Source organism: Dermacentor andersoni, chromosome 5 (genome assembly GCF_023375885.2).
Source record: "Dermacentor andersoni chromosome 5, qqDerAnde1_hic_scaffold, whole genome shotgun sequence".
Classification (NCBI taxonomy): domain Eukaryota; kingdom Metazoa; phylum Arthropoda; class Arachnida; order Ixodida; family Ixodidae; genus Dermacentor; species Dermacentor andersoni.
The window spans coordinates 35670455-35742543 of NC_092818.1; the positions used below are offsets into that span (position 1 = coordinate 35670455).

General features: G+C 45.3%; 1 protein-coding gene across 1 annotated transcript; it reads right to left on the reverse strand.

Annotated features, from left to right (window-relative positions):
• Positions 1-37951: 37951 nt before the first annotated feature.
• On the reverse strand, positions 37952-40989 carry LOC140218531 (tigger transposable element-derived protein 4-like). Its single transcript, XM_072288303.1, has 3 exons — positions 40704-40989; positions 40231-40447; positions 37952-38066 (listed from the first exon to the last, which is right to left on the reverse strand). Exons 1-3 carry the CDS (start codon positions 40987-40989, stop codon positions 37952-37954), a joined length of 618 nt encoding a protein of 205 aa, XP_072144404.1.
• Between the last annotated feature and the right edge of the window lie 31100 nt (positions 40990-72089).

The window sequence follows — 72089 nt, forward strand, 5'->3', positions numbered from 1 at the left end:
CTTGTCGTAAGCTGACCGGTCGTGAGCAGGCGTACAGCGCCAACCAGAAAGAGTGTGCGTGTCTCGTGTGGGCCGTTCAGAAATTGTCTTCCTACCTAGCCGGCTCGAGGTTTATCATCGAGTCGGATCACTGGCCTCTACAATAGCTGCAGACCATCTCTTCCAAAAATGGTCGCCTCCTGCGCTGGAGCCTCGCTTTGCAACAATATTCCTTTCAGGTGCGTTACAAAAAGGGGAGTCTCAACGGTAACGCCGATAGCTTAAGTCGAGGCCCCTAACGTAGGAATCAAACTCAAAGTTGTTTCTTACTGATGTTTTTCTTCCTGGGGCAGGATTTTTCACATATTGCTTTTGTTTAGTGTTTCAAAGTCATGACGTGCTTTCCAGCGCAATTTTCCAATTTGTGGACGCGTTCTGAGTGCCGCTAGACTACTGTAAGGAACTAGGCAGTAGTATAAGAGGGGAAAGAGCCTGGCATGGCTTAGTGAGGGTTGTGTCGTGCTTGCTGACTGAGCGGTTGATTTTCGGCGCACTCCTAACGCTTGCTGGGAACGAGAACAAAAATGGCAACTCTCCCGAAGTCACTTTGCAGTGCCCTGTGTGAACCTGAACGTGAGAACGAGACCTTCTTTGTGCGCTGCGCTCAAGAAACGCCGAGGGACGACCGACTTCGGTTATGAGCATCATCGAGCGACATCCCTCCGGACAGCGGATGCAGTCCCCTGACCATCGGGATATCCTTCTCCCGGCGGGGCGGTCTGTTGCGTTTCGCCTCCGACGTGCGGTATAGCCGGCGTGGATGCAACGGACGCCGGGGCTTCGTTCACAGCGGCAGACATTTTGGCCAGTTCAGCGCTGTCCCAACGCCTGCTATGCGCGTCCAGGCATGTTTCAATGCCACGTGTCTTCGTGTGTGTGTGAGTGTGTGTGCATGTTGGTGCCCACGGTTGTCAAAGCGCGGCAGCCGGGGGAGGAGCTCCCCAACTGTGAAGCGAGGAGGACTGACCGGTGCCGGCCCGGCGGATGCGTCACTTCTTGTCTCAACGTGTCGGTGCTCTTTCGAGCCGTTCCTTCTTGCCCTCGACTCCAAGAGTATAAAAACAGCTGCCCCCGGACGCCAAGAGAGAGGCTTCGATTTCTTCCGTCGTGTAACGTGGTCTCCCGTCTCTCCACTTCGGTCGACCTGACCGGCCGCTCTTTTGCGATGCTAAAATAAACAAGTTGTTCTGTTAGCAGTCGACTCATCCTTCGCCAGGACCTACGGATGCTTCCAGCTGTGCCCCAGGCCGCCAGGCCAACGCTACCCTTGGGGCTTGCGACCCAGATGCAACAATACTGACAGTGAATGAGTCACTATAAGCGCTGCTGAATAATTTGAAGGAAGCTTTTGAAAAGCGAAGATAGTGGCTGATAGTTCAGCCGGAAATATAGCGGTGAAATCCTGAAGGAGTAATGCATGTTACCAAGATAGTCACTTGGAGCAAATACCCACACGTGTCGAGGTGAATTTATTGCCGATCTCAAGGTGATGATTGTTTCTAAGGCTGCGGTGCATACCTTCCCAGTCAAAAAAAAGTCAAGACGTTTTTGACGGAACGACAGCATTTCTGTGTGCAACGACAAGATTCTTGTTTGCAATGATAGAATTCTTGCTTGCAGCCTTCCGACACCGACATAAATGCTGTTTGCAACGATAGAATACCTGTTTGCTGCCTTCCGTCACTGACAGAAATGCTGTTTGCAACAATAGAATTCCCGTATGCAGCCTTCCGACACGATAGCAATGCTGTTTGCAACGATAGAATTCCTGTTCGCAGCCTTCCGACACCGTCAGTACTGCTGTTTGCACGGCCGACTATAGCTGATGCAAACTGACGGAGCGTCAATATGGCGGCCGCGACTAGATGGGCACTAAAATACGCGTCGCCGAAGCAACGCATTTTAGGTTATGCGCGCCTTTATAAAGGCATGATGTGACACCAAACCCCAAGTATTCGATTAATTGTATCCTCATGACGGATCGATGCTAACGGATTTCTATTGCAAGTCAGCAATGAGGAAGGAAAGATGTCGCGATTGGTTGCCGAGACGTCGTGCTCTTTTAAGCTCGTTCCGGCCTTGATTGTAAACGCGTAAAACAGTCGTACACGCATGTCTTGCTTTATGGCAATGACGAGTCTACGCGTGTATGCATGTATCAGAAAAGTTGCTTCGTCAGTTGGCTTGCATGCGGGTGCACTTCGGAAGATTGAAGCTGCGCGGCAACTAATGCGATCGAGCACCGGTCGAGACTACATCATATGCACGTACAGTCGATGTTATCGGAAGCGTATCAATGTTCGTTCCGCGGAAATCAATAACCGTAGTGAGATTGTATTATGTTTGTATTTGACTGCGTACGGAGCTATCGCGCCAAGTCTGCGTGTGCGGCGGCAGCACATTGAAGCTATCTTGCAGATAGCGTTTTGCCTGCGGCCTTTTTCCTTTAAGGAATGAACGCAAATTTCACTTCAATTTGTGAAGAAGCATGTTTTATATTTTTGAGGAAAAACCAAACATTACATATGCGGTTCAAATTCAAAAGACCCCACTGAACTGTGTAGTTGTGAATGCTACTAATGCAAAAATGCTGTGAAAAATTATGAACAGCGTACACACAACCTGTCACTTGGAAACTGCTCACATACTACTAATGCCTAAATGAGCTGCCAGAGTAGAAAAACTAGTATATTTGAATTACAACCAGTGTTGTATGCAATTCACTCAGTGTGACTTTAGGCACAGGGTAACACATGTAACAAACACAGAAACTAGTCAATTTTGAAATGGCCATTTAATATATAGGCTGCACTAATGAACCACATCAGTGGGTTAAAAATGATGGGTAATGAGATCCCATGTACAACACTTTGTACAAAAAATTACATAAAGCTTTGGAGGCTACAGAGAGAACAATATAGAACAGACTGAGCAAAAAGAACTAAGAAGAAATTAAAGTACAGTAATAAATAGCAGATCAATATCATATAGCGACCATATAATAATTCATACTTGCAGCCAGAGGAGCACGACAGTTCACATGATACAACGTAGGTGCAGCTCACCCTTCCCAAGTAACAGGACAGGCAAAATAAGTCCAACATTGCAGAATGGGAGTAACGCTATTGCAACCTTACAGAAAAGTTTACATTGCACAAAGATAGGGAATTTGTGGGTGCAGACTTAGCTTGGTTTATGTAAAGCATCAGTGAATGGTGACCTCAGGAAAGTCTGCGTCCCATATGCTTAATGATGGTCGAACAATCGCACCTCTGTAATTGAGCAGAGAATCAACTTCCTTCTCATTCAGCTTGCTGCTATGGTCATGTCTTCCTAGGACACTTGTACACCAGTGCTGTCCAATTCTAGCAAAACTAACAGGTCCTACAGAGCATTCAAGGCCAAGCCCTTCGAACATGTCTGGGGCTACCTCGAAATGCTTCAACCAAAGCAACAATTTCCACCGCGAGAGACCACCCAACAATGACCCATGTAGCCATCGACGCACTCCAGGCGCATGTTCGCCATATATCTACAGTCCCTGACCACCATCTCGCTCGCTTGCCTGAGAAAAAACCCAAGACAGTGTTTTCCAGATCAGTTGCGGCTAACCAGCACTCTTTTTCATTGAGGCACTTGCCCGCAACAAGAACGCCATCCCCTCGGCAGTGCTTGAAAAAGCCTCCCGTGTACCTTGCTGTTCCAGAAATAGTGACGAAAGCTAGCATGACCACCACAGCTCTCAAACAAATCACACTGGAACTTTTGCATTGTTCGTACACTAACCGAATCCATGTTTACATGGACGGTTCCGTCTCTGAAAATTCGACAAGCGCCATTGTTATACCGTCTCAGTCAGTTGTCACCAAGTTTAAGGCTTCACACGTAATGACATCTACAGGTTACAAATTGGCTGCTCTTCGCGCTGCTGTTGAAAACATTGAAAAATCACCACCTAACAAATGGGCAATATTTTGTTATTTGAAAGCAGCTCTCCAGAGCTTGCGAGGTTTACGACGTGGCAATTATGAACAGCTGGTGTCTACAATCAACGAAACTTGCCATTGTGCTTCTGAACGAGGACATGATATCATCTTTCAGTGGCTGCCAGGACATTGTGGCATCGTTGGTAATCACCTCGCCGATGACGCTTCCGGACGTGCGCAGGCTGGCGCACCATCACTCATTATACCTTTATCGAGAGTAGACGCCGCAAGGGATCTTGTCTGTCTCGCTCGAACCATCACGTTAAGTTACTGGTATACACCACAGAACATTGAGTGTCATTTATACAGCCTCGACCTATCACCGAAATTTAAATTACCAACAAACCTTTCACGATGTGACGCAACACTGCTGTGACGGCTGTGGGTAGGAGTAGTATTCACTAGCTCCTACAGCTATCATATTGGAATGGTCCAGCAAGCCCGAGATGCGGCGACGAGGCAAGGCCCCGAAGTCCCCTCATGGGAGACCTGAGCCCGGGTCGTCAAATTTGCCGGATTCAAAATAAAGTTGTTTCCATCCATGGCGAACTCACCTATGTGCACTAAGTGCAAGTGTGAAGAGACCATCAGTCATCTGTGCCACTGTTCTCGCTTTGATAAACAGTGTCAGACTCTCCAGTGTGCCTTGAATAGATTGGACAACAGGCCATTTACAGAAGCAAAGATCTTGGGAGCCTCGCCTCACAGTTCATTAGCCCAGAAAGCAGTTCGAGCTCTTCTTCAACACCTGAAGCCAACAGACTTGAATGCACGATTATAGACATCCTGCACCTAACTTAGTGGGTGTGAAAGTACAGTGTAGACCCATGTTCTCTCTCACTCCTCATTCCCCACCCCACGTGTAGCAGCAAACTGAACTCAGTCTGGTCAACCTCCCTGCTCTTTTTCCCTTCTCTTTCTCTCTACTATGGTCATGCACATTTCCATCATAAGTTGTAGAACAGTTGCAGAGTGCAACATTCATGTCGCTATGCAAATTATGGTTCACTGCCAATCAAAAAACGGCAGTACACTTGACAGGTACTGGAGCCAAAGCACTGCAGTGGGTGGTGTTGACAAGGCAGACCGAATGAAAAGTTACTAAAGGATAAAAGCATGCGTCAACAAGTGGACAATCAGAGTCATCTTTCACCTCTTCGACAATGCCCTCAGCAACTCCTGGGTTCAGTACACGCGGGACGTTCACTCCCTAAAGAAACAGTGGAACGAAATACTCAGATATATGCAGTTCTGCCAATCTGTTGCTAAGACTCTCGTGGCTTACGGGAAGAAGCAAGATGAAACGGAGAGTGAGATTGAAGCCGAGTGGCATCTGCCATCAAAGCAGGCTCGACTGTCTCCTCGAGAACCCCAAGAAAAAAGCACTACCCACTGCTCAATGCTGGCACACACTGCTAGCGCTGCCCGTTGCAGACTACAGGGCTGCGACACGCAAAGTTTTTTTGCACCAAATGTCGGCTCTTCTTTTGCTTCACCAAGGACACAAAGGTGTTTTGAAATTGCCCACATGAAGTGAACACAAGAGCAAAATTTTCGTTGAGCATAGGAATGCTCCTTTTATGTACTTTATTCACTACTTTGCCATTCGAGTTATTAAAATATTTTGCACACGAGTTTGAGCGCAACATCTGCGGTACGTCATTACGTGCGCGCTGGGTGAAAAAAGACCGGGTATCACCCCAGTGTCCAATATATTGGACATCGCGCTGAGCCGAAACTATCAGGGCTGTTGAAAAAATATGTAACACTTTTCCCCTTCTCAACCCTACTGACTTATTCTGGATATTTGGGAAAAATCTGTGCACCAACATACATACCGGGTCTCAGGAGGATATACATTAGCCACTCTGGACAAGTATTTTCTTAAGCCAACCACTACACTGAAACATTGCACCCTTAGCACTAGGTCTACCTTTGTTTCTTGAAAATGGTAACCAACACTAGCTGTTCACCTGTGTTCATTAACAAAGCTAGCAAAGGTACCAAATTTCTCTGTTGTGCCCGTTGTAAAGCCAGTGTGGAGATTACCGTGACTGGATTTATAAACTGCTGCAAAAGCAATGCACTCGACAGCATCAAGGACATTGTTTGGGGTGCCTACGAAGCATCTGACTAAGCTGACTAAGGCAACTTCTCTGGCAGTTCCACCGGGAATGTTGCTGTGGGATAGACCAGAGAGATTTAGTAGCCAAGCTTAGGTTTAATAAAGGTGTGTGATGTTCAAAAACTTGTTTTTCAAAACAATACTACGAGTCAACCTAAATTTGAATTGCAATTTTTCATTTCTCGGTGAGTTCAATATACAGGGGTTGAACTATACTCGTGTTCAACATATTTTCAAGTAAATACGATATATAGACATATAATATGCACGCAAGCTCTGTAACCACTTTTCACACACAGTTTTATTCAGTAAAGGACATCATAAACTCTTTCCCTAACGGTTCTAATAATATGCAAAATTTACTACAGCGTCCAGATTCAAATCTGCAGCTGAGGCTAGATGCACTAATAATTAAAAATGGTGGAATTCACAAATTGCCATTACCTAAGTTCAGCTTCGTCAGACACACTAATGTACACATTGGCTAGAACAATGGTACACATAGATAGGAGCTGTAGACTGGAGAAGCAGCTGTAGAAGGCATCAACAACAGTGCCGAAGTGTTCATAGCTGGCACATATAAACACTGCAGCTAGAACAACATATGTTTATGCCATACATGTTGCCCATTCATTACAGACATGAAAAAGTTTTACCACATTGTGCACAAGTCAATGCATACGAAAAAAGTGCTTGTAAAAATGACAATGTCACTGTCTAGTACTGTGCACAATAGCCACCAAGTGAAGCACATTGCTAAGAATCACATGACTTAGTATCGCAACCATACACAGTTGCAGTAAAACTTCCCCTTGGGCTAGTTGTCAAGACATAGTTGAAGGTACCATGAAAAAAGCAAACAAAAGGAAAAATATGTGGTGTACAAGTAGCAAACAGCATGTGCAAAACATAGCTATCAAAAGTCATTACAAGCTAGTGCACATTAAAAGGACCTCTAAAGTGAAACAATAAATCAGTTTAGACTAATAAAGCATTGTTTGAGAGCTCTGAAGGAAGTCATTTCAAAATAATAGTTTGATTATTAGATGAGAAAATGAAGGTCGAAGTATCAGTATTTGAATTCCAGGCCGAAACCTCGACGCCGATACGTGAGTGTGGCATCAGGGATTCCAAAGTATATGTTTTCGCATTTGGGCCGCGTTGGCTGAGTAAAGGTTCCCAAAACTTGCCATGTTTAATATTTGGTTCATTTAGGACACAATGTAGTCAATCTGTACTGCTATATAATTAAGTAGGCTCTAGAAGATGCCATCAAAATTCATGTCACAGTGACCAGTTGCGGGAACTTCAAGGAGGCGTCGCCACCCATCTTTCATTCTCGCGATTTTTCTGCCTTACCAGGCATCTTATCATGGTAAGAGTGGTGTTTTCAGTGTCGTAGAAAGGTAGTTTACTGATGCAGAAGAAATCATTTTTCTCTTAAGTGTCCCTTTAAAAGTAGACAAATAAAGTGAATTTGGATCGCTGCTACGAACAATCCACTTTTTTACACTAAAAATGGCTGCAATAGGAGTCATCCCTCTTGGTTTACTGCCAAGCATCTGTATCCTAGCAAGTCGAGGCTCACAAATGCATGCTACAAAAATGCAGCAATACTTATCTTTTCTGTTTTAATATTTATTTTAACATGCTTCCTCACTGTCATTTATACCCCTGTTGCACTAGATGCTTTATTGTGAACAGCATTAGCATCGAATGACATTATTTGGCTGCTACACAGCGACACTTAATGCGATTAAAATCAAATTACTTTCACAGTCGAATCAGTTTGAGAAACTCAGTGCCTGTTACTGGGCATCTCCACCATAAGGGGCAAATTTGGAATTTGGGGGCCTTAGTTTACATGTCCAAGTTACATGGACGTATTTGGAGGTGTTGATATGTGCTTGTCTGTATGTGATGCCAGTCTCTGGCCTGTTCCCCTACAAGGTCGGGGTGTGGGCGGCTGTATTGAAGTGAAGCATTCTTTGCCTCTTCCTTCGGCTTTCCCACTGCTGCTGCTATTGCTACTGCTGTCTGCCACACAATGGCGCTAGGGCGTGGTTCAGAGCGTGCGTATACATGACAGTGGCGAGTCAGAGAGAAGAGGGAAAGAGGAAACTCGTTTGGAGCCCACCATGTTGGATGTGCAGAATGCCCTCTGGAGCTCTCTGGGCATTGCCACACCAGTCCCTTGACAGCTGTAATTATCCGTGGTCCCCCTCAAAAGCAGTGCAACTAACGTGCAAGTCCAGAGGGGACATAGAACTGTAGAGAGCAAGAAGAGGCAGTTCCCATACAAGGGGAGGGGGGGAAGGTGACGTGAGAAGGCAAGGAAACCCTACTATTATACGACAGTGGTTGCAGGTAAACGGAATAAGCTTAAGTTCAAGCTATAGTACACGTTTCTGCTATTTCTGAAAAATAAACACAGTGCAAATATCTCAAGTGGACAAATTACACAGGGCGTGCCAGAAGCAGAGCTGCTATAATTAAACTGCACCACAGGGTCCAAGCAACACTACGGAAGTAGTTGACCGTGAAATCAGCACCCGCGGCAGCTTTGCGGTTATGGCATTGCTAGAGGTCGTGGATTTGATGTCGACCGCGGCAGCCGCATTTTGATGGGGGTGAAATAGAAAACGCACATGCACTTAGATTTTGGGACACATTAAAGAACATCAAAATTAATCCGGAGTCCGCCACTACGGCGTGCCTTACAATCCCATTGTGGCTTTGGCACGTATAGGCCCATTATCCAATTCAAGTTTAATACTTCTGTCATCATACAATGTGCCATGTGAGGCAATGACAATGCTCAACCCTTTCAGAGGCTATGAAATATGGTGCACAACAATGTCCCAAGCAAACACCTCTCCCTGTGTATTCTGTGTACTACATACATATGCAGACAAGCAGCAGTGATGAACACAAGGCAATGTTTAACATCAACTCACAACTCTCGTGTTAGACTAAACGTTGAAGAAATTAAGGTTTCGCTGTCAACATCACCAGTAGTTATCGTAAATCAAAACAACCAGCAGAGAAAGCTTCACTTATGTCGATTCCCACAGCGCATGGGATCTGCATATTTTTTGTTTCTCTTTGCTTTTTGATGATGTCATGTAGATTGATTAGGCGTTACTTGAAAGTACCAACTGGTACACAAATGCAAGTCATCGTTCAGTGGTGCCATGTCACTCATATCGTTTTTGTTCAATTTATCCGCTCACTGCTAAGCCCGCTAAGCCTTGTCTTGGCTGTGGCGAGATTCTCAAATAGAAGTTTTATGTTCGTGTCATTTCAGTGAAGCGATGCTCCATATTTATTTCAAAACAGATAGACTTTTCAGACGCTCACACACACCTTGTTCTATTCTTGCAAATTATTTTTGGAACGAGTGCCACCGATATCATGCCTGAATGACACTTACTCTTTCTTGTGTAGCACCACCATGGGTTGAATGGCATTTGTTGCACTGAATGACATTCGAATCTAATGACATTAAAATGACCACTGTGACAAAGGTATTAAGACAGCATCCAGCCATTGCCTATTAAAACTTTCAAGCAAGTGGCATTGTATACCACAACAGCAGCAAAGATGACAAAGGGCATTTTGAATTTGGTTTCAAGCAGCTGCTTTTGTCTGCTGATGCAGCAAAGATATGCTGGCTTTGCCGAGGCTGAGAGCACAAGTGACATGTGGTTAGCAACCTTCTCCAAAAAGTAGAACACCCAGTGGACATAAAGCAATAGCTATGGCCACTCACACCTGCAATCAAGTGTTGTCTTTTGCTCCTTTCACACCCTTTCGCAGCATCGATTCATAATGGCCATGGTCACTAGACGAGGGAAGTCACCTTCAATCAACCTGCCAGTTTGAGCCCTAAAGCTATCGTGCATATTGTGAACAGATGCTTCTTAAGCACAGTCAAGATATGTCGCGTACATTAATTGTGATGAAATAAATCTACTTCAGAAATTCCTTCAGAGAAAATGTTTACTGCATAAAAAAATAAGGACTGAATAAGCATGAACACACAGTACACATGGTTGCAGTAATCTTACAAACCTCCTAGTACAAAAATTGACAAACAAAAAAGAAAATAAATTTCAAAGTGATTTCAACATTGCAACAGTCATTCATATATCTTTTTATACAGTCAATATTAAGGCAAGTTTGAATGTATTAATAATTCAAAAGACATGCAATTTTTAGGGGGAAGTCACCCGATTTCTTAAGAAAGTACATTTGTCTTATTTCTAGCCATACAACACTAAACAAAAGCATATGTATTTCAATACACTGTAAATGTTTTGGGAACATCTGATGCTGGGGCTATTGCACAGTCCACTGCCATTACACAGTTATTCATGTTACTGTGTCAGCTACAGATTTGTCTTCAAGCTTCCAGGCATCTAGATAGTTTTCAATTCCATCCAGAGACCTGCCAGCCTTCAGCCAGTATAATAATGTGCCAAGTACAATGAACATGCACCAATGCAACTCCAACAACTGTGTATCGAAGTCTGAATTATTAGAACATTCCGAATTATTGAAATTAGATAACATATATGGCTTGCTCAAGTCAAAGCTGCGTTTCTCATTATATGAACACACAAATACACATAATCACCACGTGTTTGCTGTCATGCTTTGAATTTGCTGGCTATCACCATGGCGCACTATAGTAACTTCACATTTCATTTCATTTCCTGCTTCATTCAAAGAGCAGTGGACTTCGGGAAAAAAGCCATAGCTTGACTAGCTCTCGAGGCCCACAAGGTTCGTTGACAATGACACCATCAAGCATGTGGTACAAAGACAGGATGCAGAAACATGAAAATTGACTCCAGTAAAAAACAGAGCACTATTGTATTACTAAACAAAAAACACCAAGAAAGACAGCAGTATAAGGTAAACACACAAAACAACAAATAAAATACAAAATTAGGTGTTTGAAGAACAAAACTTTAGAAGAATATATACAGGGATAACAACACCAATTTCATTGTAGAAAATACTGGCTGTAAGGTTAGGTAAAAAGAAAGAAAGCGACGACAAGGTTTTATATACACAAGTGTAAAAAACGGCGACAATATAAAAAAGCATAACGAGACGCTCCCAACTCAGCCCGAGTTGTAAGCACACATTATCAAGATACGATGTTTACTTACAAGATGGTTTCACTACCCATTTCCGCAAGCTACATATTTCACTTTTAACCGTTATTTCCACAAGGATGAGCCAAACCATACAAAAAATGAGAAAAACACTTATTGAAAGAATGCTCGGAGGTCGGCATTGCTGCACCTGTTAATATCAAGGAACGCATCATAGAGGCAGTTCAATAATGCTGGAAGATAATATTTAAGCGTCTGTTGTCCATAGTTAGTCCGTGGTGTGTTAAAAGAGTGTAGTGCCTTGGATTCATGGCGTAACGGGTATGCCGCCGAAACAGTTCTAGATTAGTCGATTCTGACAGAGTTGAAACGTTGCCCAGAATTTCCTGTTTGTAGTATAAGCACAGACATATATCGAAAAGACTGAATATTCACAGTATATTGCTGTCTTTGAAGAATTCTGCGGAGGGGTGATCATAAGGTTTGTTGACGGCAATTCTTAAAGCAGTAGTGTACGGAGAAGTTCCCCAAACTAGGTTACAGTAGTGCAAATGCCAGAAGAAAAGGGTTGCGTACAAGTGACACACCACCACTCTTCAGCTGGAGGAAGCACCAGTGCAGCAGAAACCGGAAGCAGTCCCACCACGAGTCAAGTTCCAAGAATCTTCCGTTGCCCCAGCATCTCGGCCACCGGACAGGGACCGAACAAAGGTCGAGGGTTTGCCCCCTCGAACACATATGGTGCTTGCCTGCGTCTTTTGTAGAAAATAAACCCTGTCTTCTGCCACCAACCGATGAGCATTCCTATCACAGATGGGGCTCGACCCCACATGAACAACTGCTGACAAGGCAGGAGTTGTGAAGCGGATAAGTTTTTGAAGTTAAAGCCATGGCTATAGGAGGAATTCACTATGCCATCAAGCTTTTCTCTGGCAAAATCATGGGTATCGAAGATCCAGCATCTCGACTTTTCCTTCGTGGCAAATGACATCAGCAATGGAGCGAAGCAAAGAAATGGGCACTTCTCCTCTGGCTTTGTGGGGCCGACACTTTCGAGACTGTGTACACACCGGTCACAACGAAGACCCCGGAAGAAGTGAACCAATGATTTAGCGACACTTCTCCGGCTGCACATGGACCTCAGGCCCTGCGAGCTTTACAGCCGGTATGTGTTTCAAAGATGTGACCAAAGGCCGCATGAGTCGATCCGCAGCTACATTGCAGCCCTCATAAACTTGACAGCCAACTGCAGCATTGGAGTGCTGCCAATGGCTGCAACATTGACGTCACCTGACAGCCAAACTTGCACTTCAGCAGCAAACCCAACCTGCTACCACAACATGTGATGCTCTGTGACAGATTTGTTTGCAGCATGCGGGACAAACATCTTCAGCAGAGACCGTTCGTGGAAAAAGAGCTTACATTCTAATGCACTCTAGACTTAGCCTCATCAGCGGAAAGTGTGTCAAGGCATCAGTGAGGATTTGAGAAAGTGGCGAACTCAGGGGAAATTATCAGCATGGCGCAAACCAAGCAAGGAAGCGAGAATTCATCAGACCTAAATTGCCATCGATGCGATGATTCACACTGCCCTGAAACATGCAAATTCAAGACAGCCGAGTGCCCCTTCTGCGACAAGAAAGGTCACATCGAGAATGCCTTCATTTCAAAAGAAAAGAAAAACAAGTGCCAACCCCTACCTGGCAGCGAGTCCTGCTATTAGCTACAGTCAGCGAGTGGACGAATACACTCCTCCAAATTCCTCACGGACTTGAGGATGGAGGCGAAGCTGCTCCAGTTTGAGGTAGACGCAGGTGCAGCTTGCTCCCTGATAACCGACGACAAATACCACGAAACGCAGAATAAAAATGCTCTCCGGCTTGCAAGCAAGCTGCTGGACTTTCACACATGGTCAGTTGAAAAGATATGCATCCTGGGCTCTGCGCAAATTCAGATCAAGTTCAAATAAAAGAACTATGTGCTGCTGTTGCTGGTTATGAAGGGCACCAAGTGCAACCTTCTAGGAAAAGCCTGGTTTTCGGCGCTTCAATTTCAGGTGAAAGGGATCAATTACATAGGAGAGCGATGTCGGAGATTACAGAGGTTCTCGGACGGCCCCCAGATGTATTCCAGAAAGACATCTGGAGCTACACAGCTCCCTTGATTCACCTGGGAACCAAAAATGGCGTGACTGTGAACGTTTGCAAGTGTCCAGTTCTGCTGGCACTGCAAGGGCCAATGGAAAAGCAGCTTGATCTTCTACAGCAACACGGTATCCTAAAACTAACGCAGCGTACCAAATTGGCAACCACACTGGTTCCCATTGAGAACAACGACGGGACACTATGTGTCTGTGGTGACTACAGGAGTATTGTTAACGCAGCAGTGAAGAAGGCATCATACCCGCTAGCAACTGCGGATGAAGTGTCCACAAACCTACATGGCAAAACCCCCTTCTCAACACTGGATATATATCAAGCATATCAACAACCTAAAGTCGAACAGCAGCACTGCTCACTGTCAACACAATAAAAGGACTGTTCAAAGTGAAATGCCTCCCATTCAGAATTTCCACCACACCAGCTACCTTTCAGCACCTGATAGAAACAATGTTGGCTGGAATTCCAGGGGCAAGTGTTTAGCTTGATGACATCATTGTTAATGGGAAGGGTGGAAATGGGCATGCACAGCGTCTGAATCAGGTTCTGTTGAGGCGAAGTGAGAGAGGCCTTTGCCTCAAGAAAGAAAAGTGCCACTTTGGAATCGCGTCAGTTGAGTATCTTAGACATCAAATTGATGCCACGGGTGTTCATACCACCGAGAAAAAGCTTGAGGATATGCTTCAAGGACCCAAACCATCTGACAAGACATTGCTAAGAACTTTTCTGGATCTTATTTCATTTTACGAATGACCACACTTTAGAGGACAGAGCAACAGCTGCTGAATTGTATAGGCTTCTATAAAATAACACACCCTGGAAGTGAGACAGCAAGCATCAAGCCGCTTTCGAGGCGCTTAAAGAGGCGATACACACATCTACAGTACTCGTTCACTACAAGATGAAGCCCCCCTTTTTTTTCGTGGATGGATCGCCATATGGTGTCGGCACTGTCCTCGCTCAGGAAGATTCTCTTGGCTGAGAGGCATCCATTGTATTCCACTGCGAAAACGGTGACGCATTGAAAAGTACTCCCAGCTCGACAAAGGTCTGACAGCAACCTATGGCATGTCATTTTCATAAGTACATCGCTAGCCAGCACATGACCATAATAACAGGTCACCAGGCACTGACTGAAATCATAGGTGAAACAAAGCAAGTACGCTGGGTCCTTTCTGCAAGGATTATGCGATGGTGCCTGAAACTAGCAACATACCATTACAAGTTGGTGACAGGCCTAGCTGACAGCACCAAAACACCGACGCTCTCAGCAGACTTCCAATACTGGCACAAGCTGACGAGCTTTATTGCCCGGGAGGAGTGCTCGTGTTAAATACCATGCCCAGCTTGGAGCTTTCACCACATGAACTCGTGCAACTGACCGAAGAAGACTTGGTTTTTCCCTCGGTGCTGGAGGCCACTCAAATGGCCGAGTGAATAAACTGGCAAAGGAAAGGTGTTCATCCTACAGGAACTTGAGACAGAGCTTTCAATGCAAAAGGGGATGCCTTGTTAGAGGCTCCAGGCTGGCAATTTCAACAAAGGTGAGAAATGACCTTCTTGAACTCGCGCATGAAAACCACTGTGGAATTGTGGCCCTGAAGGCATGCACATGCAGTCAGTTTTGGTGGCAAGGCTTTGACACAGACATCTAAAGGCTTGCTAAAAGCTGTGCAACTTGTCAACACTTCAGGGCACCAACTAGGGCACCGGTCTCCGAATGGGAATATGCATTAACGTCTTGGGACACAGTTCACAGAAACTTTGCTGGCCCTGTAAAAGGCCGAATGCTGTTCATTGTCGAAGCATACAGCAAATCGTTCGAAATGTGCTCTATGCACAACATACAGTCTGCCACATTTATTGAAGAAATCCTGAACCATTTCGCATTATTTGGGCTCCCAAAAAGCTTGCGAGGATAATAGACCTTCCTTCATTTCAGTAGAAGTTGAGAGTTTCCTAAAGAAGAATGGGGTGACATATGCAACAAGCGCACTGTGTCATCCTCTAATGAATGGTCAAGCAGAAAGTATGGCTTTTGAAACGAAACGAGCATTAGCCAAAAACAAGGACAGAACATTCCTGTGTAGGCTGGCCCAGTTCCTGTTAAAGCAACACACCACTGTCTCCACATTAATGGGCAAACAACCGCTGCGGTTATGCTCGGGCACGAGCTGTATACAGCACCCATGCATTCAGCTCCAAGCAAAAGGGAACAAAACCCATACCAACTGTATATGCAACACAGTTTCGACAGCACTCGTTGCAGGACAAGCATATTTCTTTAGAAACTTCGGAGGCAACCCGATCTGGACGGTTTTGGAAAAGCTAAGGCACGATTCAGGGCACGTAAAGGCCTTAATGGTTTAGTACGACGACAATGGGATCACATAAAGCCCAGTGTTTTGAGACACAGCACAGAAGGTTCGTCTATACAGGATAACAACTGTACACTAACCGCAATCAGCATGCTGCTCCCACAAACCTATATATTGGAGAAAGTACACACGGTTAAGTTGTAGTAGCCTGCTACAGTTCGACAGACGACACACGTTGGAATTTATAAATACAACTACTCGACCTTAACAATGGCTCTACAACTCACTTCCCAGAATTTAAATTATTCAAAGACACCCGTACCTGCAATCTTGAATTATGGAATGAACCTTCAAATTTCGATTTAGTTCTTTTCTACCTTATTAGGTAACTCAGATAAATATGAGATGTTACCAACACTTAAGAAAAGACACTGAAATGTTATGTCGTCAACACAATACAATAAGTGGTTCTCAGTTGGAGGTGGATGACGGCACTGCAAAATGTGTGGCACATCAAATGCACTGGATGTAGTAAGCAGTTGCTGGCAGTGAAAGTACATAGTGCCTGAAACAACATAAATGGCCAAAATATAACAGTACATGCCATCGGACATTTGTACATAGGAAGAGCAGGTTTTTCTTGGCACAGAGTACCGGAACTGTGAATGACAATCGGGCCAACCTGGCACCTCAAATACTTGCACAGTTGTGAGAGGGTACCAAATCGTGAAATGAAAAGTCTTTTCAGATTTTCTAGAACATCATGAATTGGTCGTGCCTGCCCAAGAGCACATGTCTGAAAGCATCTCTTATATGTGTGCTCCAGCTCCTTCTTTGCAGACAAAAGATAAGACGGAAGTTCTACTTGTGCTGAAGCAGTCCGGTAGGACTGGTGCATGATGCACCGTTCAGCTATTTCAACAGGCACATGCTTAGCAGCTGTTACAAGCTGGAGTGCCTTACCAATGCCATCTTCAAATGGAAATGCCGAGGTACCCCAATGAGGCCCAAACATCCGTGCCGACTTTGAAAGATGCAACATATGATCCATGTTAAATGTCATTGCACTTTCTCCGTATTGCTTTGCAGTCTGCTTAACAAATGCTAACAGTAACTTTTCAGCAGTACAGATTTCAGCTTCTATGTCAATGCCTTTCAACAAAAGAAAGACTGCTTGTGTAAGAAGTGCAAAATGCGTCACATAGGCTCGTGGATGTATGCTGGACACACATGGCAGACAATAAAACAAAAGCCAAGAGCGCCATTCAGCCACCTTCCAATATGCCCGGTCTGATAAGGGCCGTCCTGACCTTGAGAAAATTATAGGTGGCCTTAGTGAACGTAGTCTTGCATCCACAAGCTTCAAATACCTGCCTATATACCACGAGGAACCAGTACACGACAGCCACAATTCAGTGATCTGCTTGGTAACGCCTTCCAAAACACAATGCATATAGTCAGGTGGAAGCCCCAGAACAAGATCAAGGCCTTGCCACTTGACCAGAGTTGATGGTCCCTTGATACCACAGACAGGTTCCTTACGCTGTGCTGCTTCAACCATTCCTTTGAGCACACCACTGTGAGTCCTGTCAGGGGCGTTCTGGCTGTTGAAAGGGTACTTCATTGTGCCTGCAGGCAAAGCATAATTTGTACTAAGCATCAGAATGATATCTGCATTTAGAATGTTAAGTTGGACACTGCAGTGAACATATAAAAGATTTTAAAACACTTCCGAGTAAAACATTTCACAGATAGCCCTTATGCAAAATTGATGGCATCTCTCAGCAGCGCAGAAGTGGCGAAAAGTTGCGATGTTGCAGTACTGCACCCACCACTAAGTGGAGGGTCCTGTGTAGGACAGTACAAGACTTGTGGTTTGCATGAGTCATGCAAGATAGCTCTAACATTTCTCGGGTTCATCTTTGATTTTGACTAAAGAGGTAACGAAATAGAATTTTCGGGTACAAGCTAGAAACAAATGATGCAAGTATTCTTTCTTGCACATATATATCGCGAAACAAAAGCAACCAGCATGAGCAGCACTTTATCCACAACCTATTTTGCAAGATTTTCCATCAGTATGCAGTTACTGTTAAAGTAAGATATGATTGATCTAACTACATTATTCATTTTTTATGCACAGAAACGAACGCTTACCATTTTTGGCCATTTATGATCGTGACAAGTTTCCTTGAAACAACTTACAGTTGCACAACGTCCTGGACTACACATAATTAAGGCATGAATTAACACTGTCAACGGCAGTGCACTGTATTGTTTGGAGTGGCCCATGAGCATTGCCGATTAAAATTTAAATTTTGACAATACACAATCACTCCAGTGCAAGTGGTCTTGTTAGGGCTACTTGGCATGGCTCAAGATTACTGCAAGTCTTGGATGGTCCTAGGCGGGTTCTTTCAGCTTTGTGATGGGTACATTCCTACAATATGGTGTGCCAATTTTGTGTAAGGTCTATAACGCCATTGCCCTGCAGTTTCTGTTCGAAGAGAAACTTAGAGGTAAGCTTCTGTGGCTTGGACCACAGCTGTGAACAGAAGCATAGCTGTCAGGCACAAAAAAGAAGCCTGCGCACAGATTTCACAGAAGCAGATGGCAGCAAATCATGTTACTACCCATGCCACAGTGCAAGGAGTGTCAAATACTATTTAGAAAAACGCATGTCTGAATGGCAAAAAAATGCAAAAGCTGTCAAAGGCCAAGAAAAACTGCACTACACACCGCTGCTCTGTGTAATGCATCATGAATTTGTGCTTGCCTTTTATGCTACTGACCTTGAATGAGAAACAACACTCGCCCTATGGCAACACTAAAATCAGTGTCTCCTTACTTTTTTTCTTTCCATTAAACAGCAGAATTTTTTGCCAGTTTTTTAAAGAGAGAAAAAAAAAATTGCACTGAAAAGTGATGCATGTGAGCTGAACTGCCACAATTTAGTCCAAGCTTCAAATAGTTTCGCTGTTTTTCATGTTTGTATTGCTGTTTTCTAGATTTATAAGTACAGCAGTCAGCCAACTTGGAAAAGCTTTCTGTAATTCTTCTGCAGTATCCTGCTAAGGACACCTTCTGCACAAACTTGTCATCACATGCAGGCACACCCCTTTGCTGCTGTTTGCCAATGACAAATGCGACATCATTAAGGTATTAAAATTGTCAGATTTGCAACAAAGGTTAAAATAATTATTGGGAAAATGACCGAAGGTTAGTGACCGCATAATTGCATTATAATATAGTATAAAAAGTATGCAGTCAATATAAGATACATCATGCATAGTCAGCCAAGGCTCCTAATGCCCCAAAGAAAACAAAAAGCAGAATGGTACGGGGATAGCTTTGTTAACTACTAGAAACCTTGCTCTGTATGTTAAATACAGTAAGGAGATTTGACAAGAGCTATTTGGTATTCTTCAAATGTGCAGCGCATGCACTAAAACAAAGATCAGAGAAACATCCAACCCACAAAGCTTTCTTGACAGCGTGTTTTCATTTGTGCACAATACATTCGAAGCATACTAGTATGCATAAGCAAAGAGCACACACTGTTTTTCTCATAGACTTGACAATAGCTGTTTGCTGTTTAACTGAGTTCACTTACCATCTATAGTGATGCCTTGCTCCAAGCACCAGCTGCACCCAAAATACCCGTTGTACTGCTTCTTGTTCAGGATAGCGGCTCTTGCTGGGGAGTCCACACAACACAAAATAACATGCACTGCTGACTCAATAGTTCTTCCAGCGTGTGACCACACCAGCTTTCCGATGTAGTTGACTTCTTCAACAAACTGTTTCATGAAGAGGTGCATAGGTGGGTGAACATGTGAATACCACACACCTGAAATTAGCACATTTTGCCACCGAGTTAAAACTGGGAGTTCATTAACCATCACTTGGATTGGCCATATAGAGTTTTTACTCGCATCGAACACAGGCGCCCCATCAGTGTTCATGGTCAAAGTGATGTCGCTCCATGTCATGTTCTTCTGCTTTCTAACACTGCGGTAAAGAATGCCATCCGTGATGTTACAGTAGACACCCGACACATGAGCAACAGATGCAATCTTCTGGAAATTGGAAAGCAAGGTACTGCCAACCTGTTTCAATAGCACCAGAAGCTGCTGCTTAATGTTAAACATTAGGAAAAGCTTGCCGAATTCATTAAATTTTGCAGCTTCTTCTCACTGCTGCAAGAAGCACAAGTGATGGTGTCTTCACCTTTGACATCGCTGTACTTTCCCAGGTATTGATCGCAGTTCTGGCAGTATAGGTGCATCCTTAATGCTTCTTTTCTGTTCTTCCACAGCCTCCTCACAGAATATGTGGCGCATGGCACAACTTGCACCCCAAACAGAGCATTTATTAAAGTAAGAAGCTCTTGTAGTTGTGTCCATGTGAGGCCAGAAGTAACAACATATGCCAGCACAAGGAGAAGAGCCTGTGCTTTTGTTGTTGTCTGGTTTGGAAGGTACTCCTCTGAAAGCTTTGTGAAATACATGTCAAACTCGTCATCTTCAAGGGCTTCATGTTCGCTTCCTTCAGCAGCATTCTCTGGTTCACTCTCTGCATCATCTTCATTGTTCAACTCGAAGGCAGAACTGCATTCATCCCTACTGCCTATTTCATTTGCAGATTCGTTAGTACCTTCTACGTTGCTGACGCAGGCACTTGTGCTTTCACGAGCATAAATTTCAGAAGCAAGATCAGTCTGCCCAAGATGATCTGCTTCATTCTCGTTGGGATCAATGTTAGTGACATCCGCGGAAGGGCTGCTCAGGTTTGCCAGATTCATCTGAAAGAGCAAAGAAATAAATTTTATCTTCTAGGGATAACACTGACGAAACAAGTGTCGCAGTCACAAGACACATACATAGGGCATAGTGGTAACAGTAAGATTACCTCTCCTATGCAAAGCCAGTTCATTGATTAAAATTCAGTGCAAACAAGAACCGTGTTGTTCTACATACATATTTAATTGAATTATGGGTGCGACAGTGTACGTCCCAAGGAGCAGCAAGGTGTAGGGGTCTCTCCATTTCAGAATGTTTCTCTTTACAAATAGCAATGTTTGCAGAATTTTACCTCAGTTTACCAACCGTACCTCAGTTAAAGAAACCCTGTGAAAATGTGCTCCCTATTAATTCGCCTATTCTGTCATCAGCCACCTCTGGCCAAGTCCTTTTTGCAAGCACCGTGCCTTGTATTTACAAATAGTGTTGGCACGGTATAGCAGGTCAGCGTAGGTCTAAGCACAAGGGTCAGAAGTAATTATGACAGCCAATTATGTGCCAAGAAGTGATGCCAATGTAACCAAGTATTGTGTTTTTGTAGCATCTCCCGTTGCTGTCTAAGTCACTTTGTTTCATGAGCATCATCACACCCTTCCTGCACTTTATAGCAACAAATGTGGACGTCAAGAGGAAATCCGCTAAACATGGCTTGCTATATGTAGCGAGCTATTGTACCATGTTTAAAAGTTAAACCATGCAGATGCAATATCCATGTGTCCAAGTGTTCAACTCTGCACATAGTTTGTCGTACTCACAGTAATGCCTACCACAACAATGCTCCTTAAAGAACCAATATTTCACTGGGTTATTGAAATAGAAGCGTTGCAATGTGTCTACATGCTCAATCTCACAAAAATCCATTTCAATTAGTATAGATGCCTAATACTGCATAGAAAAAAAAGGAAAGAAGTTATCCTGCCAGCAGTTGCAGAAAACATTCATCACATGCAGCACAGCGCATTAAAGTGTGTCTCCCTCCAAGCCACTGAATTAACAAGTCAGTAAAATTGCATAATTCAATGTCAGTAATAACTGATACTGAAATTTGGAAACAATACGCTAGCTACACGATTAGGATACCTCGTGAACTTCGTTCTGAGAGAAAACTGATCGCTAAAGTTATGTGCGGCGGCAACCGTGACTCGATCGGGGCACGTTGTAACGAAACCTCCTTGGCTGTAACCCCACTCAGAAGAAACGTGCGCATCCCGATCGAGTACCAGCACGAAACAATTCTCACTTTCCTCGCTTCGAGACCGATCGATATGCGGGCAGCACTCAAGACAGCGTTTTTTGCACAAATGGCTCGGAAAGCAGACCGACGTCTCTGACGCGTTACAGTTTGCCCCTCTTGCAGTACAACTCATTACTGCTTTTTGTTAATCGCAGATTGGAATAGTGAAAGTTACAACGACACGTACCTGACTTGCAGCAGTGTATGACTTGGCTCTTTTCAGCACGTACTCTCGAGTTTGCCGTGGCACTTCAACGTTCTAGTCCGGCTGCAGGTACTGCCTGTAGCGTTTCTGCTGATTTTGGGACATTGCTAAAAGTTCGAAAGCCCAAACCTTTCGCTGTGGTGAACACCGCGAGGCAGTCCAATGTGACAATGTAAGCGTGAGCAATTACAGCCAAAGAACTCGTAAGCAAAAATGTTACTGCTTGAAATGCGACTCGCAGCCTGCACATCGGCCGCTGTGAAAATCTGTAACTGCTTATCCATACCCGTAACTTTGGTTAAAGCTAGAAACACTAGACATGGCTAGAGTGACCTAGTGAAAGCATTGTTCAAGAAAAATGACGAATTGATTAGATGCTTGTTTATTGTGAATCACCTTATAAATAAAGGGTTCGGAAAACCGCCTTGAAGGGTTGCGGCATACACATACACGTAAAAAAACATGGAACGCACGCATGCGTATACGAATGATTGACTGATTGAATGTTTTACTGATAGGATAGCGAAAGGGTAAACGCCCATTTGTCCTTCTGTTTCTTCTTATAAGGTTGGTTATGCTAGCACAAGATTCGCTCTGACCAATCTAGTGCGAAACGACAAAGGATCCGGAAGAGAGATTCTGAATATCGCAGCCGAGAAGATTCTATATTGCTACGGCACAATATGTGCGATCACGAAAGGCCAGCAGTGTGAAGACGACGACGACGATTAGAAGCTAGCGCGGGCTGTTGCCTCTTGGCCAAGCGCAGCGTATTTTCCTTGTAAATATATTTGTACATAGCTTTTCGTCTGCGTCTTCCTACGTAACATATCTGGTGGAGGTGGACGTTCCCCGTACCTCGTCACGGAGCTTCGCAGTGGACGGTACGTCGAGCCTTCCTTAATGGCTCCCGGCGACGACAACCCGACTCCGCCGGCTCCGACACCTGCTGCCACTTCGACGACCTACATCACTCTCCCCGCTCCCCGTGATCCTGGCGTATTCTCGGGCCAAGATTGGGAAGACGTCGATGACTGGATCCGCCTGTATGAACACGTCAGCCGCAATAACCGGTGGGACCCTACTATTATGCTCGCCAACGTAGTCTTTTACCTCGGTGGCACACCTCGAGTTTGGTATCGCACGCACGAAGATGAGCTCACCAGTTGCGATTCACTTAAGACACAGCTTCGAGACTTGTTCGGCAACCCCTACGGTCAACAACTTGCCGCGCAGAAGGCGCTTTCCGGCCGTGTGCAGACGTCAACAGAGCCCTATGTCACGTACATTCAGGACGTCTTGGCTCTGTGCCGCAAAGCTGACACCCACATGACTGAGTCAGACAAGGTTTCCCACATCCTCAAAGGCATTGCCGATGACGCCTTCAACTTGCTCGTTTGCAACTACGTAGCCACGGTGGATGCTGTTATAAAAGAGTGCCGCCGCCTGGAACTCGCCAAAAGCCGACGTATTGACCAGCAGTTTTCCCGTCTGCCCAACACCCCAGCGACATCTTCCTGTGCCGACGCTCCTCGTCCCAACAACACTGCCAATGTTACCAGGATCGTCCAGCGTGAGATCGAGGCCGCCTATCCGGCTGCCTTCGACTCCAGTCCCACCAACACATCTGCAGTCACGGTCTCACTGATCCAGGCAGTTGTCCGCCAGGAGTTTGAAAACATGGGTCTTCACACCATCTGCTCGGCCCATCGCCCTGATACGCGCCCGGCTTCTTCGATTTCGCCCCGTCCCGCATCTTCTTACCCACCACGTTTCCGCAACCCATCTGAATGGCGCACTGCTGACGACAAGCCTATTTGTTTTCACTGCCATCGAATCAGGCACATTTCTCGGCACTGTCGTAGTCGCTGGAGTTCCCCGATCCGGTCTACTTATACTGCCTACTCTCGCCCCTCAGGTGGCCTTTCTCGTCCCTATGCCGCACGCTCCGATAATGCCGCCACTGATTCTCCTGCAACGAACCGCCCCTATTCTCGTTCGCCTTCGCCCCAACGACGGCAATCTCGCTCTCCCCAGCCCCGTCGCTCCTATTCGCCGACTCCCTTCGGACGCCGCTCCCAGCCGGAAAACTAGACGATGCAGCGCCTCGAGGTGACGCTGCATTGCTCCCTACGCCGCCAAATCCTCTGCTGACTTTGCCCACTCATCTGAACCTTCTTGACGTGCAAGTCGACGGTGTTTCTGTGTCTGCTCTCATAGACACTGGGGCGCATTTGTCCGTAATGAGCGCTGACCTTCGTATCCGGCTCAAGAAAATTATCACGCCCGCCCCGACGCCTGTTGTCCGTGTCGCCGATGGCGGAACAGCCCCCGTATTTGGTATGTGTACCGCCCGCGTCTCCTTCGCCGATCGCTCAACAATCGTGCTATTCACAGTCATCGCCCACTGTCCCCACGACATCATCCTCGGCTTAGACTTCCTCTCCGCACATTCTGCTCTCATCGATTGTTTCGCCAGTACTCTCCGCCTTGACCTGCCTGTTCTGGATCCTGCTGAACCACACCCCAGTCGCCCCAGTTCCGCCGACTTCGTTCGCTTGCCACCTTCGGCACTGACCTACGTTGACCTAGTGTCATCTCCACCAGTCCCCGACGGTCACTACATCGCGGCTCCTATGCAAGACGTCCTCCTTACACACGGGATCACAGTACCCCATACAGTTTTATCTATTACGGCGAATTGCGTCTGCCTGCCCGTGGTCAACTTTGGCTTGACGACACAAGTGCTGCCACGTGGGATGTCTTTGGCCCAGCTTTGTTCATTTGAGGATCACTCAGTAGCATCCATTGCAGTAGACGACACTTCATCCGATACTCCTCTACCATCGCAGTCGACAAATTGTACCGTCGCTGACTTACGGAAATTGATTGCCCGCGACTTGCCCTCCGAGCACGCTCGTGAACTCTACCGCGTTCTGTTTTCCTACCACGATATTTTGCACTTTAAGGATCGTCCTTTAGCCCAAACTACAGCTGTCAAACATCGCATTAATACCGGCGATGCCCCTCCTATTCATCGCCGCCCGTATCGAGTGTCACCAGCTGAGCGTCAAGTCATTCACGCAGAAGTTCGCAAAATGCTTGCCAAGAACATTATTGAACCGTCATGTAGTCCTTGGGCGTCCCCGGTTGTGCTGGTAAAAAGAAGGATGGCTCATGGCGCTTTTGCATGGATTATCGGCACCTTAACAGGGTTACCAAAAAGGACGTGTATCCCCTACATCGGATTGATGACGCCCTTGACTGCCTCCACGGTGCTCGCTATTTCTCCTCTATTGACCTTCGCTCCGGCTATTGGCAGATTGCCGTGGACGATCTCGACCGCGAGAAGACTGCCTTTGTAACACCCGACGGTCTTTATCAATTCAAGGTGATGCCATTCGGCCTATGTAACGCTCCTGCCACTTTTGAACGCATGATGGACTCCCTTCTTCACGGTTTCAAATGGTCCACGTGCTTGTGCTACTTGGACGACGTTATCGTATTCTCCCCAACGTTCGCTACGCACCTCGAGCGCCTCTCAGCAGTCCTGGACGTTTTTCGGCGAGCCGGTCTGCAACTCAACGCATCGAAGTGCCAATTCGGCCGTCGCCAGATTACCGTCCTTGGACATCTCGTTGACGCGAACGGAGTGCAACCGGACCCAGGCAAGATCCATGCTGTTACGCACTTCCCTGTTCCGAAGTGTGTCAAGGATGTGCGCAGCTTCATCGGCCTTTGTTCGTACTTCCGCCGTTTCGTGAGGAATTTCGCCGCCATAGCACGACCACTAACCGACCTTTTGAAAAAAGACGCTCCTTTCCAGTGGGGCGATAACGAGGCCTCTGCATTCTCTCATCTAATCGACATTCTCACAACGCCTCCAGTTCTGGCCCATTTCGATCCTTCTGCGCCTACCGAAGTCCGTACTGATGCCAGCGGTCACGGAATTGGAGCAGTACTGGCACAACGCCAGCGTGGCCACGACCGTGTTATCGCTTACGCCAGCAGGCTCCTCTCACCCGCGGAGCGCAACTATTCCATCACTGAGCGTGAGTGTCTGGCCCTAGTTTGGGCGGTTGCGAAATTCCGCCCATACTTATATGGCCGATCCTTTTCCGTTGTCACAGACCATCACGCGCTTTTTTGGTTAAGCTCATTGAAAGACCCTTCATGAAGACTTGGTCGCTGGGCCTTACGCCTCCAAGAATATTCGTTCTCTGTCACCTACAAATCTGGCCGACTACACAAGGACGCTGACTGCCTGTCTCGCTACCCGGTAGACGAGCCTGACGACGCCGACAGTAGTACCGCCGACGGCATTTTCTCTGTGTCTGCCTTCGCTAACACCGCCGATGAGCAGTACCGAGACCTATCGCTGCGAGTACTCATCGAGCGTCTGCGCTCTACACCTACCGACGCATCCGTTGGCCGATATGTCCTCCAGGGCGGCATTCTGTACCGAAGGAACTTCCTCCCTGATGGCCCTGATCTTCTTCTTGTCGTGCCAAAGCATCTACGACAGACTGTGCTCTTTGAGATGCATGACGCACCCACTGCAGGACATCTTGGGGTAACCCGCACGTACGACCGCGTCCGCCGCCGCTTCTATTGGCCTGGTCTCGCTCGCTCCGTTCGACGCTATGTTGCTGCTTGTGATCCCTGCCAGCGTCGGAAGACACCTCAGGTGCTACCTGCCGGTCATCTCCAGCCGATCACCGTCCCTGTGGAACCGTTCTTTCGTGTTGGATTAGACCTGCTCGGTCCCTTTCCCACGTCATCCTCTGGGAACAAATGGGTAGCCGTCGCGACTGATTACGCCACCCGATACGCTATCACTCGGGCTCTCCCTACCAGCTGCCCAGGACGTCGCGGACTTTCTCTTGCGTGACATTATCTTGCTTCATGGCGCCCCGCGACAGCTGCTTACTGACCGCGGTCGAAACTTCCTCTCGAAAGTTATCGCTGACATTTTGCGTTCCTGCTCCATTCAACACAAACTGACTGCTTCATACCATCCTCAAACCAATGGCCTGACAGAGCGGTTAAACCGTACTCTTACCGATATGCTGGCCAAGTACGTTTCCAAGGACCACCACGACTGGGACATTGCCCTTCCTTACGTAACATTTGCGTACAATTCTTCCCGGCACGACACCGCCGGATTTTCTCCCTTTTATCTACTGTACGGTCGCGAACCTACCTTGCCCCTAGACACGGCACTTCCTCCTGCTGCGGTCTCAACAAGCGAGTATGCGCGCGACGCCATCGCCCTCGCCGACCATGCACGCCAGCTTGCCCGTGCTCGACTTACGGCCTCACAGACCACTCAGCAGTGTCAGTACAGCGCCCGCCATCGTGACGTACAGTTTTCACCTGGTGCGCTCGGGCTCCTGTGGTCGCCCTCTCGTCACGTCGGACTTTCAGAGAAGCTTCTTTCGCGATACACAGGGCCCTACCGCGTGCTGCGCCAGGTGACGCCTGTGACTTACGAAATTGCTCCTGTGGGCTCAACGTCGTCCTCTCTTGTGGCATCTAGTGATGTCGTACACGTCAGTAGGCTCAAGGCCTACTACACTGCTTCCGAGTCCGATCTTTAGTCGCTCCGGGACGGCGCTTTTGCAGCCGGGGGTAGTGCTACGGCACAATATGTGCGATCACGAAAGGCCAGCAGTGTGAAGACGACGACGACGAATAGAAGCTAGCGCGGGCTGTTGCCTCTTGGCCAAGCGCAGCGTATTTTCCTTGTAAATACATTTGTACATAGCTTTTCGTCTGCGTCTTCCTACGTAACAATATCTTAATTTTACTCGTGCTTGCTCGTGAATTATCAAGCACATGCACGTATGTCAGACAAGCAAGTGGCTAGATTAACTTTATTTTGTGCTTTGTCAACTGATCCAAGCATAAACGACGTCCCTGCATATTTTGCGCGCAGTGCTACCACATCTTGGTGTTGCAGCACATTTGTAAAAGCGGCGTGCACAGCCTACACGTTCAGTAAACCACCGCCAATTAGCCATCAAAACTCTGATCCGTGTTGTAGAAGTTGCGGGCGGCTATATTCTCTCAACGATATATGAGTGAGTGAGTGAAATAACCTTATTAGGTCCAGAGAAGACGCAGGGGAGACCCCGCGCCACCCGGCTAGTCCCACGTAGGGACCACAAAGCCGAGCTTGACGGCCCGATTGCGGGCGCTTTAGACGGCCAGGGTTTGGTCACTGAGTTCGGGGCTGCCCAAGAGCGCAGCCCACCTATCCTCGCTGAAGGAGGAGCCGATGGCTTCGCACTCCCACAACACATGGTCCAATGTTGCCCTTAGTCCACAGGCAGGGCAGTCCGCACTGGGATATCTTTCAGGGTATATGGCATGAAGAACCGCGAGGTTAGGGTACGCAAGGTCTTGTAAAAGTCGAAGGGTAACCGCCTGGGCCCTGCCTAATATTTCATTTTTTTACAAGTAACAGCAGGGCATATGTAACCGGCAAACGGAAGCCTTATAGAGCACCTGAGATTATGTGAAGCGGGAGTATCAATGCTGGAAGCAGGGCGGCTCGTGGGCCCGGGCTTGGCGAGCCCCAACCCATGGATCATGTCCGGGTTCTGGCCTCGGTGCCCCCGTTGCCAATTTGGTGTCCTAGAGGCGCTGCCATACGGAATAATGAAACATTACACACACACACACACACACACACACACACACACACACACACACACACACACAAACACACACAAACACACATATATATATATATATATATATATATATATATATATATATATATATATATATATATATATATATATGTATGTATATATCAGCCACCGACTTGTGACGCTGAGTTCTCTTTCGGCGCTGGTTCTGCGCCATCACACCCAGCGACTTCTGCAACCCCAACCAGAACCTTGCCTAAGAAGTTATTTTTGTATGATTGTGGTTCTTGAGAAATCTATGGCATTTATGGATCTTTATTTCAGTGCCCGTTTTTCTAAGATTTGGTGCATGCAAGCTGTCTTCAGTTTTCCTTGAGCAGAAATGCCAATGCGTCATTAAGTAAATTGCATGCATGATTACCTGTTTCTGAAAAGGATCAAGCTGTTTCAGATTTCCTTGTTTCGGCGGTGTCATTTTGCATGATCTGATAAATATATGGACAAGCTTGGATCATCATATTTGTAGCGTCATGGCGATCAGCATTCCTTTAATGGTTTGCGGCAGAAATTGCTACATATCGTTTCGAATGCAGCCTTTCTGTGGACGCACATGCATGCAGCTGTTGTGTTCGCGATACCTGTGCTGCAATAATGCAACATTAGAAGGAAAGGATTTGTTTGTTTGTTTTTTTAAATCAGCACTGACCGTGTGCTGTTGACCCTATATATGTCTTATTTTTCGCAGAATATCGCTTCCAATGCTGTAGATATAACAGACCCTTTTAGGGTAATTCATGTGACGTTGTGAATTTCTTGCTTAAATATAACCCATGTTTTTGATACGCAGTTACAGTTACTTTCATATGAGTTACGAGGTCATTTTATGAATGCTTACGCCTAATGAAGTTATGAAAATTGTTATCATTAAGCTTCTGTACAACTTTGAGCCCGCTGCTGTTTTACAGCATTATTATTATTTTGTTTCTGCTATGGTCCTGTCGAAGTCGCATGCGAATCCATATCCATAGAGTACACAGTGCCATCTTGACGGATACGCGTGCAGATGCGACTGTGTTGCTTTGTGTTTGTTGAGCAAATTCTGTATATCCTTAGTCGAGATGTTCGTCTTAGTAGAGTACGAGGTAGATATGACTACTGCGGTTCTCGAGCACACCGCAGTGCAAAATTTTCAACCTCAAGATATCGCGGATTTTAATCCCGCTGTCCCCCACGACGTGTGGTGTAATGGAGACGACACCACGTCGGGAGGCTATTATAAGGCCAGAGTGCTGCACATGGCTGGTAAGTACCACACATTCCTTATTAAGCATACCTTAAGCTTATACGACGCGCCTTTCGAACGATTTAATCTTAAGCAGCTTGTGCTTTGTCCCGCTCATTGTGCAGTAGTTTAGCAAACGGCCGACGGAATCTCGTAACGAGGCTTACGGGTTTCGATGCGACTGAACACAGGTCCGCCCAAGACGTATCTCTCGGGTATGGCTTTGATGACAGTCTCGGGCTGTCTGCAACATGCCTGAAAGGGTCGGCGTTAAGAAATGGGGAGTGGGTGCAGCACGCCCTGCCTCAGGCGCCAATGCGGACACCGCTTCGCAGGAGCCATCAGCGCAAATGTGTGCTTTTGTCAGTTACCAACATAATTTTTGTTTCCACACTTAATTTTGGGCCTAAATAGCGTTCATTGATTCGATATTTAGTGGGATGTGATGACACCTGTCCACTGCTTGAACAGATAACTGTCATGCAGTAGACGTGGGAGCCACACTTGCAAATGCTTTGCAATTATGAGATGAAACGAGAGTAATGCCAGAGGAACTAGAATGCTGGCCAAATTTGTCATTACGACCCTTTCATGTTTCTCGCCTAGCATTGCTGTCTGTCCGCACTGTCAGCTTTGTAATACTTTGTTAAATGGAATGCAGAGATCGAAGAAGACATGAGAGTGCACATGACCAAAAGGCTAAGAAAGCCTCTAGTCTCATTGGAGAAGGGAAAGAAGAGGGCCAAAGGAAATGCATGACAACTTATAGTTAACAGGATTTTAGTTTGATATGTTGCTACTGATTTGGGTCATGTGGCTATGTTTTGTGAGCGAAAGAATGTTGCTACTTGCTAGCGTTTTCTAAACAAATTAGGCTTGTTGAAGGCCTTACAAGAACATTGCGCCTTTGTTCTAGGGAAATGAGCTCTGCAGAGGACATCATGTAGAGCATATATTACATCCTTACAAACACTGTTTCTTGTGATTTTCAGCATAGATAACTAAATACCCAACACCTGTTTCCTTTTGCTTTGTTCATTTTCATAAAAAATCCTCAATATGCTGTCATTTAAACGTTGTACAGTGTTATTTCAATTCATTAATGCTCTTGTTCACTACCAGCACCATTTCGAAAAGCTTACCTCTGTTGATGAAACTTGCCTCAAGTGACAAACAGGACTGTACAAAAGTATGGTCTCTAGAAATTAAGCTAGCCCACTGTCTACCACCTCTTTGTTCTTTTTACAGTACACGTACTTGTATTTATGCATGCAGCATTGGTACGGCTTAGTTTGCCAGCTTCAGCACAAGAAAGTGTTGATCAGGCTCTTGACATGGTTATCCGAAGGGATTCACCCAATGAGAGTCATAGGTAAGGTCCACCTTCCAGAAGTGCTGGTACTTAGAGTGGACGGGAGCATCAGCTGGTTAGCAGTTGAGATAAGCAAAAGACATTTAGATTATTGGTGGAAAAAAGGCAGGGAAGAGGTTGATATGAATGGATCCATTACAGACATGGATAGTGGTGCAGGGTAGATGGAGAAGTTTTGAGGAAGGAGAAAAAATATAGCATACCTGATTAACTCAAGCCAGCTAGGCTGTCACCCCCTTGCTTCAGGTGGGATGGCAATAAATCATCATCATCGTGCGAGTGTTCTAGCGCTTATTCGTATAAGACTGGGAACAAGATGACACACAAAAGGCACATGCAGCACTTTGTGTAGCGCTGTGTGTGTACTGCGTGTGTTCTTGTGTCCACTGTCCAGTCTTATTCACGCTAAAACACTCCCGCCAAGATGCCATACCAACAAGCCCACATTGCTACTATGGTCGTTGATCAGGCTCACTGACAGCACTTCGGGGATATACGGTTGATATGTTTTATATTGTATTAACTCATGTCATCGGCCATTGAGCAGCTGACGATGGTCTGCGCTTTCTTGCAGGTTTCTATCATCCAAATTGAAATCATGATTGGACATTATGCTCAGGTGTACATACAATAATCTGACGAATCATAACTGAAACTCACGTCGTTCACATGAGGTCACAGCTGCTAAATGCCTGCCATCTTCATGATCACAGGGTCTGCTCTGCTCAGGGTACAGCAGTAAACAAAAATATATATTTTGCATTTGTGTCCAGTGAGCTAAACTGCTCAGAATGTTGGTGCTGCATTATGCTACTCTGCTAGCCTAGGGCAATAGGTCTCTTGAACATACACTATTGTCATACGTTATTCACACCACATGGCTGTGTACGTAATTTGTGTAGTCCAAGAATTTATCACAAGAAAATTGTAATATCAACCGGTAGTTAAAATGTGTGTGTGCTGGCGAGAGAAATTTCAATGATGGGTGGAAATATTAGGCGAACAAAAGGTGTGGAATGATACTACAGGTTCAATACATTGTCACAAAGTTAACAAGTGAGTCTTTGGCAAAACATTCTTTTAATAATGGTTTATACTCTGAGAGCACGCATACCACTATGGACCTTGTTGCTCTTATTCAAAGTGGCCAGCAGGTGCACCCGCTTTGGTTGCTCAGTGGCTATGGTGTTGGGGTGCTGAGCACGAGGTCGTGGGATCGAATCCCGGCCACGGCAGCCGCATTTCGATGGGAGCAAAATGCGAAAACACCCGTGTACTTAGATTTAGGTGCATGTTAAAGAACCCCAGATGGTTGAAATTTCCGGAGTCCTTCACTACGGCATGCCTCATAATCAGAAAGTTGTTTTGTCACGTAAAACCCCATAATATTTCTTTTTGACAGGCAGGTGCAGGAGCCAGCCTATCTTGCGTGAATATAGCAAGAAAGAAAAATATGCACATGCATCTACTTACGAGAAAGCGGTTGATTCTGTCGAAACCTCAGCAGTTATAGAGGCACAACGGAACCAGGGTGTAGATGAGGCGTATGTAAAAATACTGAAAGATATCTATAGCGGCTCCACAGCCACCATAGTCCTCCATAAAGAAAGCAAAAAAAATCCCAATAAAGAAAGGCGTCAGGCAGGGAGATACGATCTCTCCAATGCTATTCACAGCGTGTTTACAGGAGGTATTGAGAGACCTGGATTGGGAAGAATTGGGGAAAAAAGTTAATGGAGAATACCTTAGTAACTTGCGATTCGCTGATGATATTGCCTTGCTTAGTAACTCAGGGGACCAATTGCAATGCATGCTCAATGACCTGGAGGGGCAAAGCAGAAGAATAGGTCTAAAAATTTATCTGCAGAAAACTAAAGTAATGTTTAACAGCCTCGGAAGAGAACAGCAATTTACAATTGTTAGCGAGGCACTGGAAGTGGTAAGGGAATACATCTACTTAGGGCTGGTAGTGACGGCGGATCCGGATCATGAGACGGAAATAGCATGATGTATTGCAAAAAATTCCGAGAGCAAGATTATCTATGCCACCTCATTGGGTGTTTCGGTGGTGGCAGGTCCTCCAGGACCAAGAGGAGGACAAGGAGCCGCAGGTAAGTTGTATAGTGTGGAAATGTGTCATTTTTGTTAGCTTAATATTTCTGTCATAGTACAAAAGTCTTGACTTGGCTTTTGTTTATATAGTTTAGGAAAAATTGTAATTGAAATTATGAGCATGCTCTGTTTCAATATGTAAGAACATATTAAAAATTCAAATTTTCGGCCGGTTAGCTGCCTAAAAATTTTCCTTACAGCTGCTCACTCTTGGGAAACACTCCATAATGTGACTTTCTAGGGTCTGTAAAAAGCAGTGAGACTGCTGAGAAGTGGAATACATTAAGAGGCTATTTTCAATGACCACAGCCATTTGAAGGATGACAACTTATCTTTATGGGCTTCTGTCACCTGGGCTTTCTCAAAAAATTATAACCTCATAAGAGCTCTCCGTGTATTCATAATGGCGATTTTTAAATAATGCTAGAAGTCTTCATAAAAACACCCTCTATACCTTCCTTGTTCTGTGTGCTATTCATGCAAATGGCACGTAGAAGGCATGGGTGTACTGGGGGCGAAGGGGAAAAAGAGCATAACAGATAATGATTATCCTGATTCATGCTTTATCACCATGATATGCGCTCCTGTCTTTGATGGCAACTGGCAGATGGCACGAACTGCTTGTTTGGCCACAAGTTTGACTTCACATTTTTATTTGATGCAACTAGCACAAAGTGCCACTTTGTTTTTAGCCATTGGCATTTTTATATATTTTTACAGTCTGGTGCGTGACTCGTTCAATCATATCTGTCACCTAAATTTGGACATTTTTGTTTTATCTCTTGGAACCACAGATGCCACACCGCTTGTTCAGCCGCGCCGTGCAATTTTTCCTGCAGAGCCCAGTAAGTATACTTTTTCTTTGTGGTCGTGCTGTTGAACCTTTGAGAATATCACATATGTGAGTGGTCATTAACTTTTACCTTCAGGAACCACAGCTGCCCCGGCTACGATTGTGCAGCCACCATCAGTTGGCTACTTGTCAGAGCCCAGTAAGAATAATTTTTCTCTGTGGCAGTTCAGTGAATCTTTCAGAAGATAATGTGAGCGGTAATTGCACTTTTGTCATCAGGAACCACTCTTGCCCCAGCTCCAGGCCAGCCAAGTGCAGTGGACTGCTTGTCAGAGCCTAGTCAGGATCATTTTTCTCTGTGGCAGTTCATTACATCTTTCAGGACATATTGTCAGCAGTCGAGGCAGTTCGGTCACCTAACAAATTTCTTGCTGCAGGTACAAGTTGCACACAAGTGCAGAGCACTTCAAGGGCTTGGACACCAGAGCCAGGTAATGAGACATTCTCGTGTGGCTCCGCCTTCAAGTTGCACTTTCATGTCTGCTTTCATTTTATTGTGAAATTTTAAAATAAATTATAACTGCAGCTTTGCACGATAGCATGGTAAGACTGTATTTCTTTATACAGCACTGTTCACTTCCAAGCACAATTTTTTTCTAGTTCCGTGCTTACTCACTGCTACTACCTTACAAATTCACTTGTGCCTACAGGTGCTCATCATGCATTTGCAGTATTTCACATTTGCTCTTATGTTGTCACTGATGCCTACTCATGCTAACATTATGCCCGGTCATGTCCAAAATTTAACTGAATAGAAGCGGGTTATCTAACCTTTTTTTTTTCTTGACTAAATAATTTAGAGACGGTGGGCACACGAAACTGAATTCTGTTTTTGACAGAACCTAGCAGTTCACCTGAAAAACACCAGCACAGACCACCTGGTAAAAGTGGAGTGTATTTTTCTCAAATTTGAAGGTGTATGTGAAGCAACAGAACCAGAACATGACAAGCAACTGTGGTTATATATTATTATTATTATTATTATTATGTACTCTATTTAATATAAAGGAAATGGGTTGCATGGTATGGTGTTTTATGAGAAAGATGCCATATAAAGTTCGAGCAATTCTAGATTTTACGATATTGTAAAACTGATTTCAACATTAATTTTTCAGTGCCTGAAGATGGCTTATGCAACGAGATGCCAGGCATGGTGCCAAGTGACTTCGGTAGGAAAATATTTTGTTTCACAATAATTGTAGTTAGGGGTGCGTGAATATTCACACCTTTCATATATTCATACCTGATTCCCTTGAGTTTAAGCAGAAATAGTTACCTATGCACTGAAGATTGCAGTGCCATTGCACTGGTCATGTTTGCAAGGTACCAGTGTGTGGCCTGTCCCACATAATGTTCTTGGCAACTGATATTTTTGGTTTCTATTCCTTGGTATTGTGTAATGGTTACCTTGTGCTCTTTCATTAGCATGGAACTCCTCTATATTGCTTTTGAAGTATCAAACCTGGCAATTCAAGGGAAAAGTTGTACATTTTTCTTTGCAGCTGACATCGACCTGTTCCCCGAAGAAGAGGCCCTCGATGTAGTAATCGGATCCTCAAGAGATGATGGAAAGGTAATATTTAAGTCACAGAATTGTTCTTTAAGGCTCCGTGTTACATTTGGGTGCTAAAGGTGCTCATACATTTTAGTATGTGTAAGAAATTTACTGAATTTTGCAACTTTTGTTTTTTTCTTTTCGGATGTATGTAACTGTGTATGATCCATGAACTAGATCTATGGCCGAGTACCATATTTATGCATCTAAACCAGACTCGCTTCTAAGTTAACACCTGAAGGTCTAAAGCCCAAGAGCTTTTCTTGAATGAAAGCCGGACAAAAGAAAGAACGATAGACACAAAATGCAAACAGCATTTATTAACTGCGAACCTGCCCCAGCTCATGTGATGTCGTCATTGCTGCTAGCTTTGTTGCTTACCTTATCCCTGTCAGCACATAGAGCACACTATATTTGGTGCCATCTAGAGCACTTTAGATGCTACGCTCCTTGAAAACATGCAATCAAGCTTCGTGGCATGTTGTCCCATGCTGCAGTGACCCAGCTCGCCACTTGCTATAGTGGTGTGTATTTGATACAACCTTTGCTGTTAGCTTACACTCGTCATCAGTCAACCACATCGCAAAGTATTTCCGCAGGCAGTCCTCAAAACGCTTGTTGATGCAGACGCCAAGTGGCTCAGGCTGGCATGTCATGCCACTTAGAATGATAGCGATGTACGTTCAAGTATGGATCAAGGACAAGGAGACAGTTCTTGAGCGCTGTTGCCACATGATTCTTATCCACTAGCTCAACATCTCTGTGTCAGCATCTCTTGGGAAGGCTTCCTTAGCAGGCAGTGTCTTCCTCTTATAAATTTGTATATAGGCGGCTTATGTCTATCAGCTATGCTGCACAGCATCACGGTCACAATTCGCAACCGGCCAAGCACATAGTCACACCCTCGGCGCCATCCTCATCAGCTTGCCACACCACAGGCATATTAAAATAAATGAAAAGGGGTCAGCTTACAGCACAATACTTTAACCACTTTTGGTTGGCTTGAGTGCCGAAGTAGAATATCTGACCTTGGTATGTGCTTCCCTCTGCACTTTCGTCTCACATAAATGCTTTATTTTTGTTGTTGGGTTTGTTGTTGCTTAGCACTATTCTCACAATTTCTTGTGTCGAACAGTGTCCCATGGAAGCACAACAATGGTTGCTCTCAATGTGTACCAATGTAGGTGAAGTGTTTGCAGATCATCTGGATTTGCTGGCCCTTGTGAAATTAAGAGAGTGCACAAATGACAGCAATGGAATAGTGAGCAGAAGGAAACAAACAGCTGCTTGTGTGATTAGCCTGATGGCTTCTTTAACTACGCCACCATAAAGTGTGCCTGATGCTTGTGGAGATAGCCATTTTCACTTTCAAACTCCTGTGTCTTCCAAGCTAATTAAAATATCGCTGCCACACCGAAGAAATAAGCATACAAATTGAAACTACTACTATAAGTCAGATGGTGCACTGTGCTCCGTAGAGCGTCTCGAAAATGGGGCTCGAAAACCTAATTAGTAGGCTAATCCTCTTTTTACATGAACATCACAGTGCACATGAAGTTCTTTTTTGTTTGTGTACATTAACACAATTATGTAATCATGCAGTCCTTGGATCGCATTGCTGGTGCAGATTTCTATTTTGCATCTAGTGACCGCACAGAGTAACCTGTGGAAAAGAGTGGTTGTGCAGATATCACAAGGAACATATTTGAAATTGGGCTACCCAATGCCTAGGTAGATTTCAGTGATTTCATCAAGCTGTAGCAGTGAATATTCTTGCGGATCATTGTCAGTTTTCCAAGTTTAGTGATTGCTACTGATGCCTAGGAGATCTTTATGTAGGAGGGTCTAAAAGATTTATAAAAATCTTACTGGGTAATTTAGTTTCGCTCTTGCAGGTATTGGTCCAAATGACACAAATAAATGTGCCAAAATGCCAGGAAACTGCAGGGTTGGGAAAATACAGTGTATATAGTCCAGTATAAAACCTGTCAGCTACGAGCTATGTATGTATGATTATATATTGCAGATGTATGCTGGATCCGGCAAATGGATCGACAAGGCAGCATGGGGGACACTGTTCCGGGCGTCGTCTGACTCCATGTTTTGCCGCATGGCTTCTACATTTTACTAGACGCCGGATGAACTCCGGAACAGAAGCGTTACAGGAACCCTGTCGAACATGTCGCGGTCCATGGGGAGGACGGAGGCCAGACAAGCTGTAACACCACAGAAGCTGTCATCCCTAAAAAGTATGCACAATTGAACATACTGTCCAATGAAAAAAGTAGCAGCAGTATTTTTTGATACAGTCACTGAAGGTGGTGCTCTGCTTCGCAAAACAGTGTGCTTAACGTGCATTGATGCGCCATCCTATAACAAACAAACTGAAACTGAAATCCTTACTAACTCCTCAGAGTAGTGGGCTTCTTGCTACTGAAAATGGTATTTATACAGAAAACATTAACTAGTGACTCATTTCCATTGAAATTTTACGTAACGGAAACATTAAAAAGCATGTCTGCTATTATTTCACATTCAGTTGTGGTAATTGTCTTTTTCATTCTGAATAAATTAAAATTTTTTGGTGTATGGATGTAGTGCTTTGTGCACAAACGTAGCAGCACTATCCAGTGTGCTTGAGTATTGACAGTTTTATAAGCGCAGTGAAATTGCATCAGCAAAGGAGATTGCCTATCTATAGGAGTGCTACTTTTGTGTAATTTCGCTACTTTCTGGAAGACGATAAACCAACAAGCCTAAGTGTTCACAATTGAGAGCCGCTATGCTGATCAGAATAATTTAGCCTATCATTAACCTTTATCCTTACTGGCTCTGACGGCTGCCAGCTGTGTGCTTTAGCTAATTGTTCTGCTCATCTATAGATGGCAAACACGAAAGGCCACAGTAACAGCGAAGCTGTTGTGCTAAAGCACTGTGTTGCGATAACCTGCTACTGAAATATTTCATGTTGAAGCTCTAAAAAGAATTTGTGGCATGCAAATGAACAGGCATGAAGTAGCCTGTAATTTTGTTGCTAAATTGAAAACGTAGCTATGATAAAATATTTCCTTGAACCTTGGGTATACTGTTGGGAACTTGCAGTGTCATGCTGGAAATATTTGTTTAGCTGCTTTCATTACTTTTATAGCCGTGATTGATTTTCTTGTGCAGGCCTCCTCCGGATCTTAATGGGCAGCGATGTGACGCCAGAAGATGAGAAAAAAAGAATGAAGGGTGTACGCAGGCACCTGGCGCAAAAACTTGCTAATGCACAAAGGAAGTAGTGCCGCTGATGCAGCTACAAAGCCCGTCTCAAAAGTTTGTGCAGTTCATGCCACCTCACCCTGTGCTGCATTTTTGCTGACTCATTGCACAATTGAGTCAGCAAAAATGCAGCAGAGAGTGTGGTGGTATGAACTGCACAAACTTTTGGGGCAGACCTTGTACAGTCATCATCAGCCTATTTTATGTCAACTGCAGGACGAAGGCCTCTCTCCGCGATCTCCAATTATCCCTGTCCAGCACCAACTGATTCCAACTAGCACCCGCAAATTTCCTCATTTTGTCGCACCACCTAGTCTTCTGTCATCCTCTACTGCACTTCCCTTTTCGTGGTACCCATCCTGTCACACTAATGGTCCAACAGTTATCTACTCTATGCATTACATGACCTGCCCAGTGCTATATTTTTCTCTTCATGTCAATTAGAATGTCGTCTATACCCGTTAGCTCTCTGATCCAAACCACTCTCTTTCTGTCTCAAAGTTATGCCTAGCAGTCTTCGTTCCATCGCTCTTTGCGCAGTCCTTAACTTGTTCTCAAGCTTCTTTGTCAGTTTCCAAGTCTGCCCCAAATGTCATGACCGATAAAATGCACTGATTGTATACCTTCCTTTTCAATGATAATGGTACGCCTCGTTAATTTGAAGTCATTGGGACTGCGAAAAAATGTTTGAATTCGGTTTGCCGCGTCCTGTAGTTCGAGGCTCCAAGGGTCATGTTATTTCCAGTTGGCCAACTACATGCAGCATTTGAGAATTTCCACAGTAGCACTCAACAAAACTGCGGATAACGTTCAGCGATCCGATAACTCCCCCGAGAGCGGGTGCTCGGAAGGGCTCGTTAGAGCCGCCGTTCTCGCTGTGATCGCACATTGGCCGCATCAGCGGTAGTTTCACACTCCAAATCTGAGTAGCATGTTTGTCGATCTTTTTCAAAGTTCAGATACTCGGCGAAGCCAACTGCACTGGATTCGCAATCTCTGCGCAGATTGCATTGATGCGGTCACAATACTCAGCTCCTTCTTCATCAAGTGCACGTGAATAGTCAGTATCGGCATCGACGGTGCTTTCCTTCGAGAAGCCATCGTGTTCAAAACACCGCATGACCAAAGTGGGTTCCACTTGCCTCCATGCATACACAATAACACATGTGGCCCCGAGGAGGTCGATGGAGTACTCCTTGCCGTTGTCGAAGCAAAGGAGCATGCGCTCGAGCAGGTGGTGGCGGTAAATCTTCCTTGTCTGTTTAATGACGCCTTGGTCCATTGGCTGCGAGAACGACGTGGTGTTCGGAGGAAGAAATACCATCCGGACAACTTTCAGGTGTGGGATGACGCCGTGCGCTGGGCAATTACCAACAAAGAAGAGTACATTCCTGCCTGTGGCCGCGAACTCGCGGCCAACCAGCCGAACATAATCTTCAAATATTGCGCCTGTGACCCAAGCTTTCTTGCTGAGCCGGTATGATAAGCTCATCTCTTGGCGGCAGCCGTGCATTTTTAAAGCGGCAAGGCTTCCCACTCTTTCCTACTACAAGTAGCGGCAGCTTGTGTTTGCCACACATGTTCGCACCGAACAGAACAATGATTCTTTCCTTGCCTTGCTTTTGACCCTTGACCGCGGTGTCCTTCACTGCAAACGTTTGCAGCATCTTGTAAAAAAGGACTGCCTTGTCAAGGTTGTACACATCGTCTGTACCGTACTCGCTAAGCAATGGAGCCAACGTGTGTTCCTTCCAGGCGTCGATGACCCTCTTGTTTGCGCTGCCGCTCTCGCCACAGACTGTTACGAAGCTCAAATTATTGCGCTCTTGAAGACTGCTGAACCATCCATTGCTACACTTGAACTCTGCGTGCCGAAGTTGTAGAGCCAAGTCGCTGGCCATCTCCCGCAGTATCGTCCCATTGACGGGAAGGTGGGCTGCGTTTGCTTTCTACATCCAGCGAAGTAAAGCTGATTTCACATCTTCGTACGTGGGAGCCCGTACTTGCGACCACTTCAAAAAGAAAAGGGGGACCTATATATGCAATTGAATCCCGCTACAACGAAATTTACGGTGCCCGAAAAAAAATTCGTTCTTCGTTATCACAGAAATTTGATACGAAACGCAGAAATTATTGCCCAAGCAGCAGCAAAAACTTCTAATGCCAAAAATCTGTAAGCTTGGCTTATTTGCGCTTCACGGTGAGCAGTGCTGTCACGTGATTTTCACATTCAGTCTGCAGACCGATCGCGACATCGTCTTCACGGACATCAACAAAATTCCTCATTACATCGAACGCGTCCATCACCTGTGAGGCAGTTGCCTCAGCAGGCACATCCTGTACGTCATCTTCGACATCAGAAGAGTCTTCATCATTGCAGGCGGCTTTGATAATCTGCTCATCATTCACCTCTTCATGAACTATAGCACAATCGTCAGCACCGATGTATTCATCAAGCTCGAGATTAGGCAACACGTTTCCCATTTTTTCCAGTGTTTTCCAGGCGGCCGTGATCCCCAGTGCCGCTGACGCCTCTTCGTCGGTGTTGCGCTAGCAGAGTCTAAGGATAATGAATAAAGGGAAAATGAGACACCCCCCTGTTCGTAGCAATCGCTGCAAAGGAAACCCATGCGGGTTCCTCAAAAGAAAAGCCTCATAGTTGAAAAAAAATTCGTCCTGGTCAGGGACTTTTTCTTCAACTATGAGGCTTTTCTTTCTAGGAACCCGTATGGGTTTCCTTTGTAGCAATTGCTACGAACAGGTGGATGTCTCATTTTCCCTTTATTCATTACTTCTCTCCACCTTTCGGGTTTCCGCAGAACTACTACGTCAGAGTCCAAGGATAGATCTTCGGCAAATCCGGGTGCCTAAAACAGTTTGCAATTATTGAGTGACCCAGTGTGTTCCTGGCAGCAGACATAATTTGCAGTGCCACGTACATGTCCGCCTTCGTGTCTTGGCCGGTTTTACTGTTGAAGAGCAGCCGCTGAATTAACCTCCCGCGGTAAGCGCGCTCCAGGCTCAGAATCACACCCTGGTCGAGAGGGTGTAGGTCAGATGTGCAATTTGTAGGGGAAAACATCCGCTCCGTGTTAGTGAGCTCGACTTCTTCGGAGTGATGGGCTGAACAATTGTCCAGAAGCAAGCAAACTTTATGGTCCTGCCGCTTCATGTTGCGGTCGAATGCCACCACCCACACTGTGAAAATAGCACGGGTCGTCCATGACTTGTTGTTCGCCTTGTACTGCACAGGTAGGCTACGGGATCCCTTGAAACAGTGCGGCTTGGCTCTTTTCCAATGACTAATGGAGGACGCTTGTCAGAGCCATCCATGTTTGTGCAAAGCAGCACCGTCACACATTTTTTGCTGTTTGCCGCTGTGACAGCGCTGCCCCTTAATGTCGAGCATCCTGGCCGGCAACATCTCGAAGAATAGCCCGGTCTCATTGGCATTGTAGATGTCTGCCGGCGTGAAGTTGCTTAAAATGCCGGCCACATTGCTCACCTTCCAAGCTCCGTCAACGTCTGCGGACATCGATTTCCAACACAACACTTTTCCGATGATGTTATGCAGGACCTTGAAACAGTTCAGCCAGCCAACGCTGGCTTTAAAATCGTCAATGCCGAGTAGGCAGGCGTGCTTCAAGGCTTTTTGCTGGACGATGCTTCCATTGAGGAGGACGTTCTTGCCTTGTACTTCAACAAACCACGCATGCACCGCCTTGTCCAGCTCTTCATGGAGGGGCCACGTCACCTTTTTGTGCTTGGAAGATGTGCCTGAAGCAAGTGCCTTTTTTCGGCTGCCCTTATTTCCTAGAATCGTACACAGCGAACTGGCCGGAATCCCAGTCTTCAGCGATTGCCACTTCCTTCCTTCCACTCACAGCTTGGGTGATTCAGCTTTCTGCTTGAGGGAAAGGGTTTTGCGTTGACATCTCGTCCCACGCATGGATGAAAGCTCGTCGTCGAAGAGACACGCTGCGAGTGACGCGACCACGAAAAAAAAACCAAAATGGCGAAACTGCAATCACATGATTTCGTGCTTACTACGGCTTTGGATTTAACTTAAACTTTTGCCTATAACGCTTGTTCTGGTTTTGATTTTGACTGCGAAAATTTCGTTGAAGCGGAAACGCTCACCAAAAATGGCTCGTGCAGAGAAACTTGGGGCTATAATTTCTATGGGATACTGACGGGGAATCAAGAATTATTCGTTGTCCTGGAAATTTTGTTGTAGCGGTATTCATTGTGGCGGGATTCAACTGTATGAGATATATATGAATACGCTAGTTCTATTAAGGCCGGGTGTATTACTGTGTAATAAAACTTTGAAATGATCAATCAAAGGTGTATTTTCTATACAGCAACTATCAGCGTAGTCAAGCATGCTTGGTACGCAGACCACTATAGGGGTGTATTCTCAGAAGACCACTTTCAGAGGTAGTTTCACTTTTGCGAGGATCAACAATGGACAGCTGCACACAAGCATCGGGTAAATGCAAGACTCTTGACGGCTGAATCAGGGAAATCTCGTGAAAGTGAAGCTTACAGGCTTACAGTGAAAGTGAAACTGAGAGACTTACAGGCTTACAGGCTCACAGACGTACAGGCTGACTGGCAGACAGACTTACAGGCTGACAGACTTACAAGCCAAAATAACGTATAGCCGACAAGCTGACAGGCTGACAGCCTGTTGGGTTTCTTGACTGGGTACCAGTGGTTATTGTCCAAGAATGTGGTGGCCTTTACAGATGCGTTAGCGATTATTTTGAGCAAACGATAACGTTAAGGATAGAGCATAAGTGTTTTTTTTTTAGAGCACGACACCACGTCTGTTGTCAGTATTTATTCTGACTGAAGAGTTTTTACGAGATTCTATTGCACACGAGAGTTGCTTGCACTGGTGTGTTCACGAGAAAGTAAGACTGACTCTAGATGTCATAAAATCGTAGCTGTAACTTCTGGGTAGGTCTGAAACCCAATGTGGCAAGGAAGAAACAAACGCAAAAGGAAATAGTAGAAGAAAATGCATGTGCTGACGATTATCCTCAGAGAGAGCATGTACTCATTAAGCCAAATGGAAAATATGTAGTATGTAATCAAAAGAAATATTACAATGCAACCTTCAAAAAGCCACAGTGTGGCCCGAAAGCCGAAGCATTGATTGCGATAGCAAGTTAGCAGACTGCAGCAGAACTGATAGTTGGGCGAGTTGGTACGAATTCATAGTAAAGTATTTTTGCGCGCACCATTGACAAGGACACAGTGAAGGGGACACACGAGAGCTTACTCACAACAATTTTATTTTCGGAAAGATACAGAACATATATGCCCCAGCTATCAGCGCAGAGCATGTGCAACACGTGTGGTCAGTAAAACAGAAACAGATTAAACACATATTAAGAAGGTTCAAATAGTATTTAAAAAGGCGAATTCATTTTCAGTGATTACAACCGATGGTTGGCTTAAACATCTTTCGGCACACTTTTTGATATGAAACGCTTCTGTGATTGCACGTGTTGGTTTATTTTTATCTGGAAACAAAATTTCAATGTTAAAAATATGGGATCACAATGACATAGATTGCAGTTGTTCGACAAGTGCGAATGATTTCCTTTACCAAGACAACGTTCATGTTCTTTTAGACGGGTGTTTATGCACGGACCGGTTTGTCCTATGTACATGTTGCCACAGGTCAATGGAAGCCGGTACACAACACCTATTCTGCAGTGTGTGAAGTTCTGATCATCTTTTAGAACGCAGCTGCATTTTTTTACCCTATTGTCTAACTTATCGGAAATAGCTCGGCACAGTTTTTGCACCTTGTTAGGAGCGCTGAAAACCACTTCAACGCCTTACCGGCTATCAACATTCTTCAGCCCACGGCGAAAATAATGTACCTAAGGTACAACTGCACGGCGTTTTTTGTTCGTGCTAAGCCTGTTCCTTGAATTTGTGGGTTGTACACCCTTTACTATGATTATTACCTTTTGGGCCGCTCTGTCTATAATATGTTCCGGGAATCCCACCGAAGCTAGTCTCGTTACCTGATTACCAAAGCTTTCTTTTAGTCGGTGGCAACAAGATTTTACTAACGCGGCCCGAAGACAAGACACCGCAATTTCGCTTTTTACAATCTTCGAATGTCCTGATTTGTACTGTAATATGGGCTTTTTTGATCTAGGGCTGTACATCCAGCAAGTGTGATCGGGTAGCAATAGCAGAGAAGGATCTGGAAACTGTATTTCATTTTCTTTAGCAATCTCATGGGTAAACTTAACGCCTCGGCCAAATTCATGGAACACTTTTAGTACATTAACCACATTACAGCCATGTTCATTCCGATCAAAAATAACCAAATAATCATGAACAAATCGGTTAATTTTTGCAAAGCTTCCTAAAGCACTGTTAATACTTTTGTATACATGAGCTAGAAAAATGTCGCTTAGTATTGGCGCTACCTTGGAACCTATACATATACCTGATTTTTGCACATACATTGCTAATTCCAAGCGAGAAACGTAGAAGTAAGATAAAGGAATAGTATTTCCATAAAGCTTTTCACGGGTGCTTCGCTGTCATTTCTAAATGTTACTTCATTATCTTCGCAAATACATATCTTAACATTTTTTTAACAGCTCTGTGTGGGGAATCGAGTAAAATAAATCTTGTGCGTCAACGCTGAAGGCGCTGCATCCCTTTGTTTTGTTTTCACTCAAATATCGTACAACAGCCTCAGAATTACAAATACCTAACGGATCTGGGGTTCTGAACGAGGAAAGCTGTTTCTGGATAAACGGTACTACCTGCTGCTGACAAGTGCTTCTTTCAGTAACAATGGCTCTGAACGGCCTCTTCAGGTTTGTGCGTGTTTCATGAGAAAAACACTTCAAGATGCAGGGATACATGCAATTTTAAATGGGGGAACACCCCGGTCTGTATTTTATCACACTCGTTATAGGGCCAACGGTCCTTGGTGCGGTGGCATACCTACCCTAATGCACATAACCTGGGAGTGCACTAAGCACCCTCATAGGCCAAACACCAGTAGTACAATGGAGCAGTGGGAGGCACAGCTCGCCCGCTCCGACCTGGCAGGACAAAACTCCTTAATTAGCCAGGTCAGGCAGGCGGCAGAGGCCAGTGGGGCCCTGGACTGAGAGGCTCCGACCACCCCTCCTTCAAATCTTTACAATTACAATAAAGTTTCTCTCTCTCCCTCTCAAGATGCAGGCCCTTTGCTTCTTTGACTGAGGCACATAGGTTTTCAAAATTCAGGGAACGCAGTAATTCAATAGAACGCTGTTCTTGTTTGGCAGGCTTAACATCAATTCTCTTGAAATTTTTATCTATAGCTTCACAAGCTTTTTCACGAAGCACGCCATTAGGTAGGACAACAAAACATCCTTCTATATCGGTGGTAAGAACACGTAACCCTCTAGATGCCAAGTCTCCTGCCACTAGGTTGAGCCGGTTGGCACTCACACATGCGGTTTTTGCCTTCGCGATAGCGTCTACACATTCAAAAACACACCTTGCACGTTCTGCTTCAGGAACTAGTCGGAAGACGGCTCTCAATGCAGCTAGCTTCGCAGGTGGACACAGCGCCGGTTCCAGCGCGAACTTTGGCCCAAGCTGCAGAAGCTTGTTGTTCTTATCTGGAATGAAATATTCCCCAAGCCGTACCACTCTTCCTTCTGTAGGAGGTGCCTTCTTGACATTGTGCAAGAGCGGCCTCACCGTGTTCCAGAGGAACTCCGTTGTCCTATCCACTGTTTTGCACCAGTCCAGGAAGAGTCGTCTGCTGGTATCACTGCACTGTGTCTTGCACGCTACACGCAAGCAGTCCGTATGGTGTCGCATTTGCCTGCACGATTCAGACGCAACTATTCGGCACATCCCCATGAGATTGCTATGAGATTGCTAACCATGAGATTACTAAAGAAAATGAACTACACTTTCTAGATCTTTCTCTGCGATTGCTACCCGATCACACATGCTGGATGTACAGCCCTAGATCAAAAAAGCCCATATTACAGTACAAATCAGGACATTCGAAGATTGTAAAAAGAGGAATTGCGGTGTCTTGTTTTCGGGCCGCGTTAGTAAAATCTTGTGGCCACCGACAAAAAGAAAGCTTTGCTAATCAGGTAACAAGACTAGATTCGGTGGGATTCCCGGAACACATTATAGTCAGAGTGGCCGAAAAGGTAATAAGAATAGTAAAGGGTGTACAACCCACAGATTCAAGGAACAGGCTTAGCACGAACAAAGAACGCCTTGCAGTTGTACCTTAGGTACATTATTTTTCCCAAGGGCTAAAGAATGTTGATCGCCGGTATGGCGTTGAAGTGGTTTTCAGCGCTCCTAACAAGGTGCAAATACTGTTCCGAGCTATTTCCGATAAATTAGACAATAGGGTAAAAAAATGCAGCTGCGGTCTAAAAGACGATCAAAACTTCACAAACTGCAGTATAGGTGTTGCGCACAGGCTTCCATTGACCTGTGGAAACATGTGTATAGGACAAACTGCTCGGTGCATAAACACCCGTCTAAAGGAACATGAACGTTCTCTTGGTAAAGAAAATCATTCGCACTTGTCGAACCACTGAAATCTATGGCATTGTGATCCGATATTTTTTAACACTGAAATTTTGTTTTCAGATAAAAATAAACGAACACGTGCAATCACAGAAGCATTTCATATAAAAAAGTGCGCCGAAAGATGCATAAGCCAACCATCGGTTGTAATCATGAAAATGAATGCGCTTTTTTAAATACTGGTTGAATCTTCTTAATCTGTGTTTAATCTGTTTCTGTTTTACTGACCACTCTTGTTGCACATGCTGCGTGCCGATAGCTGGGGTATATATATATGTTCTGTATTTTCCCGTAAATAAAATAGTTGTGAGTAAGCGCTCGTGTGTCCCCTTCACTGTGTCCTTGTGAATTGTGCACGCAAAAATATTTTATTATGAAGTTAGCAGACTGTTATGCGAAGTAAGCATACTAATTTTATTGAACGTGTTCTATAGCATCATCCTGCCGAAACTAGTGTCCGCTAATCCCTTCCTGTGGGTTCGTGCCATAGCACGGCTATCGTAAACATCATCAAGATGTGCCGATCATCACAAAGAGCTTGTTTGGATTAGAATATGCACCGTCCGCTTCTTGTCCAACTTCTATTCTTGGTATGTGCCATAATATGAATATAATCATCATAAACAACGCACACAGTCGCTTAATGGCTGATTCCATACTGTAGGTAGGTGGCATAGTACGCAAATTGTGATTATCATTAGCACGAAGCCATCATAAGGTCTGGTTGGTGCTGACAAAAAATTTAAAGGTATAGTTTTTTATGGGGTGAGCACGTTACACTACCCAACAAATGTTAGCGCACAGCGCAGGACGCGCCTGCATGTATCAGAAGTTTCTCGAAGGTTATCGATGGTTCTATGCGCTGTCTGTTGTCACCTAACGTTGTGTAATATGATTTCATCGCGCGACACGAATGGTGTAGAACTTTCTGCAAGATACGCGGGCACCAGCGATCACGCTGGAACCTTCCATGACTGATGTATAAAATCCGACCACGCGCTTGACCCGTAGATCAGATTTCGACGATCGCCGGCTGTGTGCACCACTATCGTGGCGCTTTAAGTGTATCATCTTTTTGGTGGGCACGGGTTCGCAGAGTAAAAGTTGGTTTCGTCTTTCACAGTATTTCTACTGTGTTTTTTACCGTCACTACCACGTGACAATATGCACCGGCTTCTTCGTGAGCCCTAATTATTGGTATGTACCATAGTACGGGAATCTCCATCATAATTAACTCACAGATGCTCCGCTTAGCTGATCCCCTGCTGTGGATATGTGTCATTGTATGAAAAAATGTAGTCATCACTTATCCAATGAAACGTGTTCAAAATATTAGACTGGGTAGAGCTAGGAGTAAGGACCAACGGCGAATAACTCAATAATCTTTGGTTCGCTGAAGTGCTGTGGACGGATAGCTACAAATAATTAAAGAGTTGATCCAAGAAATTGTGAAAGTATGGCTGTACATAATTATGCTGCCGACAAAAGTAACGTTCCGTAGCTTGCCAAGAGAAGAATAACTCTTGATGTCCAATCAGTCTCTAGAACAACACAAGAGTCCATTTATCTAGATAAATCACCCACATGGGGCTCTGATGATGACGAGAAAATTTAGGGGAGAATAACAACTGCCTAGACCGCAAAGCACAGGATTATCATGTCACGAGGCGCAGTTTGCTGCTGTACCGCTGGCAAAAGAAATATTTAGCTCAGCACAAACTGCGCTTGAGGTATACGATTCTTGTAAAGCATAGAAATGTTCTGAAGAGACAACAGCTTGACTACCTTGAAGAAAAGTTGTTTAATTGCAGGATAAATCGAAATGCTAGCAATTTAAGAAATATTTCTTTCAAAACACTTTTTGAAAACTGTTCGATAACAGGTTGTCTATTTGCGAAGAGGATAATGGACAACCTTCGTTTTTTTTTATTTGCGCTTCTACACTGCATCGCAGACAGGTCAGTGCGACATTAGAAATTTCAAAGTGTCTTATTCTTATTTGGACTGAATTTGCTCAATACGCGTCGTCCAAACTTAGCCTCTTCTATTTCTGGCACCTTTACGACACACTATGGTCGACATAGACCGACGAAAGATTAACTAGGCCCTAAAGCAGGCGCCGTTACAATACACGAAGGTTCGGAAAGCAGATAGAGGAATTTCAAGACGGGGTCGCCCCCACGCTTTCCTCGTTGAATTTTTTCTAGCTTAGCAAGCCAGTTCCCGTAGCGAGAGTGGCCATTTTGTGTTGTGTAATTTACTTACACAGGTGAACAAATTTTACTGCGGAAACAATATAGGGCGCATTACGCGAAAATCTGGTGGCGTCGCATGTGGTGTGATGGAGCAATGGTTTCAATTTTCACTTTCAGTTTCAGCTTAATATTTGTTCATGGCAATTGCTTACAAGAAATGGTATACAAACAAGGGTCCCAAAGTCAGGGACTGCACCAAGAACCTTCGATTAGACGTTGTATAAAAAAAATAAAGCGGAATACAGGGCAGAGAAACAAAATATGAAATAAGCAAAATATAACACAAGAAACTGGGTGACGACACACATAAAAACAAAAGGAAGAGGAAGAGGCACAATAATTGCTAATTAAACAGCTAGTAATTAGCGAAATAACATAGGAAAATATTCAGACAGCAAATAATTATTGAGTTCGTATTTAAAAGAGTACGTGGTAGATGACAACTTAATTGAATATGGTAGACTGTTCCAAAGTCGAAGCGCCCTAAAAGAGGAGGCCACCTTTTCGTAAGTAGTATGATATAAAGGCAACAGGAAATATCCTTGTTCTGCAAACCTTTTGTTATTAAGATTAAAAAGGACATCAGAACTAACAATGTTGTAAAAAACTTCAGTTAGCAATTTGAAAAACATTATCTGTAAATGATAGTTATACAATTCAGGACTTGAAGATTGCTGTTTGTACGTACTTGTGAAGAGGCGGTAGAGAAAAAAAAGCTTCGCATTATGATGCGGATAACCCGGCTTTGAATTTGCTGAATAGAGAAAAGGTGATAATGCTAAGTATTACCCCAAGAAGCAGTGCCATGATGGATCTGACTATGAATGACAGTGAAGTATAACGGTAATAATTCGTCGTATCATGTGGCTAACGCACGTGATTTTGAGTAGTGCTCTAATGTTAAATGCTGTTTTTGTTTGATGTGAGCAATGTGGTTAGTAAACTTAAGGTGGGGATCTAATGTGATGCCGGCGAAAGAAACAGAAGTGGCGGCAGGAATGTCATTCACATTGAGAGTTATGGTCGGAGAGCAAAGTAAATGTCTTGGCGGTCATTTCAACGTCATGAATTGTGTTTTCATAGGGTTTATATCTAGACAATTGGCGTTACACCAATCAGTAATTTTAGACAGAACACTGTTTAGTTTCAAAGTTAACGAAAATAATGATTTATCCGAAAGGGAGGCAGTCGTGTCGTCTGGGCATAATACATGGAAGTGTATAATTATGGCGGTCAGGTAAATCATTCTTATAAATGCAAAATAATAGTAGACCTAAAATTCCGTCCTGAGGCATTCCTTCGTCTAATAATTTTGCTTTCATAGGAAGCCCAGCCTACGTACACTGCAAATTCACTATAAAAAGATTACTTTTTAATATGTTAAGAGTTGTATCAGAAATTCCATTAAAATGTAGTTTAGTAAACAGAACTTGGAGGTTTATTGTATCAAAGGCTTTAGCAAAGCCTAAAACGACCGAGCCAACAAAGTATACGAGATCAAGTGAATGTTCAATATAATTATCAAAGCCAAGTTAGTCGAGCTTCCTGAAAGAAAACCAAACTGACAAGGTTTCAGCAAGCCTAATTTGATAAGGTAGCGGTTAATACGACTAAGTATTACCTTTTCAACAACTTTACTCAATGAAGGTAAAATACATATACGACGATACTTACCGACTTGATCTTTGTCATCCTTTTTATGAACATTATTTACTTTAGCTTCCTTTAGACTTCTAGGGTATATAGAGGTTTTGAACATAAGCTTAATTAAGTTGCTGAGAACATCAGAAATAGTCGGAGCAACAAGCTTTGAATGAAATGCGGAAATTCCATCAAGAACAGGACTTGTGTTCATTAAGTTGTAAATCTCAATAAGGGCTTCATCAGATGTTACCGGAAACAAAAAGAAAGATTGGTCGCATCGGCTGGTATGATGAACAGAAGGAACATGGGTAGTTTAACAAATTTTATAAATGTTATTACTGAGCGCACGAGCAACGCTAGGCGGGTAAGCGATGGTTACATTATTGTACATTACCTTTTAAATGGAACTACCAGGTTGCGGTAAATTCAAAAACTCGTTGATCAGTTGCCATTGTGTCTTTTTAGATGAAACTAATTTTTCATGAATCCATTGTCGTAATATTACCTTCTTTATTTTTTTCAATAAATTGCTCAACACGCTGCAGTATTTCTTCTAGCGTAAGGCTAAACTAACATTGAAAGGCTGTTTTTTAGTATTCTTATACATTCTTTCTTTTTTCCTCATGCTAACATGTAGACCAATAGTGATCCAAGGATTACGTGGAAATTTATGTTTTTTTGCACCAACATTGACAGTGCTAGCATGAACAGCTTTAAAAATAAAGAAGAAAATAACTGACGTTTGTCCTCTGGATTTAGTTTCGTAGCTAAAACTGTCCAGTCAATTTTGTGAATTGCAACAACAAAATCTAAAATAACAGAGATTTGACCTAAATTTTTAGACTTGAAAGTGACGAATACGTGGTAGTGATGCGTTATGTCTCTGTCAATAGCAAGACTCTAGTCAAGGCAAAATATTAGTGTGAGCATAGTCTAAGAGGTAGTTGCTTCCATGAGTGGAAGCCCTGGTTGCCGAAGTAAGTAAATGCTCAAGCCCAAAGCCACTAAAACAGTCAGTATAAGCGCATACAGTACTATTGTGGAGATCAAGCATGTTAATATTTATCTCATCTACAGCAGAAGCTTGACGTGGGCGAGTTGGTTTTGCATAGCAGAAAAAAAGAGCTCTACGAAGACGCGCACGGCACGAGGTCGGTCGGGGTCTGTCGTACATGTTCCTCTTTAAGTTCGCGTCATTGTAGCGCACTTCTCTTCAAGTATATCACCTACAATAAGGACACGCTTGTTTTCACTAGTAATTATTGGAAGAACTAATCGAAGATAACGAAGACCAAACGTAGCCCACCGCCCAAAGAGAAAAAGAAAATTAGAATGTTTGGTTTAACGTTAGGTTTCTCAGGGGGGGGTTCCTGTTAACAAAGAACAATATTTGTATTTAAAGAACTACTTCATACATTGCGGAATCCAGACCAGGCCTCCAGGGTGCGCGAGGCGAGCACCCTTCCACGTCGCCATTGCGGTTCCAGGGTTCTCGCTGGCTAAAGGTGTGGCATTGTGCGTGCGGCATTGGGCACTTGACGGCGCAGCCAACCTCATTTCATTTCATTTCATTTTATTACCTTAAGGACACCTTGCGTGGTATTACATAAGGAGTGGTGGTACAAAAAATACAGGAGGTTGCCCGCTATGTTATATGGGACGGAGGTGGCGCCACGTCATGAAATTGTAAAGTGAGTGTATATAATAAAAAGCACGAATCAAATGGACCATGATGCTTTCTCATTCCCACATGTTGGCAGTCTCGAGTATTTCTGCTAAATTTAGGTCTGTCAATTTTAGGCACCTGGTTTACCAGGCGGATATGACAGCACCGTGATAGCCACTGAGTTAAATATGTTGAACCATGGCGTTGTAAGCCTTTTTCCATTTTTGCAATGTTCAATTATACTTGTGGAAACAAAGGACGGCTTCAATAAACAAAACTGCACACTATGGATAATGTTTACATTTATTTTTGCAGGAAACTGCAAATGTGCGAATATACAAAATTTCGCATACGAATCGAATATTTTATATATAATATGCAGCATAAGCAATATAATTTGCATCTAGGAAACGTTACCTGGCCTCTTTTTATGTTTGGAAATTCAAAGTAAGTATGTATGCCTGAGGAGAACATTTGACATCACCATCGATAACTTTCGCATTCTGTTCCCACTTTTCCAAAATATTTCTCTGCTGCTCTGCGAGGCCAACGCAAACCACGCTGACTTCGCTGCGCTATTTGCAAATACCCGAGTGCTGATGCAGCCCTCGTTTAAGCATGTTCTCCAAGAATGGCATCACCTGCGGATGACGAGCCACCGAGCAACCAAGAAAGGCGGCCTAAGTCTTCTTTGGCGCTACTAAACAAGTCTTTCACCATCGAAAACTCGATGCCAGCCGCGGAAAGGCGTTCGTCAAACGGCGACGGGAACAACCACAGCTCTTCGAAGTCACTTAAACAGCATCCTTTGTTCATGGGAAGACAAAAAAAAAGACACTGCCGCAAACGCGCCGTTGAAAAATCAACCGACACTAGATGATATACTTGGGAAGTGAAAGCAGCCATTCCTTCCGAAGAAAGATATCACACTTCACCAGAAAGTGGCAGAAACGGTCCCTATAAATCTACTCACCGACAACTTTCTAGAAAAGCGTGGGTTAAAACACTCACGAAATCAGCGGTACCGTGCTACAGCCTGGTGTCTCGAACAAAGTTTTCGCGTGTTCTCATGCAACGCCTGTGGGACGGCACAAGAGCGATCTAGGACACGAGCTGCGAAAAGCACTTGAGCACGGAACAAGCACTCTCACTTTTATGAGCGATATCTGGATGTTGCGTGCCAACGCGGGCTTTGTGAGCCTCACGTGGCATTTTCTCACGGTGAAGTTCGAGATGAAAAAGCTCACTTTGAGCACGATACAAATGCCGGAGAGTCACACGGCTGTGAACATAGCTGCCTCATTAGAGCAGCTTTATACCGACCGAGAGATACGAATCGACTGCGTGAAGTTCATCGTGACGGACAACGGCCCGGAAGATCCGAGCCGCTGCCAGGAGATTGCCGTTTCTCCAGCCAGCCTGCTTTGCGCACACTATGCAGACGGCGATCGTCGATGCGATGTCATGTACTCCGGCAATCAATGGACTCTGCAAGAAAGCGAAAGCGATTGTAGGACACTACAAGCATTGCCCTAGGGGACAGAAAAGACCAAGCGATCGGAAGAGGCAGCTGAACAAAGACGTGCTCTATGTTGTGCAGGATGTTGACACATGATGAAACAGTCAGTACCTCATGCTCTCAAGGCTCCTTGAGCTCAGAGTCCATCGCACTTGAGCTCACCACTTCGGACACGAGCATAGATACCTTTAACTCTGTGGAGTGGAGAGATACGGTAGCGATTGTGGATGCATTGAAGCTCTTATGTGACGCAAGTGCGATCTCATGTTCTGAAAGGTACCCGTCATTGTCATGTCAAATCCCAATTATTTTTGCAATGCTGCGAAACCTCGAAAGTAGCGAAGACAACTCCGGGTTTGCTAACAATCTCGCTAAATCTATCAAGGCTCGCTTGCCGGTTCGAATTAGACAAATTTCCAGCATTCATTACAATTACAGCATTCATTAGACAATTTCCACCAGTTCATTAGGCATGTGATCAGATGATCTGGCCTAAATATCTTGTGACAAAGAATCACAAGGCAGCTGACGTGAAACCCACTGTCATGCTAGTGTTGACTTTGTGTCCACTGGGGGAATCCAGTGTATGGAACCTTTTTAACGATATCGTGATGAACAAGGAAAGGCACATGTGGCATCGGCCCCCGAGAGAGAAGTTAGAGACTATGCTGAAAAGCTTCTTTTGAAAAGGGATCAAGGGTCTTGTGGATGGTAGCATTCCATTGGCTGCCTCAAGTGCCCACTTTTAAGTACACTCGCCCAGAAGTACTTCGCCATCGCTGCCACCTCAATTCCTAGTGGAAGAGTCTTTTCTACCTGTGCAAATATTGCACACTGCACAGAGAGCGCTTACTTTATGAACATGTTGTGCAGTTAATTTTCCTTCATAATAATCTCTAATACGTGCATTACACCATCCCTTGAGTAAGCTAGATCAAAATCATAGGGCTTTCAATAGACTCAAAGGGCTGCAACACTAAGACTATAGCCTGTCTCACCCCGAAAAGAGAGAACATTCTTAGATTAATTATGTGTTTCCAACAAGAAAGGTGGCATATGCGAGGGCGTATTCCTATGGGCTCACCATGCTTTCATCATGAGCCATGTCACTTATATGGTCGCGGCCCTCATTTGGGCCAAAATGGAAAGAGATTGATTAGACACGCTCATGCGTAAAAGTGTCAAAAGGGTGCTCGGCGTGCCATTCACAACTAGCACAGAGAAGCTCATGACTTTGGGAGTACACAATGCAACTTCGGAGTTAATAAAAGCACAAAGATCAGCACAAATTATTAGATTATCAAACTGCAAGGAAGGCAGAAGGCTGCTGGATGCGGCAGGCCTCCGTCCTAGCTTCAATCAGGGAGAGACTACGCCACTTCATGTTCAAACAAGGAACTCCTTTATTCTGAACTTTTTCCACGAAATGTCTACCCCAAACACAATAAAGGTAGAAGGTTAGCGAAGGCTAGGCCTTTATTGAAGAATATATCCGGAACGGAGACCTTTGTTGATGCGGCGCGTCGCACCGGCAGTTTTCCATAGCAATAATCAATAACAGCGGAGAACTCCTGTCGGCAGCATCCCTAAAGACCTCCTCGGTAGACGTGGCGCAACAGACTGCTACAGATCTCGCATTACTTGACACAAAACGCACTATGGTATACACGGACTTCCGTTCGTATACACCACAGCGTTCGCAACGGGATTGATACTCAAAGAAGCAGCCATGATTCTTAACGGCAAACCCCCCTCTGACATTATTCACCGCATACTCTGGTTCCCAGATCACATGGGGCCAGAGGTATTACAGCGTCACCTGAACCCCAATGAGATAGCCCATGACCATGCGCGAGGTTTCATATGCCGCGACGGGATGGTGTCCCGGGTGAGTTCGGGTGAGCTCGTTCAAAGCGATATCCTAGCTTTTTTTACAAAATCGCACACCATTGCAGAGGCAATAGCCAGAGCTTTCCCTTCTCCCATCATAATCTCAACAGATCACAAGCTAGCACGATCCCCATGCTCCAGACGGAGTCCTACCCCTCTAGGGGCTTTTAGGACATGATCCACCCCGACATTGATCCACTCTGCCCAAATTGTGGCACTTATTTTTTTCAATAAATCACATGCTCTGGCATTGCCCTGTGTAACAGGACTTCAACCGAGAAGGAGACTGTACGAAAGCCATCACAGACCTGAGACAAGACGTCCGGCTTCTGTCTGTCCAGAGGGCCCGTGAACAAGCGGAGAGGCGTGGCCTCTTTGTTCCGACGTGGGACTAGCCAGCAACTAAGTAGGGACATGTCTAGCAGGTCCCCTGCCTAGCTCTTCAGGACACCAATACAGTCGTTGACTATCATTACTACCTGACTGAATGCATAAGCTGACGTTACCTAGATGCGTCACCTGTATTAGGTGCCTCTTGGACATGTCGCAGCCTTCCAAAATGCATTATTATTTTTAAAGAGTACTAAAGCTATTGTTACCTCGTTTTGCAACTTTTTATACTGCACAACAATTCCATAGTCGATACCATATTTGAAGAGAGTTTTTGCCTTATTCGCTTCGTTTGAAAATGTCAGTATTTGCAAACCCTTACAAGAAAACTAATTTGGGCGCAGTGGGAACCGGACAAAATTATTTATTCATTATCATATAATTTAACATGACCTTCGGAGAGATAGGTGACTCGTAATGGCTAGGCATACACGTCAAGTGCCCAGAAAATACACCATCATCATCATCATCATCATCATCATCATCATCATCATCATCATCATCAGCCTGGTTACGCCCACTGCAGGGCAAAGGCCTCTCCCATACTTCTCCAACAACCCCGGTCATGTACTAATTGTGGCCATGCCGTGCCTGCAAACTTCTTAATCTCATCCGCCCAACTAACTTTCTGCCGCCCCCTGCTACGCTTCCCTTCCCTTGGGATCCAGTCCCTAACCCTTAATGACCATCGGTTATCTTCCCTCCTCATTACATGTCTTGCCCATGCCCATTTCTTTTTCTTGATTTCAACTAAGATGTCATTATCTCGCGTTTGTTCCCTCACCCAATCTGCTCTTTTCTTATCCCTTAACGTTACACCTATCATTCTCCTTTCCATAGCTCGTTGCGTCGTCCTCAATTTGAGTAGAACCCTTTTCGTAAGCCTCCAGGTTTCTGCCCCGTAGGTGAGTACTGGTAAGACACAGCTATTATATACTTTTCTCTTGAGGGATAATGGCAACCTGCTGTTCATTATCTCAGAATGCCTGCCAAATGCACCCCAGCCCATTCTTATTCTTCTGATTATTTCCGTCTCATGATCCGGATCCGCCGTCACTACCTGCCCTAAGTAGATGTATTCCCTTACGACTTCCAGTGCCTCGCTGCCTATTGTAAATTGCTGTTCTCTTCCGAGAATGTTAAGCATTACTTTAGTTTTCTGCAGATTAATTTTTAGACCCACTCTTCTGCTTTGCTTCTCCAGGTCAGTGAGCATGCATTGTAATTGGTCCCCTGAGTTACTAAGCAAGGCGATATCATCAGCGAATCGCAAATTACTAAGGTATTCTCCATTAACTTTTATCCCCAATTCTTCCCAATCCAGGTCTCTGAATACCTCCTGTAAACACGCTGTGAATAGCATTGGAGATATCGTATCTCCCTGCCTGACGCCTTTCTTTATTGGGATTTTGTTGCTTGCTTTATGGAGGACTACGGTGACTGTGGAGCCGCTATAGATATCTCTCAGTAGAGGTTTGCTGAGACTGCTGAGGTTTCGACAGAATGAAACGCTTTCTCGTAATCAATGAAAGCTATATATAAGCGTTGGTTAAAATCCGCACATTTCTCTATCACCTGATTGATAGTGCGAATATGATCTATTGTTGAGTAGCCTTTACGGAATCCTGCCTGGTTCTTTGCTTGACAGAAGTCTAAGGTGCGCCTGATTCTATTTGCGATTACCTTAGTAAATAGTTTGTAGGCAACGGACAGTAAGCTGATCGGTCTATAATTTTTCAAGTCTTTGGCGTCCTCTTTCTTATGGATTAGGATTATGTTACGTTCTTCCAAGATTCCGGTACGCTCGAGGTCATAAGGCATTGCGCATACAGTGTGGCCAGTTTCTCTAGAACAATTTGTCCACCATCCTTCAACAAATCTGCTGTTACCTGATCCTCCCCAGCTGCCTTCCCCCTTTGCATATCTCCCAAGGCTTTCTTTACTTCTTCCGGCGTTACCTTTGGGATTTCGAATTCGTCTAGACTATTTTCTCTTCCATTATCGTCGTGGGTGTCACTGGTACTGTATAAATCTCTATAGAACTCCTCAGCCACTTGAACTATCTCATCCATATTAGTAATGATATTGCCGGCTTTGTCTCTTAACGCATACATATGATTGTTGCCAATTCCTAGTTTCTTCTTCACTGTTTTTAGGCTTCCTCCGTTCCTGAGATCATGTTCAATTCTATCCCTATTCTACTTCCTTATGTCAGCTGTCTTACGCTTGTTCATTAACTTCGAAAGTTCTGCCAGTTCTATTCTAGCTGTGGGGTTAGATGCTTTCATACATTGGTGTTTCTTGATCAGATCTTTCGTCTCCTGCGATAGTTTGCTGGTATCCTGCCTAACGGAGTTACCACCGACTTCCATTGCACACTCCTTAATGATGCCCACAAGATTGTCGTTCATTGCTTCAACACTAAGGTCCTCTTCCTGAGTTAAAGCCTAATACCTGTTCTGTAGCTTGATCTGGAATTCCTCTACTTTCCCTCTTACCGCTAACTCATTAATCGGCTTCTTATGTACTAGTTTCTTCCGTTCTCTCCTCAGGTCTAGGCTAATTCGAGTTCTTACCATCCTGTGGTCACTGCAGCGCACCTTGCCGAGCACGTCCACATCTTGTATGATGCCAGGGTTAGCGCAGAGTATGAAGTCTATTTCATTTCTAGTCTCGCCGATCGGGCTCCTCCACGTCCACTTTCGGCTATCGCACTTGCGGAAGAAGGTATTCATTATCCTCATATTATTCTGTTCCGCAAACTCTACTAATGACTCTCCCCTGCTATTCCTAGTGCCTATGCCATATTCCCCCACTGCCTTGTCTCCAGCCTGCTTCTTGTCTACCTTGGCATTAAAGTCGCCCATTAGTATAGTGTAATTAATTTTCACTCTACCCATCGCCGATTGCATGTCTTCATAGAAGCATTCGACTTCCTGGTCATCATGACAGGATGTAGGGGCGTAGACCTGTACAATCTTCATTTTGTACCTCCTATTAAGTTTCACAACAAGACCTGCCACCCTCTCGTTAATGCTATAGAATTCCTGTATGTTACCAGCTATATCCTTATTAATCAGGAATCCGACTCCTAGTTCTCTTCTCTCCGCTAAGCCCCGGTAGCACAGGACGTGCCCGCTTTTTAGCACTATATATGCTTCTTTTGGCCTCCTAACTTCACTGAGCCCTATTATATCCCATTTACACTCTAATTCCTCCAATAGCACTGCTAGACTTGCCTCATTAGATAACGTTCTAGCGTTAAACGTTGCGAGGTTCATATTCTAATGGCGGCCTGTCCGGAGCCAGTGATCCTTAGCACCCTCTGCTGCGTCGCAGGTCCGACCGCCGCCATGGTCAGTTGCTTCACAGCTGCTGGGGACTGAGGGCCGGGGTTTGATTGTTGTGTTCATATAGGAGGTTGTGGACAAGTGCTGCACCAGGGTGGCCAATCCTGCTCTGGTGAGGGAGTGCGTAAGCGGTTCTGGTCACCGGGATCAGGCGACACTCCAGGCTTGTTTGCGCAATTTTATCAACACGCGGATTTTTTTTTAAATCCGGTGTAAAATTACCGGCACCGGGATTCGAACCACGGACCTCTTGCACGCGAGGCGGGTGTTCTACCTCTACGCCACCGCTGCAACACCGAAACACACCATTCCCAGATAATTGCGAAAAGTTTTGTCGAAGTTTTAATAGACAATTTCGCACAAACGAAGCATTTTATTTTGTAGCGTCCAGCACAACCTCTCGAGATTTTAACGTTTTATTTAGCGCATAATTACCTGAGCCTTGAAGGACTTCGAGGCACCATACATATTTTGTGTTCGGCTTCCACATGTGCGCTGGTTTAAATTTGTGATCACTTCTTACTGCTACATTAAGAGGAAGGCCAGAAGTCTGAAGAGACTTCTGGCCTTCCTCTTAATGTAGCAGTTCACACATTGTCGAAACATGATCGATTCAAGAAAAAGACCGACGTTGGGATATTAGAACGCAGCTATATACGTGTTTTCATTTAGCAAATATTGGCTGGCACGCACAATCTATCAAAAAGGGGTGAAATGTGTCACGTCCGCCTCGCTAATCTGGTGATCGCGAGAGCCAGTGCATGGATTACACGTTGGAGCGCATCACAGCATCTTTCGCCGGCAGAGCTCGCAAACGACACGCTCTTCTCTGGCGCCATCTTGTCAGCCTCCTGGTTACATTGCACCCTCCTCTCCGCTTTTCCTTCTTGCGTCTTTCATCCTCCTCGTGGCTTTTATCTTTCGCTGTGCTCGTTCGCTCCATTACGCCGCCGCGCCGACACTCCCCGCAGAAACCGGCGCGTCGGAGCTGCACTCCAAAAAACAGTTCTAACACTCTAGTGTTGCGTCCTGCAGCGGCGAGTAATTCATTCCCGCTCCAGACCTGGGGTCGGTTGTCAGGGACCCGTGCCTGTTACACAGCAGTAGTATTACCACTGGGATAGAAGAGGACGTAAGAGCCCTAGCGTTTCAGCGAAGCTGTGGGTATGACCTCTGAGTTTGCGCGCAACGGCAGGTTTTTGCTGCGGCCGTCCCAATCGCATGTAGAGAGCGTAACTCCTGAGGTGGGCGTGGCCGGCTCCTCCTCCGCACCAAGGCCCTCACGACCGAACGCTGTTCATGCTATTGCTGCGGCTTGCATTAGGCGAGGAAGGAATCACTTGCACAGGTATATTAAATTTTATTATTTAGCAAATGACGGCTCAATGCGTACGAGCACGAAAGTGCCTCCTGGTGCCTAGGTAATCTCAAATACATTAAATTTTTTATGTGATAGCTGTTATATGGTTGCTCTTGACACATTTCTGCCGGCGGCGTCGCTGATAGCGGATCCGTCTGTGATGTCCCGTGTAAAGTCCAAGACCCATAACACTGTCGCCTCGCGCTTTATTCTATATGTGCGAGTGAAAACATCCGAGGGCAGTCGACGATAACAGCTCAATCACGCCGGCACGAAAGTGAGGAAAGCCGGGCGAAAGCGCGCCGTCTTCCGTCGTACGCGAGGCACCGGGGTGGGGCAGGAAGGGGCAGGGGGTGCGTTCTACTCCGGCTGCAATTGTGTATGTCGAGCTTGCGAACGGCCGCGCGACCGGATCCTAAAAGCGATCAGCGTTGGGAGGAGAGTCTAAGTGCGTCGACGGCTCGTAGCTTTGAGCGCGCGGTGCTTTCGCCGCTCAGCTTGCGTCGAAACAATAGAGAGCACGGTGGTCACTGCGGTCGCTGCTACTACGGCGCTTCTTCACGCAAGCACTTGAATAGCGAGCGCCCGCGGTCATCGAGCACGTTGTGTACATGTTTGCCGTGCACGCTGATAGCATTCTTGTTAATCTAGCAAGCAAGATAATGTTTAGAAGTTAATACGGCCGTAAAAGTACTATCTTAACTTCGTATGTCTGTCTCCTAATTTGTTATCACAATCGATGTTTCACCATTCAGGATAAACTGCGAATTTCTTATTGCGATAGAAATTATATGGACATCCCAGGCTCATTCTTGCTGTCAGCTCCGCCGTCGCCGTGAGGTTCCGTATGAAGGCGAATGGCAATAAAATCGGCACCGCGCGCTGTATGTGTGTGTGAAACCATACGAGGGCGAGCTGGCAATGGCGGCACAATCTCGCGCACGCAAGGAAGGAAAGCGTAATGGAAGGGCGCCGTCTTCCATCATGCGAATGGCTCCAGAAGGAGGAAGAGGGTGTTCTACTACGGCGGCCGCTGCGTAAGGCGCGGTCGCGCGCGCCCGTCCTGTGCACACTACTTTGAAAGCCGTCGGCGAGGGGGACAGAGTCCACCAGGACCTGTTTTCACGGTTTAGTTCGCGTTGACACAAGATGCACCACGAAAGTCAATTGGCTTGCTCCTCATACCAAACTTCCTCACTCCACCATTCTGACAGCGAGTTTCCTCGGTCACTGAGTGGTTTTGTTCATGTTTGCTTGTGCGCATGTGAAATGGTGTTTGTTAATTTAGTGCGAGTTTATTTCTCACAAGTGTAGGGCATGCACTAGGCATGAGGAAGACCGGATAAAAGCTGAATCTAAGGCAGCTTCACTGGTCCCGTCTCTGCAAATAGTATGCCGATGTTTAGAAGTTTAAACGGGCAATAAACCTACTAGTATTACTCCGTGTAGCCATCTACATTAGTTAGTTTCCTCCCCATGGGATTTAACCGTTGTTAGTCGAGCACTCTGGCTCAAAGTAGTAGCGCCCTCGTTTAATTTGAAAGCTACTACAAGGTCATTTACTTACAAAGGCAAAATTGTAGCAGACGTCATCCCCTTCCATCGTTCCCACGCGATTCACACTTACTTTCTCTTACGCAGTATTAAAATGCTCATTTCGCCTTTCCTTTTTCGTGGCCTTACACCTTTGTCGCTTCGGCAAAGCTCGGCCAGCAGCATGCATTTGCATCGTCATGTGATGAGACCTGCATGCCCAGGTACCTACACCAGGCATAACGCCGTGTCGTGGGCCAGTCTCGCTGCAACGGACTTTGTTCATCCATCGCACGCTTGAGAGAAACCCAGTCACAGTGCGCAAGCGCCCTGTCACGAAGTATATCTTTATATTTGTGGGCTTTCTTTTGAATGCGGAAAAAAGGACCACGTGAGATATATCGTGTTGGAAAGAATTTCTTGAGAGGTCTCTTAATGTGCTCTACAACTTTGCCTATCACACTTGGGATCTTTGGCCAATACTTAAAAAGAAGATTGAATAAGCATAACTAATCCTTAAGAGGGAAACAAAAAATAGCCCGAGTAACTATAGGCCAGAGCCGACATTAAGCATTCGGTTCAACTCGCGTCCTTTCATTTTTACAACTTTGGCTCAACTTATGTGGGACAACCTGTATTTGAATATCATTTTGTTCATAGTCATCATAATAACCAGTATCATCACCCTGTTTTATGTCCACTGCAGGACGAAGGCCTCTCCCTGCAATCTCCAATTACCCTTATCCTGTGCCAACCGATTACAACTAACGCCAGCAAACTTCCTAATTTCATCGCTTCACCTAGCCTGCTGTCGTCCTCCATTGCGTATACCTTCTCTTGGTACCCATTCTGCAACCCTAATGGTCCAACGCTTATCTAAACGCCACATTACATGACCTGACAAGCTCCCTTTTTAGAGCGCAGCTCTTTGGCGTCCGTTCCTGGGTTTCGCGTCGTCGTCGGCGTTGTCGTCGGCCTCGTAACCCGCTCCGCCCCCCTTTCATCCCCCCAGCGCTAGCAGCGACCGACTGATACCGCTGGATGCCGTTGACGCCGCTAGAGAGTCAAGATAACGTGACTGCATAGACCACCGTCGCCGCCATGCAGAAAGAGGAGGAAAGGGTCCCCCCCCCCTGTTCTTGTGTGGCAGATAGGGTGCTCTTCAGTTGCCGACGCGCCGGTTATTTCACGTAGGCCCCGGCACGTCGACGAATACGTGACCACCTTCCCACGGCTAGACCTGGTTCTTAGCGCTGCGGAAGCGAGGGTATCATATTGTTTGTGTCGGCATCGGCGGCGTTGTCCCTGAAACCAACTCCGCAGCTGGGGTTGACTCACTATCGGCGTCAGCGGCATCAGTCAGTCGCTGCTATCTCTTCCCTCCTCCCTTTATCGTGTTGTCCGCTTGCTGCGCGCGCTTCTGCCCCCATCGTTTGCCGCTGGGTGTACACGCCGCACCCCTCCCCCCTCTTCCTGCGAGTCTCCGGTTGTCAAAGCGCCGGCTCGAACTTAATTCCTTTCTTCGCTCCTCCTCCAATGCAACCCCTGTGCGGTGGCAATCAGAGAGCCAGATCGGTGGCGGCGGATCTGTATATGTGCACCGCCCGAGCCGAAATTGCCGCTGCCGTTCGCCCTGTGCGGTGGCAATCAGAGAGCCAGATCGGTGGCGGCGGATCTGTATATGCGCACCGCCCGAGCCGAAATTGTAAGCATTGGTGTACCAAGTCGAACATATATCAGTCTATTTCTCCGACCACAAAGCTTCCTTCATGACTGTCAAGAACTGTTAGTGGAGTCTTTGTTAAAGGAATACGTGTGAAAAATAAAAAAAAAATTATGTGATAGCGCATACATGTGTCGCTCGATTTCTTTGCCTTAATCTATCGAAAAGGTGAAACAGCTTATTTGCTGCGCTCAAATTTCGCATTAGGAAGTAACGTAATCGTCGGTAATTTTTTTTCTTTTCATGTCAATAAGAGTAGCGTCTATACCCGATGCTCTCTGATCCAAACCGCTCCCTTTCGGTCTTTTAACGATATGTCTAGCAATCTTCGTTCCATCAATATCTGCGCGGTCCTTAGCTTGTTCTCAAGCTTCTTTGCCAGTCACAAAGTCTCTGCCCCATATGTCAGCACTGGTGAAATGTACAACTTCCTTTTCAATAGTAATGGTAAGCCTCCAGTCAGGAGCTGGCAATGTCTGCCACATGCAATCTAACCGTTTTTTATTCTGCGAATTTCTTTTTCATGATCAGGGTTCCCTGTGATTAACTGGCCTAGATAAGCGTGCTCCTTCACACACTCTAGAGGCCGACTGGCGATACTGATCTCTTGTTCCTTTGACCAGCTATTTATCATTATCGTTGTCTTCTGCATATCATTCTTCAACCGCACTCTTATATTCTCTTTGTTAATGTCCTCAATAATTTTTTGTAACTCGTCTGCGTTGTTGCTGGAAAGAGCAATGCCATCGGCAAACCGAAGGTTGCTGAGATATTCGCTGTCGATCTTTACTCCTAAGCCTCCCAAGTTTATTAGCTTGAATACTTCTTCCAAGCACGCAGCAAACAGCATTGGAGAGATTGTGTCCCCCTGTCTGACCCCTTTCTTTATAGGTATCTTCCCACTATTCTTGTGTTGAATTAAGGAAGCTGTAGTGCCTCTGTAGATATTTTCCACGGTATTTACGTAACTTGATTACGTAGTGCCGCTGACTGTTGGTATCGCTACTGAATCAAATGCCTTTTCATAATCTATGAAATCCACATACGAGTACGCATTATACATTACGTATTACACATACGTATCATACACATACATACGTATTATACTCTGCGAATTTCTCGATAATCTGATTACTGACATGAATGTGATTTATTGTAGAGTATCCCTTCCTGAAGCCAGCCTGTTCCCTTGGTTGACTAAAGTCCAGTGTTGCCCTTATTCTATATTGGCAAATAATTTATATAATACTGGCAAAAAGCCATTTGGCGGATGCTTTTTCAATTCTTTAACACCTCCCTTTTTGTGGATTATTATATTGTGTGCATTCTTCCAGTTTTCTGTGATCCTTGCGCTCCACAGACACTTCGTCTTTTCAGAGTTTTCACTTCATAGTTTTCCATGCATTATGTATCCTCGATATTGATTAAATCGGCTGTTATTTCATCTTCTCCTGCCGCTCTTCCTCGTTTCATGTCTTGCAAGGCTCTTCTGACCTCATCGCTAGGTATAGAAGGACTTTGTGTGTCCTGTTCATTGCTGTTCCAATATAGTGGCCTGACTCCTCTAGGTACTGTACAGGTCGGTATGGAATTCTTCCGCTGCTCTTACTATATCTTCCAGATTGCTGATGATATTCTGCAGCTTGTCTTTTAGTGCATAGATCGTGGTTTGTCCTATGCCAAGTTTCTTTCTGACTGATTTCAGGCTACGTCCATTTTTTACGGCTTCTTCACTCTTTCTCACGTTATAGTTTTGAATATCACTTATTTTCGCCTTGTTGATCAGTTTTGAGAGCTCCGCGAATTCTATCTTATCTCTTGAGTTGGACACTTTCATTTTTGTCGTTTCTTTATTAGGTACTTTGTTACTTGGGAGGGCTTGCCTACTGGTTTCCTTGGCGCCATGCCTCCCATTTCCATTGCTGCCTCTGATCCAGCATAGTAACGCTTTCATTCATTAGGTCTATGTCATCATCACTCTCTGTTCTAAGCTTGCATATTTGTTTGCAAGTACCAGCCTAAATTTGTCTGCTTTAACCGTTACTGCCTCTAGGTTGACCTGTTTCTTCTTGACCAATTTTGCTCTCTCTCTCTCTTCAAATTGACGTGAATCCTAGCCCTCACTAACCTATGATCACTGCACTTTACCCTACCTATCACTTCTACACCCTGCACTATGCTGGAATCAGCAGAAAGTATGAAGTCAATTTCATTTCTTGTTTCACCTCGAGGGCTTTTCCAGGTCCACTTTCTGTTTCTATGTTTCTTGAAAAGGTGTTCATTATTCGAAGCTCATTCCTTTCTGTGAATTCTACCAGTATCTCTCCTCTAGCGTTCCTAGAACCGATGTCGTAGTTGCCAATTACTTGTTCACCAGCCAGTTTTTCCCCTGCTTTTGCATTAAAGTCGCCCATTACTGCACTACACTAAGTTTGCACTTTTCTCATCGCTAATTCAGCATCTTCATAAAACTGATCTACTTCATCATCGTGACCTTTAATCCATACCTCTCATTAAGTTTGATTACGACTACAGCTACCCTTTCATTAATGCTGTAAAATTCGTCAATGTTGCCTGCTATGTCCTTGTGGATTAGGAATCCTACCCCGTATTGCTTATTATCTAGAAGACCTCTATAGCAGAGGACATGTCCGTTATTCAGCATTGTACAGGCCTCACCGTGTCTTCTAATGTCACTAAGGCCGGCGATATCCCCAACAATCTCTGATAGTTCCTCAAAGAGTCCTGCTAAGCTAGCCTCACTGAATATGGTTCGGGTGCTCAACGTGGCCAGGGTCAGTTTCCATTGGTGACTTGTCAGGACCCAGACTTTCTTAGCACCCTTTGCTGCGTTGCAGGTCTTACCGCAGCCTCGGTCAAGTGCTGCGCAGCTGCTGGGGACTGAGGGCCATTGGGCACTTGAGTGAACCATTTGGGAGTGGCTGGTCGAATACTGAACCCCGGATGCCAATTCCTGTTCTGGTGAGGGAGTGTCTTGTTGAAGCTGAGTGGGTGTTCCTAATTTGATTGTACCTGCATTAGTATAGCTCCACTTACTCTCGGCATCTTTTGTCGGTAATAGGAATCACTCCAAACGTGCAGATGTTGTGCACTGGAGGAGATGAATTTCAAGCTCACCGTTGTAAAAAAAAAAAAGTGAACTCTTACAGAGGGATTCGAGCTTCCGATTATGGCAGCTGAGCATTCAACATTGCTCAGTCAGATAATCCCACAGGTGGTGAGGCTACCTTTTCGCCGACAAGTAAAGCCCTGAGGACCCTACATACCTAAAAACTTATTTCACTAATCCGCGAAGTGTTTTCCTGATTTAGATAGGTAACTCAGTGTAGAACGATTTCGAAATGGCTATTGCCTCGTAGTTCCGGAATCGCACGTGCGCGAACGGCCGTGAATTCCGCTAGGCAAACCTACAGGCGCACCGACGACCACACATGCGCAGGTGGTCGTGAATTCGGCTAGGAAAAAATACACAGCCGACTCCGAGTCCCGGTAAATATTTCAATATCGTGCCCAATGCCCTATTTTCTAGTCAGTCAAAGTCGATTTTGTTGTCTCAAATGCTTGAAAACATGCTTCAAATGTTCCGCGCATCAGGGGCTTTGCTGATAGCGGCAGGTGACACAGCATAGTGTTCCTCAATGGTCCTGACATCATGGTTTCGGAGTTACCCGTACGCATGCGGCCATGAACGCGGCTAGATATACGATACATTTCCGGCGAACTTGAACAATACTTAAGTGTAGTGTGAAAAAAAGGAAGAAAATTAGACAAATAAAAAAACAACTTTCAGGGTTACCGGGAATTTACTAGTCGCGTGTTGACGGTGGTACATCAAACAATTCACGGTCTCGGCTGCCTGTCTCACGCATCGGAGAAGTCATTCCTTATGAATTGGAAGAGATATTGAATCGCCGCCCAAGACTGTGGCGCCAAATTAGAGACGGATGCCTAGGGAGAGACCCTCGCTCAAAGTGACAAATCGTCAGAGTGGGGAGACGGGTCGCTAACACTGGTACTGAGCCGCGCGTAAGAAAAGCGTCCTTGGAAAGTGGCCTTGCTCTATGGTTGGAAAGCGCCTATACGTCACCTCCTTTAAGCTACAGCACATGCGTCTGCGATCGCTTAGTCATTGTTTGTACAGTTCGCGCGGGAAATCAAATTGAAGTACTTTTTGCTGCCGCACTTGCAATACTTGTAATTTAGCAGCTGAGAATGCGCCCTCGTTGTCTATGTTAGTCAGTTTCAAAGCTAGCTCACCGATGCAGCCTGTTTCAAAGCAGCTTCACCCGCTGGTGTCAGGGTATGCTTTCGGCTGCGCATTTTGTCACTGTAGGTGGGCATGAAAGAGGACATAGCACGACCCGCCTGCAGATGCTTGCCGCATTCGACCGTGTACTAAGATCGAGGTATACGTTGGAGATCCTTAGGTGGCCTAAACTACTTCCTAGTCCTACGCTACAGCGTCCCCCGTAATCGTATTCTTTTTCTTCCGTACATCCTTCATTTTCTACTGCAATAGGAGTTACGTTGACACCCCAGCCCATCACATCGACATTTCCACGCAGCTGCGCTGAAGTGCAGTGCCGCATACGACCAAGGCAACAGCGCTAATGCTCAGCTTAAACAGCATGCGTGCTTTGCAAAGAAATAAGATGGACCGCACGCTGAATAGCGACGTTAACTGAACCGACAAAAAAAAATCAGAATCGACCATGCTGGTTTATCGCGATCTTGCCGTCGCTACCGCGTCTGGGAACGCCTCACCCTTCTCACCTTCGTAAGAAGCGTTAGACATCGCCAGACCCTGTGGTGCCGATAGTGAAGGCGAGAGCGAGAGGTATGCTCGCATAAGTTATAATGCTTTGCGCTCGCCTGCGAGGCTTCGCACTATACCTTTCCAAGCGCTCTCCGCCGTGCCGTGGAGGCGCGAAGGGCGGACACGCATTGAGAAGCCCGGGGCAGCGAGGGAGTTGAAGCAGTGGCCGTGCGTTTAGTCTGAGCGTAGGCGGCGCTGCAACGCTTCCGAAATCAAAACCCCTCAACCGCCAAAAGTAGTAGTGCCAATGACTTCCTTTTTCCTTCGATCCAGTCCCGCGCTCGGCGCGGCCACTTCAGTGGCGCCGCATGTTTTCCCTGCCGTAGGAGGCGACGGCTACTACCAGAGGAAATGCGCGGAAAAGTGCACTCGAGCCCTGTGAAGCAGTTTTTGAGGCGAGATCTTGTTTCATCAGTCGGTTAGTGGCCTTAATAAGGTCGTCATCGAATTGCGCAAAAAATAGAGAAGAGAACCGTTATTTAAGACGCATAACGGCCGCACATTGAGAGTTCGTGTTGCTGAAACGCGACGCATGCGCACGGTGGGCGTAATTACCTCAGTTTCAAAAGTATGTGCACGGGCCTTCGTACGTTCATTTTCATACCTGCAGGATGCTTTTGTTCAGCCGCTGCGTGAGAGATTCCAACTATCCAGGGTCAGCAATGCCTAGCATCAGGGCTGCGTCTGCTCCGCGCTTTTTATAGGTGTGTCTAGCTAATGCACGGGTTGCGGTGGCCAACCAGCAATGTAGACAGTAATGATAATTCGAACAACGTACCAGCACAAGAAATCGTTTTTTGTTTATTTATTGCAGCGCAAGTTGTTGGAATTTCATAGCAAGAACTAACTTGATGGTACACTTAGGCAGATGTTCCAAAAATAATTATGCACCCACCTCATTAGCACCAGTAACGCTTTTGTTTAAATGCTGATTGGAAGAGAAACAAGTGCCCAGAGCTCACTGGTGCTCTCGGCCTCTCACTGTTATGCATTTTTTTACGTTCTTGCCATTTTCGTGAGAGTCATTTCATCAAAGATGACAAAGAAGATGTTCCCAGGACCACCTGAACAAGGTCAGTCGTCTACTTCATCGCTCATTTTTGGACGACGTGCCTTTGGAAGCTCGGACCAGCTCGATTCCCGGGAGAGCTCAACGCCAGAAGCCATGGATTATGCCAGCGAATACACCGTAGTCACGGGCCGCAGTATGAAGAAGATGCGCCGTACGTCCACTGAGGCACCTTCATCGAATCAGAGCAAGCAGGAATCCTTCATGGTTTCTTACGTGCCACTCTCGACGTCTCACAGCATGAACTCCCTCAGCAGGCAGTTTCAAACCGAATAATTTGAAAGTGTGGTCCCTGGGCAAATCAACGAGATCAAGATCAACGCTCGCAAGAATATCCTGACAATAGATGTGGAAAATTCCGCAATATTTCAGAAGTTAAAGACCATTCCACAGTTAAGCGCAATCCCCGTCCGCTCCTTTATCACTTACGTGAACGATACAATAACTGGAGTGATTTCCGACGGGGAGCTTGAAATCAAGCATGCGGACCTCAAGAATCTTTTGAGGTCATCGTTGCGCATTCTTGAGATTCACCGCTTGGGGGACTGCCGATGTATCAAGTAAATATCTGCTTATTCGACATTACCAGCGTCTGTCAAAGTGGGCTACGTGATACACCGGGTACGACCATTCGTTCCGAGGCCTATTGAGCGCCGGAAATGTCACAAGATAGGATACGTGAGCGCTGATTGTAGAAGCAAAGCCACCTGCTTGCGTTGCGGTGGAGAGCAAGATACAACCGGCTGTGAGGCGTCCTCATTTGAATGTCCCAACTGTACTGGCACTCAGGAAGCGACTTCGAAGGAATTCCCGAAGATTCAACAAGAGGTTCGTAGTCTTCGAAAAAAGGCAGGAGACCAATCTTCACCTAAAGAGGCTGCTCAATCTGTTCGCCAAAGTGACCGACGCTCGCGAAGAAGCATCACAAAACCATTTCAGGAGAACTACCTAGCGTAGCACAGGTACCACGACCACCTCCGCCTGTGCGCTCATCGAGGACGGCAACGGCGTCTACTGATAATTCAAGGTCGACAAGAGCACGCGGCAAACATTCACCTCCACCGGCTGATACAGACACGGAATGGTGTTTGCTGCCCTCTAGGCCCACGCCCATGCCAGCGGGCCCTAGTGGTCTTCTGCGCCATGAAGCCAAGAGTTATAGGG

Excerpts from the sequence above, each read along its gene's own strand:
- LOC140218531 (XM_072288303.1), bottom strand. The coding sequence starts at position 40,989 with ATGGCCAGCGACTTGGCTCTACAACTTCGGCACGCAGAGTTCAAGTGT. Across the intron at positions 40,448-40,703 it reads GGTCAAGGGTCAAAAGCAAG|CGCACGGCGTCATCCCACAC; the intron begins GCAAGGAAAGAA and ends GTAATTGCCCAG. Across the intron at positions 38,067-40,230 it reads GTTATTGTGTATGCATGGAG|GGATGACAGCTTCTGTGGTG; the intron begins GCAAGTGGAACC and ends CATACTTTTTAG.